General features: G+C 44.8%; 2 protein-coding genes and 1 pseudogene across 2 annotated transcripts; 1 reads left to right on the forward strand and 2 right to left on the reverse strand.

Annotated features, from left to right (window-relative positions):
* Positions 1 to 3,540: 3,540 nt before the first annotated feature.
* On the reverse strand, positions 3,541 to 4,215 carry LOC136499874 (putative calcium-binding protein CML19). The gene is made up of 2 exons (XM_066495373.1): positions 4,117 to 4,215; positions 3,541 to 3,765 (listed from the first exon to the last, which is right to left on the reverse strand). Exons 1-2 carry the CDS (start codon positions 4,213 to 4,215, stop codon positions 3,541 to 3,543), a joined length of 324 nt encoding a protein of 107 aa, XP_066351470.1.
* Positions 4,216 to 21,257: 17,042 nt separating this feature from the next.
* Positions 21,258 to 21,855, reverse strand: LOC136499875 (uncharacterized; annotated as a pseudogene).
* A 3,402-nt stretch (positions 21,856 to 25,257) lies between these two features.
* Positions 25,258 to 45,856, forward strand: LOC136499876 (autophagy-related protein 23-like). Its single transcript, XM_066495375.1, has 7 exons — positions 25,258 to 25,407; positions 25,461 to 25,742; positions 26,514 to 26,855; positions 27,373 to 27,588; positions 43,910 to 44,191; positions 44,963 to 45,365; positions 45,822 to 45,856. The coding sequence occupies exons 1-7, from the start codon at positions 25,258 to 25,260 to the stop codon at positions 45,854 to 45,856; spliced, it is 1,710 nt and encodes a 569-aa protein (XP_066351472.1).
* Positions 45,857 to 72,089: the final 26,233 nt, after the last annotated feature.

A 72,089-nucleotide genomic window follows, 5' to 3' on the forward strand; every position in this document is an offset into this window, starting at 1 on the left:
ACCAAGGACGCCGCCTCTGTCACCACGGACATCGCTGACCACCACACTGGGATTGAGCGCCACGCGAAGCCGCCTTTTCCTCGGCCACCAACCCCGCACCGTCGAGCCGAGCCTCCACTCCGCTCCATGCGCTCTCTCTTTGCTTCCCTTCCCCTGTCCTAATGCCGATGCAGGAGAAGCAGAGGACGCTGAGCTCGCCCGTTCCAGCAGGACTGCCGGAGCCAATGTCGTCGGTGCCGAGATGCTAGAGGCTGTCCCTGCCCTGACCCGCCACCACTTGAACGACCCTCGCCCTCGCCCTCACCTCTGCCTACCGCTGTTGTGCTCTGCTTCTTCCCCTCTATCTGCTCTCCCTCCCTTCTTTCTCTTTCTCGCCGGGCGTTGACCGAACGGGAGGAATGGACGCAGCCGATGCATCCAATGCCACGTCGCCCAACTGATAGGAGCGCGACACGTCGCTGTTCGGGACCACATGGCAGCCACAGCAACCCGCCCCCACTTCTCCTCTTTTCTGTAAACACGGTTCACATGAACCACTGTGGCAGCCACGGCGACGGGTGCGGGAGGCGGAGAGAGTGGCGGGGACAGGAAACAGAAAAAAAAGAGAAAGGGAGAGAGAAAGAAGAAAGCGGCAGGGGCAAGAATGTCATTTCACCGTTGTTCTTTCTCCTCAACCGGTTGCAACCGGTTCGTGGTGTTATGTGGCCTAATTTCACCAAACTAGAGTGTCTTCTGACAAAATGCTCCAAAGTGGGTGTCCATCAACAAAGAACCATCACTTTGGATGCCCAACAGACAATTGTCCCTTTAATTAATGACCTGCACAGAAAAAGCGGCAAGCACTAGCTTGGCTTGCTGGTTAGCCTATGGAGGGAAAATCCGCACTATTTTTTAATTTAGCGGTTGCTAGTATTAAAAAAACATTAATATGCTTCATGTTGAAAGTGTGGCTTTGGACCCGAAGGTTCCAGGTAAATCACACAAGAGAGAAATTTTGAGGGGGCGAGTTTTATTACGAACTAATATGTGCCAAAGCCCCGTTGGACCGGCAGCCTTCTGTGTCCAACGTCAAAAATCGCCGAGGGCTCAGTAGAAAGTTGCGAGGGCTCTCGCTAAGAGCAAGTATAATAAGGTATAGTCAGCAGGCTAAATGGAGTTCCACGTCAACAGAATCTGAGGTGGAGGAGTGAGAATAGAAGAGAGAGAATGGAGCGGGCGGTTAGTGAAACGCCGGGCTGCACGCACGAATCGAGGAAGTAATCGCCTGCTTCCAGCCATCAGCGGGCGTAGAGCCGACGTTTTTCATGGGGCCGTCCATGCAGCTGAGGGCCCCTACATGCAACCATTAAATACTTGAATTATTATTATAATAACCTACCTCTTAGCCAATCTATTATATGAGCTGATGACTCTGATGGCTGGAAGTGACCTGGCAGTTTCATTTAGCCGGCAGCGGGCTGGCTTATTAGCCATGCTCTAAGGTAAAACTAGCTGAAGGCTCAGAAAACAACGACCGTCAAAACCATATAATAAACCTATAGATAGGCTGCATAAAGGAATGAAGCAATAGCATTTCTCATCGTTTCGTCGAGGATTCCTAGCCTGTCAGGGAATCGAATTTTCTCAACGGGCACTTCTAAAAGTTTACGTGTGCAAGCGTTCCCATCGGAAGCCCTCGTTTCACGTGCTTCATGATGATGATGCCTTAGAGGTTAATTTTCAAACTTAACGTGGAAATATTGAACATAGGAAGCCACATATATATTACACCAAAAAGATCGCCAATCGCAAGTGAGCAGGCCACATCATTCGGGTCAGATCAAGCACGCGGAATATGCAAGTGCTTGGTTCCATTTTTTGCTACTCTTTGTTCCTTATACTTTTTTTAATGAAATTGTTCCTTATACTTTGCTGGTTGGTATTAAGCATTGTGTTCCACATTGTCACACTCAAAATTATTTATATGTTACACATACTCTATTTTAACAATATGATTAGTACCCGCAAATAAAACAATGGCCCGTTCGCTGGTCTGAAACTTGACTGAAATTGACTGAAAAACACTGTTCCGGCTGAATTGTTGTGAGAGAAAACACTGTTCCGGCTGAAAAAAGATGCCGAACAAGCCATTTTTAAGACAAGCGAACGGGGCCAATATGATTAGATTAATCGACGGCTATAAATGTCGCCCTCTACGTTATCGTCGCTGTCGCGCCCTACCTCATCCACCAAAGTGATCTGCCATGGCCTGCTCCTGCCACAGCACCACACGCCCGCCCTGCTGTCTTGTCGTTGCTCCTGCTCCGCCGCCTGCCCCGCCCGACGCCGCCGACAGGCCCCGCTAGTGCAAGGAGAAGCACCGGGCCCTGGCGTGGAAGCCCATCCGGCCTCGCCTCCTGCTACGGCTACGACGCCCTGATGCAGACGACGGAGGAGGCCACACCGGGATATGATGCATGTTGCAATTGTACATTTCAGATGTTTCAAATGTTTTAGATGTATGTTTCAAGTGTTTCACATGGATGTTGGAAAAGTAAATCGGGATGTTGCATATGCTGCAATGGTTGTACGCGTATGTTGCAAGCGTTTGTTCCCATTGTTTAATCCGTTTTTTCATATTATTTGGATGTTGCATATGTTTGCAATGGTTTTTAATTGTTTTTTCAAGTGTTTCAAATGAATATTTCAAGTGTTTAATCTGTATTTTTTTATATCGCAAGTGTTGCATCTGGATGTTTCAAAAGTAGATCGGGTGTTGCACTTAGGATATGCGTGAAAAGCGGGAGGGAGCGTGAGCGGTCACCACGCGCGCGACGTTCGGGCGGCGTAGGTCCCCGTGTGGGCGCGGGTGATGCAGTCGCGATCGAGTGACGCCCAGGCGATGCGGGCCCATGCGTGGACATGCGAAATAGAGGGAGAAGCTGACTGCAGTCGCATGCGTCCGTCCGGACGTCCAGGTGCTAGCAGTGCCGTACTTGAAAATTAGAGACCAAAGGATCTTCCATTTCCTTTGCTTGGACCAAGGCACAAACCACTCTTCTCATAAACTACTATTCCTTCCGCTAAAAATGTTGCATATTGGTCCACTATGTTTTTACTAAATTATAATTATAGAGTACAATCATTCATGACATTATTGTAAAATTATTTTTCTACAAATATCATTTGTATATTTAGAAACCTAATATTTTAAAACCATTGGTACTCATAATTCTAGTTTCAAATGCATGACCTTTTCCAAGACGTCTGTGACCGGAGAGGGTACAAATATCACGAGTAAGAAAAGTACAGATCGTGTCAAGTACACTAACATCAGGGCAACTCTTTTAAGGGAGAATTATCTATTTGGCACGGAAATAATTCAGTCTTTTATATTTGGCACTAAAAATTTTGAACTTTCTTTTCTGGCACCAAGTTGAAATTTTCTTCCATAAATAACACTACCGTCTATTTTCACCGATAACGATGTTAAGTGGTTTGCAAAATGACGTAAGTGCCCTTGTTTGTAGTAGGCGTTTGGAGCACGCACGCACGCTGCTGCTACTTCTGCACGCATGTTGCTGCTGCTGCACAAAGGTAGCTTGCTGCGTTCATCATGACCTTGGACTCGTCGAAGCTGAGCACGTCGTCGCCGTCGAAGTAGTAAGCCAGCTCACTCTCGCCGCTGGTGGTCGACTCCGGGGAGGAGACGTCGCTGGTGGGCGAGTTGCTACTCCACGCCGAGGTGGTGTCGCCGTCATCGTCGCTGCAGGCACTGCCATTATTCTGTGTGCAGGTCGCTAGTGCCGCAGCAGGTGTTGGCCAAGTGCGGCCATGGCGGCCACGCGCTGGATGGCCTTAGGCGACATGGCTGTGGGGGGCAGGTCGAACGGGAGGCGGAGCAGGAAGTTGAGATCCAGCGCGTCCGCCGATTCCTTGAGGCAGAGCAGCGTAGCGTCGTAGGCGCGCGCCGCGGCCTCGGTGGGAGAGTGGGAGCCGAGCCATATCCGCTGCTGGCGGCGAGCCCGGGGCGTGCGGAGAAGCCACAGCTGGCGGCGCCGGATCCGAGGAACGACCGCTAGGCGAGGTCCTGTCCTTGCCAGTGAGCTTGACGCTCTAGTAGTAGAGCCCGCCGGCCTTCGCGTGCAGGCGCGTCATGAGCTGCGTGAACTCGGCGGCGTCAAGGAGCCCGTCGCCGTCCGCGGCCGCCGACGCCACCAGCACATCCGACGCCATTAGTACACGTCAAGTAGCAGCAGCGTGCGTGTGTGCCCTCGTCCAGGCCCTCTTTCCCCTCGATGGCGCCGTCAACCACGACGGCCACCACCTCCCGCTGTTCATCGTCCTGGTCACCGAACTCACCGACGGCGTCTTCCTCGGCTTCGCGTACAACCACACGCTCTCCGACGGCACTGCCTTATGGAGATTCATCAACGTATGGGCGGGCATCGCACGCGACAGCCTCTCTGCCTCCCCCTCGGCCTCGGGGCCGGAGGAGCACAAGCACGCTCTAGCTCCGCCGCCCTTGCTGGAGCGCTGGTCCCCCGACGGCCTGACACCGCCGACGCCGCCGGTTGTGCTCCCGTTCCTTGACCTCACAGGGCGCATCGAGAGGCTGCCCCCACGCCGCTGTGCGAGCGCATGCTGCAGTTCTCGGCCCACACGCTGGAGGTGCTCAAGGACCAGGCGCGGGAGGAGCTCCTGGCGGTTGAGGACGCGCCCAGCGCGGCAGCCATCACCAAGTTCCAGGCGCTCAGCTCGCTGGTGTGGCGTTGTGTCACCGACGCGCGCCGCCTGCCGCCTGACCAAACAACCATTTCCCGTGTCGCCATCAACAATCGCACGCGCCTCCGCCCGCAAGAAGCCACTGCCACCGGCTGGCGAGGCTGCCGTGCCACCTCCGCCACATCGTGTGTTGGCCGGAGGGCCGCGTCGCCTCCACCATTGCGCGGGCTGGTCGGAGCTCCGACCCGCGAACCCGCCCACCACCGCAACTGCGCTGCGGCCTGGCTCCACACGGGGACGAAGCTCGTGGGATCTTGGGCCTGGCCAAATTGCACGTGTGAGTAACAGAGGGGTATATTGGACGTACGAAAACCAAACTGACGAGTTCGAACCAGTCAACTAATAGATGGATGGTAAAAATAGACGAAAGTACCATTTATGGAAGGAAATTTCAACTTGATGCCAGATAAGAAAGTTCAAAATTTTTAATGCCAAATATGAAAGACCAGTTTGTTTTAGTGCCAAATAGATAATTCTCCCCTCTTTTAATGTCTGTACAATCATGGCTATTCATCCCTGCGCCATTCAAACTCTACTTGCAGACTCGTAGGTGAATCTCCTACAACTAAAAAGAACAAAGTGTAGATATTTTTTGGTGCGACATTTGTTTTGATTCATCCGTCTGCCCACGCTTGCGATCCCACAACCTCCCCTGCATGTCATTCTCCTTGATTGAATATTGCCTGTCATGTGATAGAGGAATCACGGTAAAATAAGAAGTAGAAAATTATTGTGCTATCCATGTACACATTGCATGTTTGCATGCACCAGCATACATGGCAACGAGCAAAAGAAAAGAGAATTAACACAGAAGGAAATATAATTAAGACAAAAGGAACCTCTTTGCATTTCTGAGAACCTTGCCAAATCTGCCTATATTTAATTACTTTTCCTCTTTGCATTTGCAAAAGGGACAGTTTTTTCCTCCTTTCATTTGGTTTCACGCTCGCGTGTTCCATCGTCCTCGCTTTTTGTTTCGTGCTGAAATTGCCCTTGGGTCTGTTCATTTTTAATCCTTTCCTAAACAAATATTTCCCGTAGCAACATAAAATTCGATATATGCCACATTTAGTTATTACTATTAGTTCACAAACTGAGTTCATTCAAACAAAACCTTAACTGACATACATTATATGTATGAATGCAGCCAGTTCTCTCCTTTTATATTCAACTAGGTAGCGTGCTCATGCGTTGCTATGGGACAACTAAATCTTTTATACTAAAAACACAAGGATCGCACGATAAGATAACAATACTGTTAAATTAAATACCGATGTTAAAGTGACATTTAATTCAAAAAGCAAAGTTCATGAAATTAACACAATCACGGAGAGTGCGACGTCGCAGGCTCACAAACTCTACTGTATAGACTTTTTCGTGATATGGCTAAGATAATATTTTATATCAGCAGAAAGAATTCTTCGATATCCATTTCTTTCATGCGTCAATAAATCCATGAATAAGTTCCGCTGCATCTCCATATAATCCTGTATACACATGTTCGAGTATATATGTAAATATTAGTGCCTGTCACATGAATAATACTGCGTATCTTAAAAAATCTCTCATAAAATTTTAAAACAAAGTATGTTATACTCACCGTATAAATATGTGTGGCTTTAGAACTATTCCACATAGACATATATTGTAGAATAAGGTATCCATTTGAGTGTCTTTCCAAGATGTTGAATTAGGTGTTGTAATTCTTAATTTCGATATATTTTTTCAGGTTAAGGCAACCAATGGTGACACTTTTCTTAGTGGTGCATAATTTTATGGTGCACCTCTTGACTATCTGAGTAAGGACAAGTTAGCACTGTAAAGACTCAGAAAAGCTGTTGAGAAGACCAAGGTTGAGTTTTCCTCCACTATGCATACTAAAATCTATGTCCCCGTTTATCATTGTCGATGCTTTTGATGCAAAGCAATTCAACATTACCATGATCAGATATAAGTTTGAGTCTCTTGTGAGCAATCTCATAGAGGGACTCTCATCCTTTATGTGATCTGCCTCAAGGATATTGGCAGGACGATGACCCATGTTGGAATGTCGCACCAAAAAATGTTCATGTTTTATCCACGGTTTATTTTTCATGAATACATACGGGTACTATGATAACACTAACTACACCAAATGAAAGATTAGAGAGAATTTGCATTACCTCCAGAAGGATTTATTTATTAAGTTCTTCGGACTCTATATGTAGTTTTTAAATATCTGTTTGCATGTCTTACCTCATATCTTAATTCAAAATTTTGTAGTTTAATTAGAATATTTAGGTGATTGTATATATAATATTCAATATAAGAATAGTCTATGCATGATCTTTTTGAAAGATTTCTGCGGTGTAAAGACATCTTCGTTTTTCATGCATGCCCGTGCTAACGCTACGGTAAAAACAAAAGAACAATATATCAATTAAAAATAAAAATAAAACTCATGCTCAAGTCAAAGAGATAAATTATGGATGCTTGAATTTTATCATCCATTATCTACCGGCGTGCTTATAAAATTGACTGAATAAACAATTAAACATAGATAGAAAACTAAATTAATGAAACGATCATCGCAAGACATCAATCATCTCATAACTTCGGACAATATCGCAAAGCTACTAAAAACTGTGTTGATGCAAAAGTGATCTGCAAACACAAAGGGCTAATACCCGAATCGATATCCAAAGCGTGCTAGTCGATTTGACCTGCTAATCGACAAGGATGAAGATACGAACACTTTGGTCCTGACAACAGCGATACGCCCGGAAGTCACGGCCAAGAGGTGCTCACGCGGAACTCGAGAATCGCCGAAGGTCGCACTGAAACGATGCAGCTCGCCGAATCAATGAGAACTCGTAAAAAAGGAAAAATATGCAAATTGACGAAGTCGCCGAAAAGTAAGTAGATGCAAATAGGAGTAAAAATTGGTTTTGATGTTGATTGATATTTCTATTACATTGCCCCTTACTCCATATTTATACCCTGATCTAAAGAGACACAACCAAACACAACTAGGACACCAATCCCATATCTAAGGAAACACGTGACTCTTACATGAATCATAACCTAACAAATACAGAAAAGGAAATCAACTCCTATCTATTTCCCTGTCCGCCTCAATTACGATGGAAATCTCACCGTCCTCCTTCCCATCGGCATACTCCCTATTTCATCGGCAGTAGTCTTCAAGTCTTCCTTCATCGGCATACTCCCTGTTTCATCAGCAGTAGTCTTCAAGCCTCCCTTCATCGGCATACTCCATGTTTCATCGGCAGTAGTCCTCAAGCCTCCCTTCATCGGCATCGACAATAACACCTCCAACCTCATCGGCAACGCCCGAGTCCAAATCAACCTTTCCATCGACCATCACCAGCTATCGGCAACCATCTTTACAAACCATCTTTCATCGGCTATCAAATTATTCAATAACTTTCCCCTTGCCGATTAGTCCACTCCGATTATTTTGACACGTGCAAAAAACGGTGCCAACACATGCCCCCCAATTTCGGAGTATAAAACCATTAATGCTCCGAAATTTACTCCAGATAACGCTTGCCTTTGCCCGATTACCGTAACTCATTCTCCAAGCCAAAACTTGATTTGTTATCAAATCCAATCAAATCTAATCTTGATTCACGCACTTCAGTAAATATTGCACAATCGCCAACCACTCTTGCCTTGATTATGGTTAAGATACCGAAACAATAACCCATCGGCAAGATCTTAACATGATAATGCTGCCATTTTCAGAATTAAAATATCATGTATCGATATCCCTTCCAAGTCATGATTACTTGTTATCAACTCATCTGTACAATCCCCTGATTATCGCGCGAACAGTTACCATATCCCTCTGAACCGCCTTGACCTATATGCGCGCGACATAGAGATAAGTCCAAAATACCCTTATTCTGGGCGGCTTATAAATAGATTTCTCCGGAACCCTCATTTTCTATCTTCAGCCTCCAATCCTTGGCATTCTCTCTCTCCGGCGGCGACTCCGACGAACAACCGCGCGACCTCAACCAACAAGAACCCTTCTCCGGCGCTAACTTCAAGTTTCCGGCTCGTACCTCCACCTTCCTCAAGACAATGGCCATCAACTTCGATGTCCCCGCGGTTCGCTCCACTTCCATTACCTTTTACTTTGATCTTTTTGCAAATTCATTCAGTTGGTGATTCTTCCTTTCTTCTGTCTTCTGGATTTCATAACCTTAGGAACTGCGCAACAAATTAGTTATCCCAACCGATCAGCCGCACGTCCAATGCCTTGGACCAATGGGCAACCCAGATCCAACCGATCTGATCAATGCAGAGGTTAACAGAATCCCCTTTAGAGCCCAAAATTTCTCTTTGAATTTGTGGAAAGACACATTCCGATCTTGGCCCAAAACCACCAAAGGGTGGAAAGATTGGTACTTGAGGGTTAATAGATCGATGCAAGTATACTGGGCAGAACGAAGATTAGACCAATGCATCAGGCTCTCTATTGCCGATATGCAGAAAAATGAATCAATGATAATTGCAGCTGCTTATTTCTAGTCAGACACGACCAATACTTTTATGTTTGGACATGGCCTAGCTACTCCTACCCTTGCCGATGTCCACATGCTTACTGGCTTGGACATCTCAACTACCGATGAAGGCTCCATCTATGGTAGAAAGTCTGAATATAGGGTGAATACCCGCAACATCGGCGGTTGGACAGGATATATTCAAGAATACCAGAAAACCGGGACACTTAGCCAGAGGGAACATGCCACATTCCTGAATATGTGGTTAGAAAAATTTATCTTCTGTGGTCGATCAGTAGGACCAACCAACGCCTTCCTCCCTGCAGCTGAACTTTTGGCTAATGGCGTAAGGTTTCCTCTTGGCCGATACCTTCTGAGCTCCACTTATCATCTTCTTCATCAAGTGTCTCAGAGACTTTTGCTTGGCGAACCTATCGGCAACCTGGGAGGCCCGTGGTGGTTTATCAACATGTGGCTGAATGCCCATATGCACAAACGTTTGCAATGGGACTTTTTTGCTCAACAATTCCCACAAGAAATTGCTGAAGACTATGTGCTTGGGGATGATGAATCGGCAACACGCTCACCCCTCAATTTTGGTGAAGCCATAATTGTCCTTCCTGGAACAGAAGCCAACGAAGACCAAATCGGCAGATTCTTTCAAAGCTTCTACAATGGTCTTTCTCGTGATCATAGGGCCTGGGTGCCTTATATTGACGAAGAAAACAGATTCCCCCTTCTTTTCAACTTTGCCGATTACACTCTGAATCAAGATAATGAGCTCATGATGGCTATCATCACTCCCAGGGCGATTCCAGTAAACACATTCGGCAGCGGGAAAAACACCAACATTACATATGAATTTTACAACCCATCGGCAGTATCCCGCCAATTGGCTTTTGGGCAATTGCCAATCAAACTCTGCTTTGCCGATGTGATCAAACCCAGGGAAACAATCACCTGCGGAACAGACTGGAACAAGGTAGTACAACTCTCCCCCGATGCCGATACTACAGATGTTGATATATCCACCTGGACACCAATATCTTTCATCACCGAGTCATATAAGCAATGGTGGCGAGAGTGGAAAGAACAACTGTTCGCAACTTCTAGTTCACACATATCGGCACATGATCGACCCTGAATATGCCATCCCTGACGACGCGGTAAGTTTCCTTTAACTCCCTTCTGCTTTTCCCTTCATATATCAGTAACTGACTCTCTTGTAACAGGTTAACAACCCAGCACCATCGGTGAGTAAAAGTGGGAAACCCTTCAATCTCCGGCCTGTTTCCCCAACATCGCCGATCGGCTACAACGCTCCCACCTTAGCCGCTTTGACCCACCAGAAGATTCGTACCAAGACCATCACTTCTAAGTCCAAATTGGCTACATCCAGGGCTACTCCATCGGCCGCTGCTACAACCTTGGTCAAAGCCTTTAAGGTAACAACCTTGTTTATTTTCACTTATGCCGATCACAAACTGTATTAACCTTAATCATCAGGGGGTAAGAGCTGCTACTGGATCGTCATCGGCAATTCCGCCGATATCAAGCACCACTTCTTTCGATGAACCTTCAGAGGTAGCTTCTTGACTTTACATTTTATCTGTTAAATATCATATCTTACACTTGTTTTGCAGCAACAATTGGGTACATCGGCAAACGTACCAGATGTCCAAGCTTCACAACCAACAAGTGTCGATGCCCCCCCAGCCAATCGTTGCCGATGCCCAAGCAAAGCGCAAAGCTTCAACAGATACTGAAACACAGCCAAAACGACAAAGGTCTATGCCGATCCCTACATCTGCCCCAATGTCATCGGTCATCATACCTCAAGAGCCCACCACCGATGAAGTCACAGAGGATATCCCATCGGCAAGCTCAGCCGATCCACACGACATACTCCAGGTTGCTTCCTCCAGTCAAGCATAGGAAATTGCCTTGAAACAGGTAAACCAATCAACCTATCTGATTTTACAATACTCATACTTACCCCTGACTGATCTCCTTGTCTTTCTCTCAGGAACAAGATTCCCCGAACAGCCTATTTTCCTTTGCCATTGACATTTCTGACGACGATGGAGAGGAAACAAGTTCTTCCCTTGCACTGGGAACAATATCGGCAGAGACTAAATCCAAGTTGGAAACCCTCCTGAACTTGCTACAGCAAGGTACCGCCCAACTAGTAGATGACTCGGACCCCGCAAAGGCAATTTTCAAAACAATTCGTGGCCAGGTCCCTGCCGATGTTGAAGAAATACTCTTCCCAGCAGCTCACTTAGAAAGCCGCCAACTGCAATATCAACGGGCTGCTCAGCGCATTGCCGATAGAGCAGCTCAAGCTCAACTTGAAGAAGAGATGCTACAACTGAAACAAATCGCTGATGAGAAGCACAAGGGCATCGTCAACTTGCAGACTTCGGGTGCTGCACTTAAGCAGAAAATCTTGGATCTATCAGCAAGGAAGGTAGCTCTATTGGCTGAATTGAAAGAAATCGATGCAGCCTTAACTCATGCTCAACAAGAAGAAAGCCAGCTACCCAATGCCGTCAAAGCCCTTCAGCAAGAAAGAGATATCCAAGCTCGCAAAGCTTTAGCCATGAAGAAAAAACTCAAGCCTGTGGAGGATACTGCCGATGACGATATCAAAGAAATGGAGGAGGCCGACCAGATTCGCCTGCGTGCGATATTAGCTATCCAATCCTTGTTGAACGTGTAATCTTATTTATTGTATCGGCACTTTATGAGACATTGACACCCTTGCATAATTCTAGCCGATAGTACTGTTATCGGCACTTATACTTTTATGCATCTGTCCAGATACTAGGGTAATATTTCTTTAAATATTTTCCATTTAACGCTCTGGGAAACACAACCCCTTCGAGGGTTTCTAAAATATATGCATTACCAGGAACAGACTGATTTATCCGATATGGACCTTCCCAATTAGGAGACCACTTTCCAAACTTTGAACTTTTAGTCCCAATCGGTAAAATCAATTTCCAGACCAGATCTCCATCGGCAAACTCTTTTACTTTCACCTTCTTGTCATACCATCTAGCTACTCTTTTCTTATTTTCTTCGATACTAACTAAAGCCCTTAACCGATGACCCGCCACATCTTCCAACTCATCCTTCATAATAGTATTATAATCATCGGCTGTCAGCTGATTTTGATAACGTATTCGTCTAGAGCCAACCTTAATTTCCCAAGGCAATACTGCATCGTGTCCATATACTAACTGATAAGGCGTTACTTTGGTTGCACCATGGCATGACATCCGATATGACCACAAGGCTTCATTTAATACTGTATGCCATCTCCTAGGATTTTCTTCAATCTTGCGCTTAATGAGTTTGATGATCCCTTTGTTAGAAGCCTCAGCTTGACCATTAGCTTGAGCATAATATGGAGAAGAATTTAAAATTTTAATTCCCATACCTACAGCAAACTCATCAAATTCTCCTGATGTAAACATAGTGCCCTGATCGGTAGTGATAGTCTGAGGAATACCAAATCGGTAAACAATATGCTCTTTCACAAAATCAATCATATTGACCGATGTCACCTTTTTTAAAGGAATTGCCTCAACCCACTTTGTGAAATAATCGGTAGCAACCAGAATAAATTTATGTCCTTTACTTGATGGCGGATAAATCTGACCAATGAGATCAATAGCCCATCCCCGGAACGGCCATGGTTTGATTATAGGATTCATAGCCGATGCAGGCACTCTTTGAATATTACCAAACTTTTGACACCCCTGGCATCCCTTAAAATATTTAAAACAATCTTCAAGAATAGTCGGCCAATAGTACCCATTCCTTCTGATCATCCATTTCATCTTGAAAGCCGATTGATGTGCCCCACATACTCCTTCATGAATTTCACCCATCAAGCTTTTCGATTCATCATTGCTAACACATCTGAGTAAAACTCCATCTATAGTTCGATAATATAATTCACCATCGAGGAGCACATATTTGGTAGCTTGGAACCTTATACGTCTCTCAACCTTTCTATATGGATCCTTTAAATAATCGACAATCTCCTTCCTCCAGTCATCGGTATCAACTGCCGATGTTAGCACTTCCTGAATAGGCTGATACCCTGAAGCATGCTGAGCTAGTCGATTAGCTTCCTCATTATGCAATCGAGAGATATGTTCAAGACGAAAATCTCTAAATCCTTTCAATAATTGCAAACACCTTTCATAATACGAAATCAAAGCTTCACTTCGGCATTCATAAATTCCAGCCAATTGATTTATAACTAGCATAGAATCACCAAAGATTTCAACAACATCGACACGTATCTCCTTTAGCAATTCTAACCCTTTTATCAAGGCTTGGTATTCAGCTTGATTGTTTGTCGCTGTAGCAACAATCGGCAATGAAAACTCATACTTCTTTCCTTGAGGTGAAATTAACACAATGCCGATACCTGCTCCTTCACCACATGTGGACCCATCGAAGAAAAGTGTCCAGGGAGCAATCCCCAGAGAGTCCACCGTATTACAATGCTGAGTGACAAAATCAGCCATCACTTGCCCTTTAACTGCCTTAGTTGATTTGTAGCGTAGTTCAAATTCTGATAATGCTAAAATCCATTTGCCGATTCTACCACTTAATATCGGCATCGACAGCATATACTTGACCACATCGTCTTTGCATATGACCGTACATTCGGCAGATAACAAATAATGCCTTAATTTGATACAAGAAAAGTATAAACACAGACATAATTTTTCGATGGCCGAATACCTCGTCTCAGCATCCACTAATCTTCTGCTCAAATAATAAATAACACGTTCTTTCCCTTCAAATTCTTGAATAAGAGCTGAACCGATAACTGTATCATCAGCTGACAAATACAACCTGAAAGGCTTCCCATGTTGAGGTGGAACTAGCACTGGAGGATTTGAATAAATATTTCTTAATTTCATCAAGGGCTAATTGCTGTTCAACTCCCCATACAAATTCCTGATCAGCTTTCAATTTAAGTAGTGGGCTGAAAGCCTTGATCTTACCCGACAGATTAGATATGAATCTTCTAATGAAATTAATCTTACCGATCAAAGATTGCAATTCAGTCTTATTGGCAGGAGCAATCACCTTGTTAATTGCATCAATAGACTTCCTACTGATTTCAATGCCCCGCTGATGCACCATAAAACCCAAGAATTGTCCTGCCGATACACCGAATGCACATTTATTAGGATTCATCTTCAATCCATGCTTCCTTGTGCACTCCAGTATCTTTCGCAGATCGGCTAAATGTGTTGTGATATCTCCAGATTTAATCACTACATCATCAATGTAGATCTCCACTAATGTGCCGATGTACTCATGAAAAATAAAGTTCATAGCCCTTTGATAAGTAGCACCGGCATTTTTTCAAACCAAACGTCATGACTATCCACTCGAACAACCCCACATGTCCTGGACATCTGAAAGCAGTCTTGGGAATATCTTCCTCAGCCATGAATATTTGATTGTAACCTGCATTACCATCCATGAAGCTGATAATTTGATGTCCAGCCGCAGCATCAATCAACAAATCAGCAATCGGCATTGGATAGCCATCCATCGGTGTGGCTTTGTTGAGATTCCTGAAATCAATACAAACACGAAGTTTTCCATTTTTTCTTATAAACAGGAACCACATTAGAGATCCACTCTGCGTATCGACATTGCCGAATAAACTTTGCTTCAATTAATTTAGTTATTTCGGCCTTAATGTCAGGAAGTACATTAGGGTTGCATCGGCGCGCTGGCTGCTGATGTGGCCGAAATCCAGATTTGATAGGTAACCGATGTTCAACTATCGATCGGTCTAATCCAGGCATCTCAGTATAATCCCAAGCAAAACAATCTTTATATTCTTTTAACAAATCTGTTATTCGCTGCTTACACTTGGAATCTAACTTAGCACTAATAAAAGTAGGTCTCGACCTATCACCATCACCGATATCTACTTCTACTAAATCATCTGCCGATGTGAACCCTTGACCTAATTTTCCATCATCGGCAAACCTATCCATTAAAACTCCTCTTCAGAACCGACTGCTTGGATCGGTGGAATTTCATAATCAGCAACTCTAAGGAACTCTTTTTCCCAAGCTTCTCTTGATATGCATTTAGTTCGCTCATAAGTATCTGATTCTGCCGATGCGATGATATAAGAAGAATCACCAGGGACGACCTCAATCTTATCCCCAATCCACTGTACGAGGCATTGATGCATTGTAGAAGGAACACAACAATTAGCATGAATCCAATCCCTCCCTAGAAGCAGATTATATGCACCCTTGCCGTTGATAACAAAGAACGTCGTTGGCAAGGTTTTGCTACCGATGGTCAATTCAACGCACACTGCCCCTTTAGCCGGTGACACATTGCCTTCAAAATCTTTCAACATCATATCGGTTTTGGTCAAGTCTTGATCTCCTTTACCAAGTTTCCGATACATCACGTAAGGCATAATATTAATCGCAGCCCCTCCATCAATAAGTACCTTAGACACAGGCTGCCCATCAACTCTGCCCTTCACAAATAAAGCCTTAAGATGCTGTCTCTCGTCATCGGTAGGTTTCTCAAAAACAGCCATCATTGGATCTAGTGTTAGCTGAGCTACTTGATCAGAGAGAACAACTTCTTCCTCATTATCAGATAGTGCCAGAAACTCCATCGGCAACATGAATACCATATTAACATCTGCCGATGGACCCTTATTTTTGTGTTTTACCTGCCACTGCTGATGACCAGGCCTTTCATTGGAGGAATTTTCCTCTTGGTATAAATCCTCCTGACGCTCACGTTGCATCCTCCTTCTCTGCGTCTTTGTCAGACCCTCTGGGCACCATCGAGGAAACTTGGTTTTCCAAACCGGCTGATAACAAGTCCTAGTTGGTTCTACACGACGTATATTAGGGTCCCTGTAGAATATTTCCTCATCGGGAACTCTTGCGTTTGCCATCTCCTCAAGCTCCTCTTGATTCCTTGGAAAATATACAGCGCGTTTACCAAGCCTCTCATGTACACTAAGTCTGCCCCCCAGCCGATCATGCACTGATGCTCTGCCTCTGATCGGCTCGTTGATAGACAAACCCTGATTACCACGTTGAAACCTCCTTTCTGAACGATTGACTCCGTAATAACCATTACACTCAGGGCAATTTTCAACAGTTGGCAATTTAATACCTTCTTCCCAGCAATGGATGAAAAACGGACATCTCCAATGATCTTTATGTCGATTCCATTCTTCCTGACGTCTCATTTCTTGCTGTTGTCGATATCGGTCATTACGTTGACGCCAACCCTCCTACTGCCTTCGATGAGTAATCACAATGCCAGGTCGAGGAGGATTTTTGGAACTACTGTTTTCTCCTAGCAAACCCTTACTCTTTGCATCATCGGTAGTTATCCGATGTTGGGGGTCCACTGACGCATTTTTCTCAGCAGCCTCTGACGTCAATACCTTGGTCTTTCCTTTGGCATCCAACATATTTGCTGGAAAAGGGTGTTGATCAATTTTCATCGTCTTCTGGGTCTTGGAAGTACCAAACTTAATTCTCCCAGATTCAATAGCCGATTGTAACTGTTGCCTGAATACCTTGCACTCATTTGTACTGTGTGAAGTTGCATTGTGCCATTTGCAGTATAAAATCTTCTTCAACTCTTCTGCCGATGGGATCACATGATTAGGTGACAGCTTAATTTGGCCCTCTTGAAGCAGAAGATCAAATATTTTATCGGCCTTGGTGATATCAAAGGTAAACTTTTCTGGCTCTTTTTGACCAAAGGGACATGATATCGGCTTTTTATTCTTAACCCACTCAGCTAAGCCGATAACTGGTTCTTCATCAGAGTCAGAATCTCCTACTTCTTCAACAAATGATACCTTTTTACTCCAGTTCTTTTTTGGTTCAAAAACCCTAGTATCTTGATCAGAGATCCTTTGCACAAGATGACTGAGGCTTTCAAACTCCTGAGAAGCATATCTGTCCTTAAGATGTGGCAATAACCCTTGGAAAGCCAGATCGGCAAGCTGCCGATCATCCAGCACCAGGCTGTAGCACTTATTTTTTACATCTCGTAGCCTTTGTACAAAGCTCTCTACCGATTCATCATTACGCTGTCTCAATTTTACTAAATCGGTAAGCTTCTTTTTATGGATTCCAGCAAAGAAATACTTATGGAATTGTTTTTCTAGATCAACCCAAGTAATAATAGAATTTGGTGGTAATGAAATGAACCATGTAAATGCTGATCCAGACAAAGATGATGAAAATAATCGAACTCTTAATTCATCTCTGTTAGCTGCCTCTCCACATTGAATAATGAAGCGATTGACATGTTCCATTGTTGATGTATCATCTTGCCCAGAGAATTTAGTGAAATCCGGTACCTTGTACCGATTTGGGAGAGGAATTAAATCGTATGCAGGAGGGTATGGAGTTCGATAAGAATAAGTATTGACCTTGGGCTTTATCCCAAACTGATCCTTCACAATTTCTGCTATCTTATCGGCCCAAAAAGCATCAGCCTCCTGCTGACGAACTGGTTGAATTTCTACAGGAGGTGCCTGCTGACATCCCTCCACATATCTTTGTAGCCCACGATCTCCAGCAATCGGCATATTTGCCGTTACTTGTGGTCCATTAGCCTGTTGGAAAGGATTCATCGGCTGGGTTGCCGATGCTTGATTCTGGAAACCAGCTTGCATATGACCTTGTTGAATCCCTGCAACCGATGGCTGGTAATTTGCTGATATTGTTGGATAATTATAACTGGTTTGAGGCATGAACTGAACCCCAGTTTGACTCATAGCAGGGGCTTTCTGCTGCATCGGCAGTAAGCTCGCCGATGGACTTGAATTGAATGTTTGAACCATAGGCATCTGGAAACCTCCTGGAGTTGGTTGCACAGAAGTAGTTGCGGCATATTGAGGCACTTGAGCCATCGGCGAAACGGCCGATGATATAGGCGCTCTTCCTACTGCATCAAACACTTGAGGTAATCTAGGATTGAAAGCAGATGACTCTGGAGGCATGCCATATCCCCACCAATTAGTAGGAATCTGGCTATTCTGAGACACAGGGCCTGACATAGCTGATGCCGATAGATCTGTATTAAGCTGAACTCGCCCTCCTGGTAGTACCTGATCTGATTGTATCGGTGTAGATTGAATATTAGGTGAGCCTGCCAATACTGGAGGGGAAGTAACTTCTGTACCCACAACGGCCGAAGGAGCCGATGGAGTTTTGGCAGATGCCGGCTCTGGTTGATGATAGGCAGGCCCAACGTAATGTGGTGCCGCTTGTCCTTCTTTGAGAGTTCGAACCACAGCATTATGAACAGTATTGGACAGCACATTGGAATGATTAATCAAAGCATGATTTACTGCAGAATTAACCATCTCTTGAAGTTTACCAGGATTGGAGTCAAAGGTAACCTGCCGAGGCAACGGCAAATCTTGCTTCTGGATGACTTGTCCACTCTTGTTCAAGCTAAACGATCTCAGACAAAGCTGCTTGTATTCTTCTACAGCCTTTTTCATAGCCTGCCTCTGTTCTTCCTTGAGATCTTCTTCTGATACTGCGATAATGTTCCCTGAATCGATCTCGGAATTGAACATATTGATTGATTGGTCCCACCGGGCGTGCCAAAAGATGTGTTGATGTAAAAGTGATCTGCAAACACAAAGGGCTAATACCCGAATCGATATCCAAAGCGTGCCAGTCGATTTGACCTGCTAATCGACAAGGATGAAGATACGAACACTTTGGTCCTGACAACAGCGATACGCCCGGAAGTCACGGCCAAGAGGTGCTCACGCGGAACTCGAGAATCGCCGAAGGTCGCACTGAAACGATGCAGCTCGCCGAATCAATGAGAACTCGTAAAAAAGGAAAAATATGCAAATTGACGAAGTCGCCGAAAAGTAAGTAGATGCAAATAGGAGTAAAAATTGGTTTTGATGTTGATTGATATTTCTATTACATTGCCCCTTACTCCATATTTATACCCTGATCTAAAGAGACACAACCAAACACAACTAGGACACCAATCCCATATCTAAGGAAACACGTGACTCTTACATGAATCATAACCTAACAAATACAGAAAAGGAAATCAACTCCTATCTATTTCCCTGTCCGCCTCAATTACGATGGAAATCTCACCGTCCTCCTTCCCATCGGCATACTCCCTATTTCATCGGCAGTAGTCTTCAAGTCTTCCTTCATCGGCATACTCCCTGTTTCATCAGCAGTAGTCTTCAAGCCTCCCTTCATCGGCATACTCCATGTTTCATCGGCAGTAGTCCTCAAGCCTCCCTTCATCGGCATCGACAATAACACCTCCAACCTCATCGGCAACGCCCGAGTCCAAATCAACCTTTCCATCGACCATCACCAGCTATCGGCAACCATCTTTACAAACCATCTTTCATCGGCTATCAAATTATTCAATAACTTTCCTCTTGCCGATTAGTCCACTCCGATTATTTTGACACGTGCAAAAAACGGTGCCAACACACTGTAACCGTGCCCTCACCTCAAACATTGTCCAGATAAATGGATTACAATGAAAGAAATGGATATCGGAGATTTCTTTCTGTCAATATAAAATATTATCTTAGCTGCATCACGAAAAGGTCTATAAAGTAGAGTTTGTAAGCCTGCGACGCCGCGCACTCCGTGACCGTGTTAAATTCATAAACTTTGCTTTTTAGATTAAATGTCACTTTAACGTTGGTATTTAAGTTTTACAGTATTATTATTTTATCGTACGATCCATGTGTTTTTAGTATAAATTGGTAGTTATCCCATAGCAACGCACGAACACGCTACCTAGTCTATTCGAAAACAAAAATACCCATGTATCAAGGACGATGATGGTACCGACACTGCTACAATACTACACATACCAATTCTACTGTAAAGGCGACAAAAACGATTTCTAGAAATCAAGGATTTTTAGAAGTTGATATATAACTAAATCTAGAAATTAATTTGTAAAAACGGTTGACGTTTCTTACCAGCTATTGAATTGATTTGTAGAGATGATCGTAAAATGAACCGTCTCTAAAAAATATTTTTTGAAATTCAAAATCAATCATAAAAAATAGAAAAAAAAACTTATCGAAAGAAGCCCAGTAACGAAGCACATGATTCTAATTTCTCGAGAAATAGACACATGCGTTAGCCTTCCCTACCACTATGCTACGTAGCCACTTGTGACTAAATATAGGATATTTTCATTCTCCACTAACTTCTACGAGTCTTGTAATTTACTTTAATTTTATCCTGAGCATATTTTTGCATTATATATACAAATTCAAATAAATGCTCTATTGAATATATTTGATGTTTATAAAACTTAATTAAAGTTGAAAATTTTGAATTAGGACAAAACCAAAGTGAGTACAATTTAAAACGGAGGAAGTGTCGTGGATTGTTTGGCTTCTTCTTTTTTTGGCCGAGGAATCTGGAACTTTTCGAAAACCTCAGGAATCTGGAACTGAAAATGTGTTTCCACGCCAAATGTTACGCAAGGAGACCAGGCATAAAAAGATAATTATACGATCGCGATTTTATATAGAAAATGCTGAAAATCAACAGCAAAGCGGTAGACTAACGCGGTGTTTGAATTCAGAGACTAAAATTTAAGAGATGTCACATCGGATGTCACATGAAATATTGCAGGGAATATTCGAAAGTTCTCAGGTAATCCACGAGACGAATTTATTAATCCTAATTAATCCATCATTAGTATATGTTTACTGTAGCACCACATTATCAAATCATGGACTAATTAGGCTTAATAAATTCATCTCATAAATTAGTCTCAATCTATGTATTTAGTTTCGTAAATAGTCGATATTTAATACTCATTGTATATGTCCAAACATTTAATGAGACAACGACTAAAATTTAAAAGCGACGATGATTCTAGGCACCTTCTGGGCTGCTGCTATGGAACACGTGGAGGCCCAGAGACAGGGGAACAGTAGCAAGTGTACCTACCTGTCAGGACAGGAGTCCCTCGTTGCTTTGCTTTGCTTCCTCCATCATTAATTAAATATAAGTAAATCTGCCGATTCGTCTCCGAAGCATCCTTCATTCCAGGCAGCACATGGATCATGGATGCATTCGCGCTATGCATCCAAGCAGAAGAGAAGGAGACATAGGATTAGTAGTAGGTAATCCAGTCTGCAGGCACAGAAAAGGCCATCTTTCTGAGCCCTCAACAACTAATGGGATAGTTAATTGGCTGATGAGATCTTTGCTTGGCCAGATGCGTGGCTTTCCTTCAGTGTCAGCTCGCTGCCACGCATGCCATTGCCATAGCGGGGCGTCCTGTCTCCGGCCTGCCCCCCTGCCGTGTCTCCCTCTGGGCAGGGCACTCCATGAGGCGATTGGCGGCCCTGCCGGATCGGCACGGGACACGCCGGAGGAGACCAACCCAACAAACACAGCAGCAAGATCCCGGCTGCCTGCCTGCGCGCGGTTCCGATCCGTTCGCACTTTGCGGCCGTGCAGTGCAGGCTACCATGTTGTTGTTGTCCATGGAGGAGATCGGTGACATGCCGAGAATTTCAGTTGCTGGATCGATTAGCATATGGGTCGGCTGCTGCATAGAAAATGAACTAAAAGCTAGCAGGCAGGCATTGGCCTGAATTGCTGCTTGGCTAGACAACGCTGCCTGAAAGCACAACCAAACAGGCCGTGGCAGGTTAGCATGTCCGATTGGATGCTTGGTTTGGGACTCGGCCATCATCAGTGTGAAACCATGCATCTAGCCGTGCAGCGCATGGACGGCAAGCCAGCTACACCTGCAATTGGTGTGTTGTGGTTTCCTAAAAAAGAGTGTGTCGTGTGTGAAAGGTTGTGATAATAAGCTGAAAAGCTACTGTTGGCTCATTTATTTTGAGAGAAAAATACTGTTTATTTATTGAAAAAATATGGCTCATAAAACATGTGAATATGGCCTAATACGTAGATTATTGTTTCCACTAAAGGAGGCTAACAAATTGTGATAAGCTTCAGTCATGATGCATCGTGTTAAAGGTTTGATTCTTCTCAGCTTCTGATCAAGCAATTCAATGTCGCTTTCAGACTCGTTATCGTCTCAACGCATTATTACGCATGGCTCACCGTTAATGTCTCTGATGTCTATCGGTCTAATAATTTAGTGAGAATCTGCGACAGGAGCTCTGCCGTCAACTGCAATCTTCCGATGAGATTTATGCCAACTGCATACTTCCTCTGTTCTAGATTTAGTTTTAACCTATAAGTCAAATTATTATAAGGTCGAATAAATTTATATACATGAGTATCAAACAGGAAGATTTTATGAGAACAACATTTCATAATGTATATACTGATGTTGATTTAATATTGTAAATATTACTGTTCATTTCTGCAAATTTGATTAACCTAATAATAGTTTATGATGGGATAATTCAGAATTTACTCATATTTCAAGACGACGGTAGTAGTCACGAGGATGAGACATTGATAGGACTAGGGAATTTATAGCCAAGACGCAAAATTCTCCTTCCATACCAGTTTGCATCCCTTTCAAATATGTAAGCAGATATGCCCACAAGCAATCGGAAGTGGAAGGAATTAAAGAAGTGGAAAAGCATGTGTGATAGCGCGCGGCAATGGGAATTAAACCAAGCAACTTGTACGTGTTGGGATCTACTAATTGATGATTAGTGAGAGCTATCACAGAATTGATTATCCATGCCAAGTGAGGTCCTGTTTGGATCCCATGGTCTAAAATTTAGCCACTAAACTTTATATCACTTTAGCTTATGAGGGCAGTCCCTAATGAAAGAAACTATTAGTTTCTATAATATAGAATACCGCACAAAAAGTACTGCTTTCCAACCCATGATTTCTATGAGTAATAATTATTTTCTCTTTCTCTCTCCCAACTCTATCTTCTTCCTCCAATGGAAGTGCGGCATGAGCCCCATGGAAACTGGTAGTTTCTCCCCAATGGCGATTTCATGGTTTCTTGGTGTATTGGGTCAAGAGAAGACCTGATTTCTTCATGAGGAAACCATTTCTAGGATTTTTGCTCTCTTTCTTCATTAATTACGTTGTCATAGTCAACTGTTTTGCCTACATGACAAGTCATTTAATGAGGATAGAAACCATCATCAATACACCATTGGGACTGCCCTGAGACTCCGAACGAATGGCCTGAAAGTGATGTCTAAACTCTAGCCTACCACACAAAAATACAATTAGTTCACTAGACCACATAAGTGAGCTAAAGTGATCTAAAGTTTAATTTACCTTTAACTTTAGCTAATCATGTGGGGTCACTCCTAGCCTCTCGCCCTCGACGGGGAATATGAGGGGAGAGACCGAGGGTTTCCCACAGGTAAGTGTTTAGACCATCACGGAGGGACGAGCGAGGGCACTAGCAAGCAAGGAAAAATACGAATTAAATGTCCATTAATTTGTCCGGAAAAGTTCAACCTTCTTCTTACACGAGCGCTCCAGGCATTTATAGGTCATGCCCGGAGACGCGGTGAAATTACATTAGGGTTAGACCCTAGCCGGCATACGCTATACAAAGCCAGGGGTACGACAGTAATCCCCCTTCCTCAGCCAACCACTCCCGGATCTAGTTGCTGACGGGCCAGTTCCTCTCTGAGACAGGCAGCGACCTTCACGTCCCCAGCGAGGGTTTACCTCGCCGCCACCATCCTGCGACCTTCCCTCCACTCTCCTTCGGCACAGCCGACCTTTGAGCGTGTCACCTGAACACACAGATGAGATGAGCCAATTAAGGGTACCCTCATCGCGGGGGTGACATCCAGGACGAGGTCGGATTAGCTGAGCTAGCTTCAGGTCGAGGGTTAGGGGAGGAGAGGTGCCGAGGGTACCTCCCCCCAACAGCAGCCCCTCGAGGTTCGAGCCCAACGTGATGGGTTGGAGCAACGTTAAAACTTGGGGAGGCGGGCATGCGTGGGTACCTAGCTTGCGGCCCCGGTTCAGCGACGCCCCAATCGTGCTCGATCGAAGCTGGTCCTTTGATTGGTTTGGGTAAATGGGCCCATTGTGTATTTTGGATGGGGGCAAGATTGTTGGGTGTTTTCTGTTCGTGTTTTTCTTGGGGAGTGGTTCATGAATCTTTGGGATTTGCATCGGCTTCTTTCCTTAGGTGCGGGTGCTTGGTGCCTAAATAGTTGTGGTGGGTTAGGGCTTTTCATTGTTGCGCTTTCTGATTGCTGGTTGGTTGCTACTGCTGAGTTTGCTGAGCGAAGGTTTGATTGTTGCGAGGGTCGCTTTTTTTGGGGGGTTCAGTGCTTTTGCTGGCTTCATTTGTCTCATCGCACTTATTGAGGTAATCGCTTGTTCATTAGTATTTGTTGTCTTTCATTTTTTTGTGCTGACGAGTCTGCTGGCACGTTTGTACATCGATGGCTCGGGTGAAGAGAACTACAAAGCTTGTTGACAGTTTCAGAGGTCGCTGACTCTGCTTCGGCTGCTGCGGTGAGCTTCGAGTTTGGTCTGTCGAGGATTACTTCGAGCGACTTGGATGAGTTTGCGAAGGCTGGTTGGTTCGCTCGAGATCTTGCGAGGCTGTCTAAGGGAGAGGTTGTTCCCTATCCTCATGATGACGAGGTTGTTGTGTATAAGGAATTCTTCTTGGCTAGCTTGAGGTTTCCGGCACACCCTCTTGTTGTTGGCGTGCTGAAATGGTTTAACCTTAAGTTTCATCAGCTGAACCCCTCTAGTTTTGTGAAGCTTAGTATCTATGTTTGAGGGCTTCATGTGACTTCACCTGGGTTCATCCTCAGCCTCGGAAGGTGACTGTTGATGTTAATCCTATGCATTTGTAGTTTGGTGTTTATACCTTCGTGTATCGTCATGGTGCGGAGGTTCCTGTTTAGGCTCAAAAAAACAAGTGGGCTTCGCCTTGGACCGAAAATTGGTTCTATATTAGGATGGAAGGTGAGCCTAGTCTTTACGGGAAGTTGTTGAGGCTTGACAGTGTGACTGCGGAGGGTATCATGACTGATGGTTGTGCCGTCGCTGTGGATGCGCTCAGGACTTTATCGCATCATCAGTGTGCGCGTGACCTGGTTGAGGAGTTTGTTTGTGCGAAGTTTTGCCTCTGAGGGCTAATCAATCGTGGTTTCCTGTAAAGGATGATGAGAAGTATCAGGCGCGTGGTTTGAAGGGTCTTGGCATGGATGTCAAGCAGGCTTGGTCAAAGGTGATGCGGAAGAGTAACACCCCAGCTGCTGGGGTTAAGGTCATGTATAAAAAGGTTGTGAAGGCTATGGAGGACCTCATCGGGGCTCTGGGGACTGCTGAGAATAAGGTGATAAAGATTGCATTGGCTGATCGTCATCGTGTTAATCGATGCTTCGATTTGCTTGGGTTCGTTTACCTGGATTGGTCGTCTGTGGAGCTGAAAGATGTTGAGGTTGGAAGAAGAGAAAGCGAGCCAGGGTTGGTGACATGTTCACGAGTACGTCTAAGCGAGGTGGGTGTGGTCATGGGCGCACTAGGGGATCTAAGGTTGATCATGTTGCCGCATCAAAGGTTGTTGCTTCGTCTGTGTCGACGGCGAGGCCGGCGGCTACGGTTTCGCTGGCGCCATGGCCGAGCGTGGTTGGGGGGGTTCTGCCTGGCTGTAAAATGCCAAGTATTTCTCGTCTGCCTATTTTGCAAGTGATCTCGGATGACGATGGTGATTATGGTGAGGAGAAAGAGGGAAGCGAGGATTCTGAGGAGGTGAAGATTGATGGTTACAGTTCCTCTAGCGGCAGCAGTGAGTCTAGCGCAAGCGGTGATGATGATGATGAAGACAATGAAGCGCCTGACGAATCCAGTAACCCTCGGCTTGTTGGTTCTGAGGAGCTCGTGTTTTAGGGTGGCAAAGCTGAAGAGGAGAGGGAAGTTGAGTCTAGCCTGATCGGATCTGGTTCGATGCCTCACCGTCATCGCGTGCATATCATGCATGAGGGACGCGAGGTTGCTACCAACAAAGATGAGCCTGGTGCTGGTATGGGGAAACATGCTCTTGGCGAGGCTAGCCGTAGTGGTTTGAGGCATTTTGTAGTCTCATGTGGTGGTGACGAGCCTAAGATGGACCTCTTCACCAGCCCTGACCTTCACGATTGCCATCTTATTAGGACTGAAGAGGAGCAGTCGATTCTTGGCGGGGACCTATCGTTGGATTTGCATGCCAAAGGCGGAGTTTTTGCTGTCCCATGAGTCGGTAGATCATTTGACTGAGGACATTGAGGTGGCTGGGGTTAGGGCCATTATGCTCGCTCAAGCTACGCGTTGGCGCCATGGTCATGTTGAGACTGAGCTGAAGGAGCCAATTGCCTCATTAGAGAAGGAGAAGGATGATCTGAAGGCCAGAAACAAGGAGCTATCTGGGCAAGTTGGGTCGCTTGAGGCCTCAATTGCGAGGAATAAAGCTCTGGTTGACGACATGGAGGCTTGTTTGAGTCGTAATATTGACCTTAACGTGGAGCTAAAAAGAAAGGACGAGGATTTGAGGAAGGCTGAGGATTCTCGCAAAAAGGTTGAGGAGTTGGAGGAGAATGCTAAAAAATTGGAAGGCTCGCGTGCCGCTTTGCTTGGATGTATGTAGGAGGCAAAGGTTGCCATTGATAACGCTTTTGTTAAGGGTGGCGTGGAGTCAAGCGGGGTGTTACCCGAGGCTGCTCCTGCTGCGTTCTCCTCAGTGGCTTCGGGCAGAGCTAGGCCAGTTTTCTCAATTGTTGGACAGCGCTGCTGATTTTGGGGCTTACTGTGGCTACCCTCGCCATTGCGTGGTCTTTTTAGGTCGCTGGTTGTGATCTTTTGAAGAGGCTTGGGTGTGTTAATCATGGCTTTCCTAGTTTGGAGGATGTGCGAGGTGTAGCCAGTGACCTGGCTTTGCAAGAATGTTGTGGCGCGTTTCTTGATGAAGTTTTGGATAGAAGGCGGCGACTAGGCACTCATGAGGTACATTGTGGCTTTAGTCTTGTTGTTTTTTGTTCCTTTCCCTTCCTTTTTATTTCTACTTATGATTTTGTTTATTTTGTTTGCTGACACAGCCTTGGGACGCTCCGACCTCTACTGGCAGAACTAGCGAGGTAGGGACCTCTTCGACAAGCATGAGGGTCGTGGCGTCTACTGTCGATGAGGCGCCTCCAGCGAGATCGCTGCTAAGGTTCGTCAAGAAGGTGTTGAAGCGGGCCCCAGGACCGAGGAAGCACGAGTTGAAGGAGCAGCTAGCCTCAAAAGCCATGGATGTCGATACAACGAGGCAGGTTTGACGCGCGTGTGTGTCGTAGTTAGGATGGTGGTACCTTTTGGGAAATAGTTTGTTCCCCTGCGGTGGTCTATTTTTGGTTGGTGATTGACTGTTGCCTTCATTGTTATGGGGCCAGCGCGTGAGGTGTTGGATGTTTTGCCCCTAATGTTAAATCATCAGGATACTGTTTATTTCTAGCACGTCATGGGCACATGCTAAGTCTAAGCTTCCCTTGTTGTCATTCGATCGTTTTTGGTGGGCGAAGGTTGGTTTGTATGATAAGAAGAATTAGGAAGCGAGTAGGTTTTGGCGGAACACAGATCTTACGAATCGTTAGTCTGAGCGCTTGCTTTTTGGTTTGGGGTCTACTTCAGGGGTTTTGGATGATGTTGATGATGAGGATGCTATAGATTTTATTTTTGAGGCGAGGACGCCTGAGTCTGGATGCCTGAGGGGGAGCTAAAGGTGTCCGAAGCCTGAGCCGTTGGAGGTTGATGAGCGTGACCATCGACGTGTGTACCAGCACGAGGGTTTTGGAAGGTGACTTGCCTTTGGTACCCGCGGCACCCATTCTTTGGGGGGCAATTGTAAGGGTTGAGGGGCCAGGCGAGGGTGAGGGTTTGTAGGTGGTTGTGGATGATGTAGCTGAGTCTGTGGAGGGTGTAGCAGATGAATAGGTTGAGAGTGTGCTTGAAAATATAGTTATGGAGATGGCAAGGGAGGTGGCATGCGAGGTGTGTTTTGAAGAGGATGCTCCCAATGTCTGGGAGTTCCTGATGCGGATGGTCGACTTGATGTCTGTTTTTTATCAATGTAATGGTTGTTATTGTATTGGTTGTAAATTTGGCGTGTTGTTGGAAACCCGTTCGAGGGTTCCAATCGTTGTAAACATTATTTGTAGATGTTTAATTAATGAGTCAGGATGCGGTGTGATTTTGTTGTAGCTTTGGTTCACAGGAATGCACCCCTTTTCTTTTAGGCGAGGCTCAATGTTTATCTCTCTCTGAAACTTGACGCGCAGTGATGCCCCCTTTCTTTCAGGCAAGGCTCGCTATTTTTCGTTTTTAAAAACCTGACGCGCAGCGACGCCCCCTTTTCTTTCAGGCGAGGCTCGCTGTTTTTCATTGAGTAAAACCTAACACGCAGTGACGCCCCCTTTTGTTTTAGGCAAGGCTCTCTGTGTTTTTTTCTCTAAAACTTGGCGCACAGAGACGCCCCCTTTTTCTTTCTAGCAAGCCTCGCTATTTTTTTATTTTCTAAAACTTAGCTTGCAGCGATGCCCCCCTTTTCTTTCTGGCGAGGCTCGCTGTTTTTTGTTTTGTAGAACCTGATGTGCAGCGACGCCCCCCCTTTTCTTTCAGGCGAGGCTCTCCATGTTTTTTCTCTTTAACTTGGCACGCAGCGATGCCCCCCTTTTCTTTCAGGCGAGGCTCGCTGTGTTTTTTCTCTATAACTTGGCACGCAGTGACGCCCCCCTTTTCTTTTAGACGAGGCTCACTATTTTTTATTTCCTAAAACTTGACTTGCTTTGGGTGAAAAATAGAATGAGAGAAGAGTGTTGGGTTTGACTTTATTTTATTTGATGGGGGTTACATAGCAGTGCTAGTTCTAAATACATCGATGGTTTGCCGTGGAGGGTTTTTTTGATTATCGTCTTCATGGAGGATGATGTGACGGCTTCGCTGTAACTCCCCGATTAATGATGAACCTTGGTGAACCCTTGATGATTTGCAATCGCCTTGGTGATGGAGGGCTCGATTGATGCTGTCTTGGTTGGCCGCAGGGTCCTAGGTTTCCTTCTTGTGGAGCTTGGACCCCGTGAGGCTTCGCGTCGCTCTGAGCGCAAGTTTCTCCTAGAGCGCCTTCATGTTCTTGTTCTTAGCGAAGCTTCTTTGGCGTGTGGCTGATTGCCCACTTGTAGGAGGGTGGGATTGAAACCCCTCCTCTTGATTTATTGGTGGACGGCGTCGTCGTCCTTGTCGATTTTGCCTTCGCTGGACCTTCGCCCGAGGGTTGCTAGATATATGCGATCCTCGAGGCTAGCATGGTTGAATGAAGGTGTTGGCTAGCATGCACTAGCTTCTAGTAGGAGGTGTTGGCGATCCCTTCACTCCGGGGCTCGAGATTGGCGGCGAGGGAGCACTCGGGGGGATGTTACGTTTTTTCTTGCGGTATCCCCTGAGGGCTCTAGCCTTTGGGACTGCGCTAGTTGGGCTCGCGGATGAGATTGTTCCAGCTGTCCCTAGCGTTATGTTTGTTCTTGAGGTACCCTCATTTGGATTGTCGAGGGTGGGGTCTAGTAGTTTCTTAGGCGGGGATTTTCTCTTGCGAGGGTTTGGGGGTTTGAGAGGCATTCTCGAGTGTGGGGAGGTTGAGGATTGTTATTGTTGCTGTGTTTGCTGATCGACCCATTGGGTGGATTGGGGTGGTATTTATAGGGTAAACCGGCTGTTAGATTTTGGAGTGGTGGTTTGTTTTTAATGTCGATTGGGTGGGTGAAGCATTTAATTCCAATCGATTCATTTCTCGATCTGGTGATGAATACGATTGGTTTATGAAAGTTTGATGTTTTGTTGGTGAGATTGCTATGTGGAGTGAATTCTTCGTTTGAAATGATTGATTTAGAATTCTTGTGGGCCCCCTATTGTTTTGTTGGGTTTTGTGTCGATGTCGCTTAGTTGGTATTGTTTTTCTTTGTGAGGGTTTTCGCGCTCTTTGACTCTCGGTTTCATCCTTTTGTTTTGGGTATGTGGGGGGTTTATGCTGTTAACCTCTGTCGTTTTTGCGTAGATGCTAGATTGTTTTGACCTTCATGTCCATCCTTGTCTTAAGGGTGGATGGTGTTTACTTTTGTGAGCCCCTAGCATTTTGTGCGGGTGCTCATTTGTTTTGACCTCCACGTCCGCCCGTATCTTAAGGGCAGGTTTGGTTTGCTTTTTTGTGAGCCCCTAGAGATTTGTGAGGGTGCTCACTTGTTTTGACATCCGCGTCCATCCTTATCTTAAGGGCGGGTAGGGTTTGCTTTTTGTGAGCCCCTGGCACTTTGTGAGGGTGCGCACTTGTTTTGACCTCCACGTCCGTCCTTATCTTAAGGGCGGGTGGGGTTTGTTTTTTGTGAGCCCCCTGGCACTTTGCGAGGGTGCTCACTTGTTTTGACCTCCGCATCCGTCCTTATCTTAAGGATGGGTGGGGTTTGTTTTTCGTGAGCCCCTAGCGATTTGCGAGGGTGCTCACTTATTTTGACCTCCGCGTCCGTCCTTATCTTAAGGGTGGGTGGGGTTTGCTTATTGTGAGCCCATGGTGCCTTGCGAGGGTGCTCACTTGTTTTGACCTCCGCGTCCGTCCTTATCTTAAGGGCGAGTGGGGTTTGGTTCTCATGAGCCCCTAGCGATTTGTGAGGGTGCTCACTTGTTTTGACCTCCATGTTCGTCCTTATCTTAAGGGCGGGTGGGTTTGCCATGGTCCACCCATTTCGGTGGCGGTTGGAGTTTTGGGGAATAGACATTACATTAGAGGGTAGAGCGTCTGCCTCATTAAAAACCTTGTGCCCCTACACAAGGAAAAAGAGTGCAGTGCTTGTGCGAGCGCACGCTAAGGCACCACTAGGGATAATATTTTCAAAGGTCATCTATGTTCCAAGTGTGAGGTAGTTGATTGCCCTCGCTATCTTGGAGATTATATGCTCCGGGTCTGTTTGCTTGAGTGGCCAAGTATGGGACTACCCATTTTGGTTGGAGCTTGCCCACCATCTTCACGTTTTGTTTTTTGATTAGCACCATGTCTCCTATGCTGATTTGGCTTGGTATGAGCGAAGGTTGTTGACTGCTTGGCATCTGAGTTCTTCAATGAGGTCTTTTGTTAACTGTTCTTCGTCGAGAGTGTTTGTTTTGTCTCTAGTGAAGGTCACTCTTGGTGATTTGTGAGTGAGCTCTTCTGGGAGGACGGCTTCTTCTCCAAAGAGGAGTTTAAAGGGGTGAATTTTGTTGCCCTCGATTCGAAGGTATTGTGTGATCATATGACTGAGGTGAGTTCCTCTGCCCATTTTCTCTTGGGGTCTGCTGTGCAATCTTCTAGAGATGCCTTGGAGGATTATATCGTTCGCTCTTTCGATGAGGCCATTGGCTTGAGGGTGTCTTACTGAAGTGAAGCACAACTTTGTTCCTATTTGCATACAAAACTCCTTGAATACTTTGCTGTCAAATTGGGTTCCGTTGTCTACGGTGAGTTCTCTTGGCACTCCAAAGCGGCATATGATTTGTTGCCAGAAGAATCTTTTGACAATCTACAAGGTTATTGTAGCTAGTGGCTTTGCTTCTATCCATTTGGTGAAGTACTCGATGGCGACCACCGCGTAGCGGAGGTTTCCTGGAGCTATTGGCAATGGTTTGACTAGGTCCATTGCCCATTGCTAGGGAGGCCATGTTGGGCAAATTAGTGTTGTTTGAGCCCCTGGTCTGTTTGAGTGCGTTGCTGAGAGTTGGCAACCTTCGCAATGCTATACTAGCGAGGTTGCGTCGTAGATTGCTGTTGGATAGTAAAATCCTTGTCTGAATGCTTTGCCCACTACAACCCTAGGTTTGTTGTGTGAACTACATGAACCCTCATGTATCTCCTCAGTAGTTCTTTTCTCTCACTAGATGCGACACACTTGAGCAATGGTGCTATTACGCTAGCCTTGTATAGTTCATTGAAAGCATCTAGGCCCCTAGTTGGGTTTCGGTGATTAATGACAGTACGTGATTACTCTGACTAACATGTGTTTTGCAGATGCAATTAAGTTAGGTCACGGTAATGGCAATTGATTGGGCAATCATGGTTGTCATGCCCCTACGATGAAAATCATTTTGGTTTTCAAAGGATGGACGATAAGGTTAAGGATGGACTAGTTCTAAGTGTCGTTTGATGTTGAGAAGACACTTAGAGTAGTTTAGGACTTTGTTTTTCCTTTGGCCATACTATTAAGGGGGGTATGGATGGGTAGCTTGACCTAGATGAGTCTAGTGGGTTAGGTGTGGTGCACACTTATCAAATCTAGCACTAGGTAGCTCCTAAATAGCCCTTAGATCAATTGGAGCAAACTTCATTCACATTTGATTGCGAGTTGGAAGTGAATGGAGGGTCAAATGCTAACCGGACGCTGGTTCTAGTGTGACCAGACGCTGGCGCAGAGTCCGATCAGTTTATTTGATCAAGGTGAAGTTGTCTGGCACGACTAGACGCTGAGAGGTGAGTGACCGGACGCTGTGTGCCAACGTCCGGTCAACTCCAGTATGGTTCCAGAGAGGGAAAATCGTGACCGGATGCGTCCGGTCACAACATAAACACTGGGTTTCGGGGAGAACTGACTGAAGCATTCGGTCACCTCGTAGAGGCACATAATGGTTCATTTTGAACATGGGTGTATAAATACTTCCTCCATTCGTGTGAGGGGGTACTTTTGCTCATTTCAACAGCTAAGAAACACCCTTGAGAGTGCTAAAAAGAGCAAGGTTCTAGTGAGGTGACTGAGATTTGAGAATCCAAGAGAGAGACCTCATTAGTGAAAGCAAGAGTAGAAAAGTGTGCATCCACCCTTCTCATTAGGCTTGTCGTGGTCAAGTGAGAGTTCGTGCTTGTTACTCTTGGTGATCGCCATCACCTAGACGGTGATTGAGAGCTTGGTGATCATCCGACGGAGCTTGTGGATGACCCAACTCAAGTTGTGAGCGGTTGTGGGTGATTCACCACGACAGAGTGTCAAAGAATAAACCCATAGAGAGCACTTGATCCTTGCGCGAATCAAGGGGGAGCTACACCCTTGCGCGGGTGCTCCAATGAGGACTAGTGGGGAGTGGCGACTCTCTGATACCTCGGCAAAACATCACCGCGTTCCTCCTTCTCTCTTTACTTTGAGCATTTACTTTGAGCAATTCAATTTTTGTCTTTACATTCATAGAATTAACATACTAGAGTAGGATTGGAACTTAGGTTGCAAGACTTTTTGTGCGGTAGAATATTAGAAATACTTTCTAGGCACAAGGGGTGAAGTGGGCTAACCATAGGGTTTAATTATTACAAAAAAATTTAGAATTAGCCCAATTCACCCCCTCTTGGGCATCTTTATCCTTTGAATTGGTATCAGAGCCTCGTGCTCACCAAATTAGACTTAACCGTCTAGAGAAAGATGTCTCACGGGGATGGTCCTCCTCCTATCTTTGAGGGGGATGATTTTCCTTATTGGAAAATCAGCATGGAGGTGTATTTAGAAGCTCTAGATGTTGGAATACTTAGAGCCGCCTCACAAGGATTCCCAAAACCTTGGGATCCCACACACCTTCAAGGCGATGAAGTAAATTACGACAAATGGAATGCAAAGGCTCGAAACACCATCTTTAGAGGCCTTTGCAAAGATGTGTTCAATCGGGTGAGGAACCACAAGGACGCCCATGCACTATGGTCGGACATTTGTGCGCTCCATGAGGGAACAAAGAGCTAGCATAAGGAATGCTATTATCTTGTCATGAAAAAGCTAGATTCTTTTGAGATGCTTCCTAAAGAGAGTGTTAATGAAATGTACTCACGCTTGAATGTTCTTATACAGGAAGTCAATAGGCTTGGACTTACTCAAATGCAACCATCTGACGTTGTAAGAAAAATCTTGAGTGTCCTCCCCATTGACAAATATGGGCATATTGTGACCATGCTTCATCAAGGTGATCTTTCCACCGCTACACCAACACAAATCTTGGAAAAGATCAATGCTCATGAGATGTACATGCACATCACACCACAAGATGGCTCATCCTCTACTAAGAAGAAAGACAAGGACTTAGCATTCAAAGATAGCCAAGAGAAGGGCAAAGCAAGGCTTGAGTATGAGAGCTCAAGTGATGATGAAATTGATGATGCAAGTCTTGCTCTCATGGTGAGAAGAACCGCCAAGATGCTAAAGAAGCTTAACAAGAGTGGCACCAAGTTTGATGGCAAGAAAAAAAGTTCTTCACTAGCTCTAGAAGGAAGCCAATCTCGGAGATGGATTGCTATAATTGTGGAGAACTTGGTCATCTAGCACACCAATGCACAAAGCCCAAGAAAGACAAGTACACAAACAAGTACAAGGGCAAAAAAGATGATTCAAGTAATGAAGAAGAAGATGAGAAGAAGAAAAACAAGACATACAAGAAGGATGGCAAGAAGGACTTTCACAAGAAAAAGAAGAATGGCAAGGCATACATCGTCGGTGATTGGCTCACGGACATTGATTCATCAAGTTGCTCATCCGATGATGATAGTGAAAATGAGAAGGTGGCCACCATTGTGATTGACTCTTCATCATCTTCACCGACACCACCGCCATCATCCTCTACACACCTATGCCTTATGGCCAAAGGTGAACGCAAGGTATCAAATGATGATGATAGTAGTGGTGATGCTCATGCTAACAATGATGATAGTGATAGTGATGATGATGAATATGAATCACCTTCTTATGATGATCTTGTTAAATTGCTAAATCAATATACTAAGATCATTAGAAAGACTAGAACTAAGAATGACAAGCTAGATGCTAAGAATGAGTCTCTTTTAGCCAAATATGATATAGCCGAAAAGGCTAGTGTTGAGCTTAGAGAAGCAAATGATGCTATGTCATCCAAACTCAAGGAGCTCAAATCTTCTAAGAAAGAGCTTAAAGATAAACATGATAAACTTGAGAGGATACACAATGAGCTCATCACTAGCCATAATATGCTAAAAGAAGAATATACCAATCTTAAGATTAATCATGATAATCTTGTTATTGCTCAAGAATTTTTATCCAATGAGCCACATGATGCCACTAACGATGTTGTTAAGATTGATATAGCTACATCATGTGATGATTTGATCATTGAGAGCATTGAGCAAAGTTCTAGTAGCAAGGGCAAGCAAGTGGTCAAGACCGATAATTATGATAAGTATGTCAAGCTCAAGAATGATAATGAAAAGCTCAAGAAAGATCTTGAAGAGATCAAAACCCATGACACTATTGTGCTAGAAACTCTTGATCATGATGGTGATTTGATTCTTGAGAATGAGAAGCTCAAAGAAGAGAACAAGAAACTTAAGGAAGAGAAAAATAATGATGCACTCAAGGAAGAGAACAAGAAGCTCAAGTTGGAGAAAGAGCATCTCAAGATTGGATTGAGCAAATTCACAAGAGGCAAGCATCTTCAAAGTGAGCTACTAATGAACACCGTCATGAAGATAGATAGAAGTGGCATTGGGTACTTGGCAAACCAAGAGAAGAAGGCTCAAGCTCAACAACAACATAAGTCAAAGCCAAAGCCAAAGAGATGTTTTGAGTGTGGACAAGAAGGCCACTTTGCCCATGAGTGCCAAACTCCACCACCACAACCCTTGCCCAAGCATGCTAGACCCTTTGCTTTCAATACTCATTACATGCTTAGAAAGGACTCTAGTGGAAAGATGAAAGTCATGTTCTTAGGACCTCCAAACAAGAATAGGCCTAAGAAAATTTGGGTTACAAAGTCACTTGTTGAGAAAGTCAAGGGCCCTCAACAAGTTTGGGTTCCTAAAGCTTGATCTCTTGTGTGTAGGTGAACTATAAGACCGGTGGAAGTCATTGGGTAATTGAAAATGGTTGCACATAACATATGACCAGTGATCCTCGTATGTTCACCTCACTAGATGAAGAAGTAGATGGACAAGAAAGAATCACATTTGGAGATAATTCAAAGGGCAAGGTTAAAGGATTGGGCAAAGTGGCAATATCAAATGATCATTCAATCTCAAATATGCTATATGTTGCTTCATTGAGCTTCAACTTGCTATCCGTTGGACAATTGTGTGATCTTGGCTTTCAATGCCTATTTACCAAGAAGGAAGTGGTTGTATCCAAGAAAGATGATGATCAAGTGATATTCAAGGGATTTAGATACAACAACCTATATCTAGTGGACTTCACCTCCGAAGATGCTAATTTGAAGACTTGCCTATTCACCAAAACAACACTTGGGTGGCTATGGCATAGAAGACTTGCTCATGTTGGGATGAGCTCACTCAAGAAGCTAATGAAGAATGATTTGGTGAGAGGGTTGAAGGATGTGAAGTTTGAGAAGGACAAGTTTTGTAGTGCATGTCAAGCCAGCAAACAAGTTGTAAACACTCATCCTACAAAAGCTTTCATGTCAACCACAAGAGTGCTAGAGCTCCTTCACATGGACTTATATGGACCAACAACATACAAGAGTTTGGGAGGAAATATTTATTGTCTTGTGATTGTTGATGACTATTCAAGATATACATGGGTGTTCTTCCTTCATGATAAATCCAAAGTTGCATCATGCTTCAAGAAGTTTGCCAAGAGAGCACAAAATGAGTTTGAAGTGAAGCTCAAGAAGATTAGAAGTGACAACGGTAAAGAATTTGACAACACAAACATTAAAGCCTATTGTGATGAAGTTGGGATCAAGCATGAGGTCTCTGCAACATATACTCCTCAACAAAATGGTGTAGTTAAGAGAAAAAACCAAACATTGATCACACTAGCAAGAACAATGCTTGATGAGTACAACACTCCCAAAGCTCTATGGGTGGAAGCTATCAACACCGCATGCAATGCATCCAACCGCCTATTCTTTCAAAAGTTTCTTGGCAAGACACCTTATGAGTTGCTCAATGGAAAGAAGCTAGACGTCTCCTTCTTTAGGGTGTTTGGTTGCAAATGTTATATCTACAAGAAGCGGCAACACCTAGGGAAGTTTCAAAGATGTTGTGATATTGGTTTTGTTGTTGGTTACTCATCAAAGTCCAAAGCATATAGAGTATTTAATCATGCCACCGGCTTGGTTGAAGAAACATATGATGTGGAATTTGATAAATCTAATGGCTCCCAAGGAGCACATGAGAATCTTGATGATGTAGGTGATGAACCATTGAGGGAGGCCATAAAGAATATTCCGGTTGGAGACATCAAGCCTAATGATGATGAAGATAATGTACAAGTGATCAATCCACCTTCTTCATCAAATGTGCCACAAGATGGTGATAAAGATGGGAGAGTAGAAAATGAAGACACTCCTGTCTCCCATGAGCAAATGGTGACACAAGCACATGATGTTGATGCTCCACAACCTCCCCCTCAAGTGGTTGATAGAAGAAATTCACCTCTACTACAAGCTCATCCACAAGATCTCATCATAGGGAGTCCATCAAAGGGAGCAATGACTCGCTCTCAAAAGCTGGCTTCATTTATTGAACATCACTCTTTTGTCTCTTGCTTTGGGCCTACTAAGGTAGAAGAAGCTCTTCAAGATCTGGATTGGATAAACGCCATGCATGAAGAGTTGAACAACTTCACCCGCAATGAAGTGTGGACTCTTGAAGAGCGACCACAAGGTGCAACAGTCATTCGAACAAAGTGGGTGTTCCGCAACAAGCAAGATGATCAAGGCGTTGTTGTGAGGAACAAGGCAAGACTAGTTGCAAAGGGGTTATCTCAAGTTGAGGGTTTGGATTTTGGAGAGATTTTTGCATCGGTTGCAAGACTAGAAGCCATCCGTATCCTCCTTGCATATGCATCACATCATGAAATGAAACTATATCAAATGGATATGAAAAGTGCATTTTTAAATGACTTTATTAATGAACTAGTCTATGTTGATCAACCTCCCGGGTTTGAAGACCCTAGATATCCTAATCATGTTTATAGGTTGTCCAAGATGTTATATTGGCTTAAGCAAGCCCCAAGAGCTTGGTATGAGCGTTTTCGGGACTTCCTCATTGAGAAGGGCTTCACCATTGGGAAGGTCGACACCACACTATTCACCAAGAAGCTTGATGGACATATCTTCATTTGTCAAGTGTATGTTGATGATATCATCTTTGGATCATCAAATGAAGATTCTTGCAAAGAGTTTGGTGAATTGATATCAAAGGAGTTTGAGATGTCAATGATTGGAGAGCTTACATTCTTTCTTGGTTTTCAAGTCAAGCAAATGAGAGAAGGGATTTTCATCTCTCAAGAGAAATATACAAATGATCTTCTCAAAAGGTTCAAAATGGATGAATGTAAGTCAATCAAGACACCAATGCCAACTAATGGACATATTGACCTAGATGAGGAAGGTAACACGGTTGATCAAACTCTCTACCGCTCTATGATTGGTAGCCTGTTATATTTAATCGCATCTAGGCCTGACACCATGTTTAGTGTGTGTATGTGTGCTAGATTTCAAGCTAATCCTAAGGAAACTCATTTGATTGCCATTAAAAGAATCCTTAGGTATCTTAAGCACACACCAAGCATTGGCCTTTGGTATCCCAAAGGAGCTAGATTTGAATTAGTTGGCTATTCCGATTCGGATTATGCCAGTTGCAAAGTTGATAGAAAAAGCACATTCGGAGGGTGCCATTTACTTGGTAGATCACTTGTATTTTGGTCCTCCAAGAAATAAAATAGTGTGGCTTTGTCCACTGCCAAAGCGGAATACATTGTCGCGGGTGCTTGTTGTGCACAAATACTTTATATGAAACAAACTTTGCTAGACTATGGTGTAGTTCTAGAAAATGTACCTCTTTTGTGTGACAATGAGAGTGCGGTAAAACTTGCTAATAATCCAGTTCAACACTCTCGCACCAAGCACATAGATATCCGCCATCACTTTCTTAGAGATCATGTTGCTAAGAATGATATTTCATTAGAAGGTGTAAGGACCGAGGATCAATTGGCGGATATCTTCACTAATCCGCTAGATGAGGCGACTTTTTGTCGATTGCGGAATGAGCTCAATGTGCTTGATTTTAGCAACTTCACTAGAAAATGAGCTTGTGTCGTCCCTTGCATTGCATTGTAATATACAACATGTTTACTTTATGGTATTGCACTTAGGGCTTGTCTAACATGGTTAAGATAACCGCCGAAAAGCAAGTGAAGAAGCTTAACCTTGGATCAAACTTGACAAGCAACTAGATTTACTTTCAAGTATTGCGTTGCATATGCATTAATGTTGTTTTGTCGTTTCTCTTCAATCACCATTTTGTTGCCTATTTTCTTAAAAAGAATTATAGCCTAAGGTAAAATACTTTGAAAAATTTGAGGGTTTGAGAGAGGTCACTCACATCAGTCCCAATTAGTGTTTATTTGGATCTTATTGAAGTTGGGACTTGATTGGGAATAGGCAGCGCGAAGGAACTTTAAAGATTTGCTGAAAAAGAGTGACCGGACGTTGCACTGGACTCTGAAGTCCAGCGTCCAGTCAGTTCATAGGAGGTGAACCCTTGTTGCGAAGAAGTGACCGGACGTTGAAACAGTATTTTCCCCGCGTCCGGTCATATGGTGGTTCAACGTCCGATCAAGCGAAGGTGATCAAGGCAGGTTGGACTGGACTCTGGCTGCGTTTGGTCGAGGTTAATCGGACACGTCCAGTCATGACTACAGGGGATTTGGACATCTCTGGAGTCGAGCGGACTCTAGGTGGCAGCATCCGGTAGTTGCCACTGGAGCGTCCGGTCAGTTGTTGACGTACGGTCTTTGGACTCTTCTCCGTTTTCTTTTCTATTCCATCACGGGTCCCTCATATAACCGCAAGCCGCAGCGATTTGGACTTCGCCATACCCGAGCCTCCGTGCCATGTGCCCTAGCCATGCTCCACCGCTAGCCGCGCTGCCCTGCTTCAGTGTCGCCGCCGTGCCACGCCTTCTTATGCCTGCGTGCCACCCACAGCAATCCGCGCTGCTGCTCGCCCCATGTGCCTTGTGTGGTCCTTCGGTGGCTAGGTGGTGTACCCACCTCATATGCTCTTTGCGCTGTCTCTTGTTGCCATGGTCGTCGTTGGATCCGCCGGTGATTGCTAGTATTACGCCGAAGGTTGCGGCTGGGTTATTGATTGTTGTTTGAATGGGTTGGCTCATGGGTTCTGGTTTTACTTGTTGTTGTTGTGGCTGGGTTGGTGGTGGAGGGGGGGGGGGGTAAAGCTGGGTGCTAGCTTTGTATTTGTGTTTGGGTGGGTGGGTGAGTAACCATGTATGGTTGGCTGTTGGAACGATTGTTGTATCCATATGATGGCTTGGGGTTGTCATAGGTGTTGTAACGGTGATAGGAGGGATTGTAGCCGGTGAAGGTTGGGTATTGCTGTGGATGTTGTTGCGAGGGGATGCCACAATTTACTAGTGTGTAATGGTATGGGGCGATGGCAGGGGTGGGTTGTCTCCTTGTGTAGTTAACAGGTTTTGGTGGGCCTAAAGCGGCGGCTTGCTATGCTTCTTGATATTCTTTTCCCTTCGCAAAACATGCGCATTGCTTTGTTGAGTGGCCTTTGCCTGGTCTGCAGAAATGGCAGTATAGCTTCGCTGGATCTCTTGGGTTGGGTCTGCTTTGGGTATTGTCTCTGTTGTCGTTCTAGCTATTGGTGGAGGTCTATTGAGATGCTGGATTTGGTTGTTGTCTTTGGTGCTGCGGAGGTGTGGTCTCTATGGTGTTCAAGTTGATTGGTTCGTTGCGAGGGTACTGGTTACGATGTGGTGGCCTCGGAGGCGGGCGCGTTTGAGGTTTCAAAGCTTCAGTCTTCGAACGAAAGATAGTGTCTGATCTGATGTAGTTATCCATGACCTCGTGTAACTCTGCGATGGTTTTTGGTGGCTTCCGCGCTAGCCTCGAGGATCATGGCCCTAGTCTTACTCCATTGACTACTGCTAGAATCACTACATCATCAGTTATATTTGGTGTTCTCGCTCTGAGTTGGATGAATCTTCGCTAGAAGTCTCAGAGGGGTTCTCTTTCGGCTTGAGTATGGGTGAACAATTCCATGGGATTGGTCGCTGAGGGGCTAATACCTTTGAAATTGTTGCACTATTTTTCACGGAGGCACCCTAGGAATCAATGGATCCTGGTGGAAGGTTGATGTACCAGCTTTGGGCGATGTCTTGTGTCATAATCACAAAGAATTTCGCCATGGTGTACTCATCCCCACCTGTCGCTGCCACCGCCGCTTCGTAGCTCATTACGAATTGGCGAGGGTCTATGCTTTCATCATACCTTGGTAGGTTCTGTGGTTTGTACTCGAAAGGCCAGCTTCTGGTTTAGAGTATCTGGGTCAATGGGATTTTGGATCGTATGGCATTGGTGGGGGTTGGTTTCTATGGTGTTGTTGTTTGGTTGAGGGAATGTATTCTGGGTAGAGTTGGTGGAATCGAGGTGGTGGTGGTGGAAGTGGGTTCGGGTGGAGCGAAGGTGGATTTGGGTGGAGAGGAGGTGAATTTTGGTGGAGAGGAGGCGGATTTGGGTGGAGCGGAGGTGGCAAGTCATGCTGTTCGGGTAGATAGTTTGGATTAGCTTCGATCAAAGCTAGGTACTCATCCATTTGCTTGAGTTGTTCCCTGGCTTCGTCTGCTTTCTGCCTTATCACTTGCAGGCGTGCCTGCCTCTAGTGGGCTTCGACTCAACGTCTTTTCTCTTGGAGTTCCTCATGCATCTGGTTTAGGGCCTCGAGGCCTCTCGCCTCCGCACCTTCAGCATCGTCCTCCGGTACATAACCGGTTTCTTCCATTCTGGATGGTTCAGACTGGGAGTTGGCTCCGGCCTCGGTCCCATCCGACCCGAGTTGTGTTCTCGTCGGTTGAATGGTGGGATGGAGTACCGGAGTCCCGCCGGCTCCGCTTGCGGAGGTTCCCGCTGCCGGGTCCAACCCTCGCGGCGGGGGCGGATCGCTTTGGGTGTTTCTTCTCGTTGTTGCCATTGTTTTCGAGGAGTGGCGGACTGGGGTCCCCACGGACGGCGCCAACTATGGGGTCACTCCTAGCCTCTCGCCCTCACCGGGGAATACGAGGGGAGAGGCCGAGGGTTTCCCACAGGTAAGTGTTTAGACCCTCGCGGAGGGACGAGCGAGGGCATTGGAAAGCAAGGAAAAATGCGGATTAAATGCCCATTAATTTGTCCAGAAAAGTTCAACCTTCTTCTTACACGAGCGCTTCGGGTATTTATAGGCCATGCCCAGATACGCGGTGAAATTATATTAGGGTTAGACCCTAGCCGGCATACGCTATACAAAGCCAGGGGTACGGCGGTACTCCCCCTTCCTTAGCCAACCACTCCCGGGTCCAGTTGCTAACGGGTCGGTTCCTCTCTGAGATAGGCAGCGACCTTCGTGTCCCCAGTGAGGGTTTACCCGCCGCCACCGTCCCGCGACCTTCTCGCCACGCTCCTCCGGCGCAGCCGACCTTCGAGCGTGCCACCTGAACACACAGATGAGATGAGCCAATTAAGGGTACCCTCGTCGCGGGGGTAACGCCCAGGACGAGGTCGGATTAGCTGAGCCAGCTTTAGGTCGAGGGTTAGGGGAGGAGCGGTGCCGGGGGTACGTCCCCCAGCACTCCGGAGAATATGTGAACGTGAGTGATCTTTAGAATATAATTCATTAAGAAAGTAATTATGTGGAGGAATTGAATCAAGGGAATCTAGTTCTATGCTCCAGACCCCTTAGTTTGCTTTTGATAATAAACTCACAACACACTATGGAATTAGCTGTCTATAAGATATACCATTTGGCAGAGCTTTCGATACCTGAAATCATCTTTCACATTTTAGGAGCTCTACCACAAACAGATTCCAACGGCTTATTCACTTTCCTTTTTCTTGTCTATCTGTACGTGACTGTGAGACAATTGCTAGGTCATACTCAGTTTAATTAAGATTTAAAACCCATATTATATAGGTTATGAGCTAGTTAAAAAATTTAAACTACAGGTAATAAGATTTATGACAAGATTTCAATGATGTTATGCTCCCTCCAATTCAAAAACTGTATGTCTTTTAGGACATTGACACTGTCTACAAGGTTAAATTTTAAGTAGTACAGAGTATTTTTTATAAAATATAATATTTCAAATAATAAGATAATTATATACCGTGAAATTACTTTTGGTAATAAATATAATATAGTATAATCAACTTTATGCTGTATATGTATTTACTTGAGGGCTTCATGTGACTTCACCTGGGTTCATCCTCAGCCTCGGAAGGTGACTGTTGATGTTAATCCTATGCATTTGTAGTTTGGTGTTTATACCTTCGTGTATCGTCATGGTGCGGAGGTTCCTGTTTAGGCTCAAAAAAACAAGTGGGCTTCGCCTTGGACCGAAAATTGGTTCTATATTAGGATGGAAGGTGAGCCTAGTCTTTACGGGAAGTTGTTGAGGCTTGACAGTGTGACTGCGGAGGGTATCATGACTGATGGTTGTGCCGTCGCTGTGGATGCGCTCAGGACTTTATCGCATCATCAGTGTGCGCGTGACCTGGTTGAGGAGTTTGTTTGTGCGAAGTTTTGCCTCTGAGGGCTAATCAATCGTGGTTTCCTGTAAAGGATGATGAGAAGTATCAGGCGCGTGGTTTGAAGGGTCTTGGCATGGATGTCAAGCAGGCTTGGTCAAAGGTGATGCGGAAGAGTAACACCCCAGCTGCTGGGGTTAAGGTCATGTATAAAAAGGTTGTGAAGGCTATGGAGGACCTCATCGGGGCTCTGGGGACTGCTGAGAATAAGGTGATAAAGATTGCATTGGCTGATCGTCATCGTGTTAATCGATGCTTCGATTTGCTTGGGTTCGTTTACCTGGATTGGTCGTCTGTGGAGCTGAAAGATGTTGAGGTTGGAAGAAGAGAAAGCGAGCCAGGGTTGGTGACATGTTCACGAGTACGTCTAAGCGAGGTGGGTGTGGTCATGGGCGCACTAGGGGATCTAAGGTTGATCATGTTGCCGCATCAAAGGTTGTTGCTTCGTCTGTGTCGACGGCGAGGCCGGCGGCTACGGTTTCGCTGGCGCCATGGCCGAGCGTGGTTGGGGGGGTTCTGCCTGGCTGTAAAATGCCAAGTATTTCTCGTCTGCCTATTTTGCAAGTGATCTCGGATGACGATGGTGATTATGGTGAGGAGAAAGAGGGAAGCGAGGATTCTGAGGAGGTGAAGATTGATGGTTACAGTTCCTCTAGCGGCAGCAGTGAGTCTAGCGCAAGCGGTGATGATGATGATGAAGACAATGAAGCGCCTGACGAATCCAGTAACCCTCGGCTTGTTGGTTCTGAGGAGCTCGTGTTTTAGGGTGGCAAAGCTGAAGAGGAGAGGGAAGTTGAGTCTAGCCTGATCGGATCTGGTTCGATGCCTCACCGTCATCGCGTGCATATCATGCATGAGGGACGCGAGGTTGCTACCAACAAAGATGAGCCTGGTGCTGGTATGGGGAAACATGCTCTTGGCGAGGCTAGCCGTAGTGGTTTGAGGCATTTTGTAGTCTCATGTGGTGGTGACGAGCCTAAGATGGACCTCTTCACCAGCCCTGACCTTCACGATTGCCATCTTATTAGGACTGAAGAGGAGCAGTCGATTCTTGGCGGGGACCTATCGTTGGATTTGCATGCCAAAGGCGGAGTTTTTGCTGTCCCATGAGTCGGTAGATCATTTGACTGAGGACATTGAGGTGGCTGGGGTTAGGGCCATTATGCTCGCTCAAGCTACGCGTTGGCGCCATGGTCATGTTGAGACTGAGCTGAAGGAGCCAATTGCCTCATTAGAGAAGGAGAAGGATGATCTGAAGGCCAGAAACAAGGAGCTATCTGGGCAAGTTGGGTCGCTTGAGGCCTCAATTGCGAGGAATAAAGCTCTGGTTGACGACATGGAGGCTTGTTTGAGTCGTAATATTGACCTTAACGTGGAGCTAAAAAGAAAGGACGAGGATTTGAGGAAGGCTGAGGATTCTCGCAAAAAGGTTGAGGAGTTGGAGGAGAATGCTAAAAAATTGGAAGGCTCGCGTGCCGCTTTGCTTGGATGTATGTAGGAGGCAAAGGTTGCCATTGATAACGCTTTTGTTAAGGGTGGCGTGGAGTCAAGCGGGGTGTTACCCGAGGCTGCTCCTGCTGCGTTCTCCTCAGTGGCTTCGGGCAGAGCTAGGCCAGTTTTCTCAATTGTTGGACAGCGCTGCTGATTTTGGGGCTTACTGTGGCTACCCTCGCCATTGCGTGGTCTTTTTAGGTCGCTGGTTGTGATCTTTTGAAGAGGCTTGGGTGTGTTAATCATGGCTTTCCTAGTTTGGAGGATGTGCGAGGTGTAGCCAGTGACCTGGCTTTGCAAGAATGTTGTGGCGCGTTTCTTGATGAAGTTTTGGATAGAAGGCGGCGACTAGGCACTCATGAGGTACATTGTGGCTTTAGTCTTGTTGTTTTTTGTTCCTTTCCCTTCCTTTTTATTTCTACTTATGATTTTGTTTATTTTGTTTGCTGACACAGCCTTGGGACGCTCCGACCTCTACTGGCAGAACTAGCGAGGTAGGGACCTCTTCGACAAGCATGAGGGTCGTGGCGTCTACTGTCGATGAGGCGCCTCCAGCGAGATCGCTGCTAAGGTTCGTCAAGAAGGTGTTGAAGCGGGCCCCAGGACCGAGGAAGCACGAGTTGAAGGAGCAGCTAGCCTCAAAAGCCATGGATGTCGATACAACGAGGCAGGTTTGACGCGCGTGTGTGTCGTAGTTAGGATGGTGGTACCTTTTGGGAAATAGTTTGTTCCCCTGCGGTGGTCTATTTTTGGTTGGTGATTGACTGTTGCCTTCATTGTTATGGGGCCAGCGCGTGAGGTGTTGGATGTTTTGCCCCTAATGTTAAATCATCAGGATACTGTTTATTTCTAGCACGTCATGGGCACATGCTAAGTCTAAGCTTCCCTTGTTGTCATTCGATCGTTTTTGGTGGGCGAAGGTTGGTTTGTATGATAAGAAGAATTAGGAAGCGAGTAGGTTTTGGCGGAACACAGATCTTACGAATCGTTAGTCTGAGCGCTTGCTTTTTGGTTTGGGGTCTACTTCAGGGGTTTTGGATGATGTTGATGATGAGGATGCTATAGATTTTATTTTTGAGGCGAGGACGCCTGAGTCTGGATGCCTGAGGGGGAGCTAAAGGTGTCCGAAGCCTGAGCCGTTGGAGGTTGATGAGCGTGACCATCGACGTGTGTACCAGCACGAGGGTTTTGGAAGGTGACTTGCCTTTGGTACCCGCGGCACCCATTCTTTGGGGGGCAATTGTAAGGGTTGAGGGGCCAGGCGAGGGTGAGGGTTTGTAGGTGGTTGTGGATGATGTAGCTGAGTCTGTGGAGGGTGTAGCAGATGAATAGGTTGAGAGTGTGCTTGAAAATATAGTTATGGAGATGGCAAGGGAGGTGGCATGCGAGGTGTGTTTTGAAGAGGATGCTCCCAATGTCTGGGAGTTCCTGATGCGGATGGTCGACTTGATGTCTGTTTTTTATCAATGTAATGGTTGTTATTGTATTGGTTGTAAATTTGGCGTGTTGTTGGAAACCCGTTCGAGGGTTCCAATCGTTGTAAACATTATTTGTAGATGTTTAATTAATGAGTCAGGATGCGGTGTGATTTTGTTGTAGCTTTGGTTCACAGGAATGCACCCCTTTTCTTTTAGGCGAGGCTCAATGTTTATCTCTCTCTGAAACTTGACGCGCAGTGATGCCCCCTTTCTTTCAGGCAAGGCTCGCTATTTTTCGTTTTTAAAAACCTGACGCGCAGCGACGCCCCCTTTTCTTTCAGGCGAGGCTCGCTGTTTTTCATTGAGTAAAACCTAACACGCAGTGACGCCCCCTTTTGTTTTAGGCAAGGCTCTCTGTGTTTTTTTCTCTAAAACTTGGCGCACAGAGACGCCCCCTTTTTCTTTCTAGCAAGCCTCGCTATTTTTTTATTTTCTAAAACTTAGCTTGCAGCGATGCCCCCCTTTTCTTTCTGGCGAGGCTCGCTGTTTTTTGTTTTGTAGAACCTGATGTGCAGCGACGCCCCCCCTTTTCTTTCAGGCGAGGCTCTCCATGTTTTTTCTCTTTAACTTGGCACGCAGCGATGCCCCCCTTTTCTTTCAGGCGAGGCTCGCTGTGTTTTTTCTCTATAACTTGGCACGCAGTGACGCCCCCCTTTTCTTTTAGACGAGGCTCACTATTTTTTATTTCCTAAAACTTGACTTGCTTTGGGTGAAAAATAGAATGAGAGAAGAGTGTTGGGTTTGACTTTATTTTATTTGATGGGGGTTACATAGCAGTGCTAGTTCTAAATACATCGATGGTTTGCCGTGGAGGGTTTTTTTGATTATCGTCTTCATGGAGGATGATGTGACGGCTTCGCTGTAACTCCCCGATTAATGATGAACCTTGGTGAACCCTTGATGATTTGCAATCGCCTTGGTGATGGAGGGCTCGATTGATGCTGTCTTGGTTGGCCGCAGGGTCCTAGGTTTCCTTCTTGTGGAGCTTGGACCCCGTGAGGCTTCGCGTCGCTCTGAGCGCAAGTTTCTCCTAGAGCGCCTTCATGTTCTTGTTCTTAGCGAAGCTTCTTTGGCGTGTGGCTGATTGCCCACTTGTAGGAGGGTGGGATTGAAACCCCTCCTCTTGATTTATTGGTGGACGGCGTCGTCGTCCTTGTCGATTTTGCCTTCGCTGGACCTTCGCCCGAGGGTTGCTAGATATATGCGATCCTCGAGGCTAGCATGGTTGAATGAAGGTGTTGGCTAGCATGCACTAGCTTCTAGTAGGAGGTGTTGGCGATCCCTTCACTCCGGGGCTCGAGATTGGCGGCGAGGGAGCACTCGGGGGGATGTTACGTTTTTTCTTGCGGTATCCCCTGAGGGCTCTAGCCTTTGGGACTGCGCTAGTTGGGCTCGCGGATGAGATTGTTCCAGCTGTCCCTAGCGTTATGTTTGTTCTTGAGGTACCCTCATTTGGATTGTCGAGGGTGGGGTCTAGTAGTTTCTTAGGCGGGGATTTTCTCTTGCGAGGGTTTGGGGGTTTGAGAGGCATTCTCGAGTGTGGGGAGGTTGAGGATTGTTATTGTTGCTGTGTTTGCTGATCGACCCATTGGGTGGATTGGGGTGGTATTTATAGGGTAAACCGGCTGTTAGATTTTGGAGTGGTGGTTTGTTTTTAATGTCGATTGGGTGGGTGAAGCATTTAATTCCAATCGATTCATTTCTCGATCTGGTGATGAATACGATTGGTTTATGAAAGTTTGATGTTTTGTTGGTGAGATTGCTATGTGGAGTGAATTCTTCGTTTGAAATGATTGATTTAGAATTCTTGTGGGCCCCCTATTGTTTTGTTGGGTTTTGTGTCGATGTCGCTTAGTTGGTATTGTTTTTCTTTGTGAGGGTTTTCGCGCTCTTTGACTCTCGGTTTCATCCTTTTGTTTTGGGTATGTGGGGGGTTTATGCTGTTAACCTCTGTCGTTTTTGCGTAGATGCTAGATTGTTTTGACCTTCATGTCCATCCTTGTCTTAAGGGTGGATGGTGTTTACTTTTGTGAGCCCCTAGCATTTTGTGCGGGTGCTCATTTGTTTTGACCTCCACGTCCGCCCGTATCTTAAGGGCAGGTTTGGTTTGCTTTTTTGTGAGCCCCTAGAGATTTGTGAGGGTGCTCACTTGTTTTGACATCCGCGTCCATCCTTATCTTAAGGGCGGGTAGGGTTTGCTTTTTGTGAGCCCCTGGCACTTTGTGAGGGTGCGCACTTGTTTTGACCTCCACGTCCGTCCTTATCTTAAGGGCGGGTGGGGTTTGTTTTTTGTGAGCCCCCTGGCACTTTGCGAGGGTGCTCACTTGTTTTGACCTCCGCATCCGTCCTTATCTTAAGGATGGGTGGGGTTTGTTTTTCGTGAGCCCCTAGCGATTTGCGAGGGTGCTCACTTATTTTGACCTCCGCGTCCGTCCTTATCTTAAGGGTGGGTGGGGTTTGCTTATTGTGAGCCCATGGTGCCTTGCGAGGGTGCTCACTTGTTTTGACCTCCGCGTCCGTCCTTATCTTAAGGGCGAGTGGGGTTTGGTTCTCATGAGCCCCTAGCGATTTGTGAGGGTGCTCACTTGTTTTGACCTCCATGTTCGTCCTTATCTTAAGGGCGGGTGGGTTTGCCATGGTCCACCCATTTCGGTGGCGGTTGGAGTTTTGGGGAATAGACATTACATTAGAGGGTAGAGCGTCTGCCTCATTAAAAACCTTGTGCCCCTACACAAGGAAAAAGAGTGCAGTGCTTGTGCGAGCGCACGCTAAGGCACCACTAGGGATAATATTTTCAAAGGTCATCTATGTTCCAAGTGTGAGGTAGTTGATTGCCCTCGCTATCTTGGAGATTATATGCTCCGGGTCTGTTTGCTTGAGTGGCCAAGTATGGGACTACCCATTTTGGTTGGAGCTTGCCCACCATCTTCACGTTTTGTTTTTTGATTAGCACCATGTCTCCTATGCTGATTTGGCTTGGTATGAGCGAAGGTTGTTGACTGCTTGGCATCTGAGTTCTTCAATGAGGTCTTTTGTTAACTGTTCTTCGTCGAGAGTGTTTGTTTTGTCTCTAGTGAAGGTCACTCTTGGTGATTTGTGAGTGAGCTCTTCTGGGAGGACGGCTTCTTCTCCAAAGAGGAGTTTAAAGGGGTGAATTTTGTTGCCCTCGATTCGAAGGTATTGTGTGATCATATGACTGAGGTGAGTTCCTCTGCCCATTTTCTCTTGGGGTCTGCTGTGCAATCTTCTAGAGATGCCTTGGAGGATTATATCGTTCGCTCTTTCGATGAGGCCATTGGCTTGAGGGTGTCTTACTGAAGTGAAGCACAACTTTGTTCCTATTTGCATACAAAACTCCTTGAATACTTTGCTGTCAAATTGGGTTCCGTTGTCTACGGTGAGTTCTCTTGGCACTCCAAAGCGGCATATGATTTGTTGCCAGAAGAATCTTTTGACAATCTACAAGGTTATTGTAGCTAGTGGCTTTGCTTCTATCCATTTGGTGAAGTACTCGATGGCGACCACCGCGTAGCGGAGGTTTCCTGGAGCTATTGGCAATGGTTTGACTAGGTCCATTGCCCATTGCTAGGGAGGCCATGTTGGGCAAATTAGTGTTGTTTGAGCCCCTGGTCTGTTTGAGTGCGTTGCTGAGAGTTGGCAACCTTCGCAATGCTATACTAGCGAGGTTGCGTCGTAGATTGCTGTTGGATAGTAAAATCCTTGTCTGAATGCTTTGCCCACTACAACCCTAGGTTTGTTGTGTGAACTACATGAACCCTCATGTATCTCCTCAGTAGTTCTTTTCTCTCACTAGATGCGACACACTTGAGCAATGGTGCTATTACGCTAGCCTTGTATAGTTCATTGAAAGCATCTAGGCCCCTAGTTGGGTTTCGGTGATTAATGACAGTACGTGATTACTCTGACTAACATGTGTTTTGCAGATGCAATTAAGTTAGGTCACGGTAATGGCAATTGATTGGGCAATCATGGTTGTCATGCCCCTACGATGAAAATCATTTTGGTTTTCAAAGGATGGACGATAAGGTTAAGGATGGACTAGTTCTAAGTGTCGTTTGATGTTGAGAAGACACTTAGAGTAGTTTAGGACTTTGTTTTTCCTTTGGCCATACTATTAAGGGGGGTATGGATGGGTAGCTTGACCTAGATGAGTCTAGTGGGTTAGGTGTGGTGCACACTTATCAAATCTAGCACTAGGTAGCTCCTAAATAGCCCTTAGATCAATTGGAGCAAACTTCATTCACATTTGATTGCGAGTTGGAAGTGAATGGAGGGTCAAATGCTAACCGGACGCTGGTTCTAGTGTGACCAGACGCTGGCGCAGAGTCCGATCAGTTTATTTGATCAAGGTGAAGTTGTCTGGCACGACTAGACGCTGAGAGGTGAGTGACCGGACGCTGTGTGCCAACGTCCGGTCAACTCCAGTATGGTTCCAGAGAGGGAAAATCGTGACCGGATGCGTCCGGTCACAACATAAACACTGGGTTTCGGGGAGAACTGACTGAAGCATTCGGTCACCTCGTAGAGGCACATAATGGTTCATTTTGAACATGGGTGTATAAATACTTCCTCCATTCGTGTGAGGGGGTACTTTTGCTCATTTCAACAGCTAAGAAACACCCTTGAGAGTGCTAAAAAGAGCAAGGTTCTAGTGAGGTGACTGAGATTTGAGAATCCAAGAGAGAGACCTCATTAGTGAAAGCAAGAGTAGAAAAGTGTGCATCCACCCTTCTCATTAGGCTTGTCGTGGTCAAGTGAGAGTTCGTGCTTGTTACTCTTGGTGATCGCCATCACCTAGACGGTGATTGAGAGCTTGGTGATCATCCGACGGAGCTTGTGGATGACCCAACTCAAGTTGTGAGCGGTTGTGGGTGATTCACCACGACAGAGTGTCAAAGAATAAACCCATAGAGAGCACTTGATCCTTGCGCGAATCAAGGGGGAGCTACACCCTTGCGCGGGTGCTCCAATGAGGACTAGTGGGGAGTGGCGACTCTCTGATACCTCGGCAAAACATCACCGCGTTCCTCCTTCTCTCTTTACTTTGAGCATTTACTTTGAGCAATTCAATTTTTGTCTTTACATTCATAGAATTAACATACTAGAGTAGGATTGGAACTTAGGTTGCAAGACTTTTTGTGCGGTAGAATATTAGAAATACTTTCTAGGCACAAGGGGTGAAGTGGGCTAACCATAGGGTTTAATTATTACAAAAAAATTTAGAATTAGCCCAATTCACCCCCTCTTGGGCATCTTTATCCTTTGAATTGGTATCAGAGCCTCGTGCTCACCAAATTAGACTTAACCGTCTAGAGAAAGATGTCTCACGGGGATGGTCCTCCTCCTATCTTTGAGGGGGATGATTTTCCTTATTGGAAAATCAGCATGGAGGTGTATTTAGAAGCTCTAGATGTTGGAATACTTAGAGCCGCCTCACAAGGATTCCCAAAACCTTGGGATCCCACACACCTTCAAGGCGATGAAGTAAATTACGACAAATGGAATGCAAAGGCTCGAAACACCATCTTTAGAGGCCTTTGCAAAGATGTGTTCAATCGGGTGAGGAACCACAAGGACGCCCATGCACTATGGTCGGACATTTGTGCGCTCCATGAGGGAACAAAGAGCTAGCATAAGGAATGCTATTATCTTGTCATGAAAAAGCTAGATTCTTTTGAGATGCTTCCTAAAGAGAGTGTTAATGAAATGTACTCACGCTTGAATGTTCTTATACAGGAAGTCAATAGGCTTGGACTTACTCAAATGCAACCATCTGACGTTGTAAGAAAAATCTTGAGTGTCCTCCCCATTGACAAATATGGGCATATTGTGACCATGCTTCATCAAGGTGATCTTTCCACCGCTACACCAACACAAATCTTGGAAAAGATCAATGCTCATGAGATGTACATGCACATCACACCACAAGATGGCTCATCCTCTACTAAGAAGAAAGACAAGGACTTAGCATTCAAAGATAGCCAAGAGAAGGGCAAAGCAAGGCTTGAGTATGAGAGCTCAAGTGATGATGAAATTGATGATGCAAGTCTTGCTCTCATGGTGAGAAGAACCGCCAAGATGCTAAAGAAGCTTAACAAGAGTGGCACCAAGTTTGATGGCAAGAAAAAAAGTTCTTCACTAGCTCTAGAAGGAAGCCAATCTCGGAGATGGATTGCTATAATTGTGGAGAACTTGGTCATCTAGCACACCAATGCACAAAGCCCAAGAAAGACAAGTACACAAACAAGTACAAGGGCAAAAAAGATGATTCAAGTAATGAAGAAGAAGATGAGAAGAAGAAAAACAAGACATACAAGAAGGATGGCAAGAAGGACTTTCACAAGAAAAAGAAGAATGGCAAGGCATACATCGTCGGTGATTGGCTCACGGACATTGATTCATCAAGTTGCTCATCCGATGATGATAGTGAAAATGAGAAGGTGGCCACCATTGTGATTGACTCTTCATCATCTTCACCGACACCACCGCCATCATCCTCTACACACCTATGCCTTATGGCCAAAGGTGAACGCAAGGTATCAAATGATGATGATAGTAGTGGTGATGCTCATGCTAACAATGATGATAGTGATAGTGATGATGATGAATATGAATCACCTTCTTATGATGATCTTGTTAAATTGCTAAATCAATATACTAAGATCATTAGAAAGACTAGAACTAAGAATGACAAGCTAGATGCTAAGAATGAGTCTCTTTTAGCCAAATATGATATAGCCGAAAAGGCTAGTGTTGAGCTTAGAGAAGCAAATGATGCTATGTCATCCAAACTCAAGGAGCTCAAATCTTCTAAGAAAGAGCTTAAAGATAAACATGATAAACTTGAGAGGATACACAATGAGCTCATCACTAGCCATAATATGCTAAAAGAAGAATATACCAATCTTAAGATTAATCATGATAATCTTGTTATTGCTCAAGAATTTTTATCCAATGAGCCACATGATGCCACTAACGATGTTGTTAAGATTGATATAGCTACATCATGTGATGATTTGATCATTGAGAGCATTGAGCAAAGTTCTAGTAGCAAGGGCAAGCAAGTGGTCAAGACCGATAATTATGATAAGTATGTCAAGCTCAAGAATGATAATGAAAAGCTCAAGAAAGATCTTGAAGAGATCAAAACCCATGACACTATTGTGCTAGAAACTCTTGATCATGATGGTGATTTGATTCTTGAGAATGAGAAGCTCAAAGAAGAGAACAAGAAACTTAAGGAAGAGAAAAATAATGATGCACTCAAGGAAGAGAACAAGAAGCTCAAGTTGGAGAAAGAGCATCTCAAGATTGGATTGAGCAAATTCACAAGAGGCAAGCATCTTCAAAGTGAGCTACTAATGAACACCGTCATGAAGATAGATAGAAGTGGCATTGGGTACTTGGCAAACCAAGAGAAGAAGGCTCAAGCTCAACAACAACATAAGTCAAAGCCAAAGCCAAAGAGATGTTTTGAGTGTGGACAAGAAGGCCACTTTGCCCATGAGTGCCAAACTCCACCACCACAACCCTTGCCCAAGCATGCTAGACCCTTTGCTTTCAATACTCATTACATGCTTAGAAAGGACTCTAGTGGAAAGATGAAAGTCATGTTCTTAGGACCTCCAAACAAGAATAGGCCTAAGAAAATTTGGGTTACAAAGTCACTTGTTGAGAAAGTCAAGGGCCCTCAACAAGTTTGGGTTCCTAAAGCTTGATCTCTTGTGTGTAGGTGAACTATAAGACCGGTGGAAGTCATTGGGTAATTGAAAATGGTTGCACATAACATATGACCAGTGATCCTCGTATGTTCACCTCACTAGATGAAGAAGTAGATGGACAAGAAAGAATCACATTTGGAGATAATTCAAAGGGCAAGGTTAAAGGATTGGGCAAAGTGGCAATATCAAATGATCATTCAATCTCAAATATGCTATATGTTGCTTCATTGAGCTTCAACTTGCTATCCGTTGGACAATTGTGTGATCTTGGCTTTCAATGCCTATTTACCAAGAAGGAAGTGGTTGTATCCAAGAAAGATGATGATCAAGTGATATTCAAGGGATTTAGATACAACAACCTATATCTAGTGGACTTCACCTCCGAAGATGCTAATTTGAAGACTTGCCTATTCACCAAAACAACACTTGGGTGGCTATGGCATAGAAGACTTGCTCATGTTGGGATGAGCTCACTCAAGAAGCTAATGAAGAATGATTTGGTGAGAGGGTTGAAGGATGTGAAGTTTGAGAAGGACAAGTTTTGTAGTGCATGTCAAGCCAGCAAACAAGTTGTAAACACTCATCCTACAAAAGCTTTCATGTCAACCACAAGAGTGCTAGAGCTCCTTCACATGGACTTATATGGACCAACAACATACAAGAGTTTGGGAGGAAATATTTATTGTCTTGTGATTGTTGATGACTATTCAAGATATACATGGGTGTTCTTCCTTCATGATAAATCCAAAGTTGCATCATGCTTCAAGAAGTTTGCCAAGAGAGCACAAAATGAGTTTGAAGTGAAGCTCAAGAAGATTAGAAGTGACAACGGTAAAGAATTTGACAACACAAACATTAAAGCCTATTGTGATGAAGTTGGGATCAAGCATGAGGTCTCTGCAACATATACTCCTCAACAAAATGGTGTAGTTAAGAGAAAAAACCAAACATTGATCACACTAGCAAGAACAATGCTTGATGAGTACAACACTCCCAAAGCTCTATGGGTGGAAGCTATCAACACCGCATGCAATGCATCCAACCGCCTATTCTTTCAAAAGTTTCTTGGCAAGACACCTTATGAGTTGCTCAATGGAAAGAAGCTAGACGTCTCCTTCTTTAGGGTGTTTGGTTGCAAATGTTATATCTACAAGAAGCGGCAACACCTAGGGAAGTTTCAAAGATGTTGTGATATTGGTTTTGTTGTTGGTTACTCATCAAAGTCCAAAGCATATAGAGTATTTAATCATGCCACCGGCTTGGTTGAAGAAACATATGATGTGGAATTTGATAAATCTAATGGCTCCCAAGGAGCACATGAGAATCTTGATGATGTAGGTGATGAACCATTGAGGGAGGCCATAAAGAATATTCCGGTTGGAGACATCAAGCCTAATGATGATGAAGATAATGTACAAGTGATCAATCCACCTTCTTCATCAAATGTGCCACAAGATGGTGATAAAGATGGGAGAGTAGAAAATGAAGACACTCCTGTCTCCCATGAGCAAATGGTGACACAAGCACATGATGTTGATGCTCCACAACCTCCCCCTCAAGTGGTTGATAGAAGAAATTCACCTCTACTACAAGCTCATCCACAAGATCTCATCATAGGGAGTCCATCAAAGGGAGCAATGACTCGCTCTCAAAAGCTGGCTTCATTTATTGAACATCACTCTTTTGTCTCTTGCTTTGGGCCTACTAAGGTAGAAGAAGCTCTTCAAGATCTGGATTGGATAAACGCCATGCATGAAGAGTTGAACAACTTCACCCGCAATGAAGTGTGGACTCTTGAAGAGCGACCACAAGGTGCAACAGTCATTCGAACAAAGTGGGTGTTCCGCAACAAGCAAGATGATCAAGGCGTTGTTGTGAGGAACAAGGCAAGACTAGTTGCAAAGGGGTTATCTCAAGTTGAGGGTTTGGATTTTGGAGAGATTTTTGCATCGGTTGCAAGACTAGAAGCCATCCGTATCCTCCTTGCATATGCATCACATCATGAAATGAAACTATATCAAATGGATATGAAAAGTGCATTTTTAAATGACTTTATTAATGAACTAGTCTATGTTGATCAACCTCCCGGGTTTGAAGACCCTAGATATCCTAATCATGTTTATAGGTTGTCCAAGATGTTATATTGGCTTAAGCAAGCCCCAAGAGCTTGGTATGAGCGTTTTCGGGACTTCCTCATTGAGAAGGGCTTCACCATTGGGAAGGTCGACACCACACTATTCACCAAGAAGCTTGATGGACATATCTTCATTTGTCAAGTGTATGTTGATGATATCATCTTTGGATCATCAAATGAAGATTCTTGCAAAGAGTTTGGTGAATTGATATCAAAGGAGTTTGAGATGTCAATGATTGGAGAGCTTACATTCTTTCTTGGTTTTCAAGTCAAGCAAATGAGAGAAGGGATTTTCATCTCTCAAGAGAAATATACAAATGATCTTCTCAAAAGGTTCAAAATGGATGAATGTAAGTCAATCAAGACACCAATGCCAACTAATGGACATATTGACCTAGATGAGGAAGGTAACACGGTTGATCAAACTCTCTACCGCTCTATGATTGGTAGCCTGTTATATTTAATCGCATCTAGGCCTGACACCATGTTTAGTGTGTGTATGTGTGCTAGATTTCAAGCTAATCCTAAGGAAACTCATTTGATTGCCATTAAAAGAATCCTTAGGTATCTTAAGCACACACCAAGCATTGGCCTTTGGTATCCCAAAGGAGCTAGATTTGAATTAGTTGGCTATTCCGATTCGGATTATGCCAGTTGCAAAGTTGATAGAAAAAGCACATTCGGAGGGTGCCATTTACTTGGTAGATCACTTGTATTTTGGTCCTCCAAGAAATAAAATAGTGTGGCTTTGTCCACTGCCAAAGCGGAATACATTGTCGCGGGTGCTTGTTGTGCACAAATACTTTATATGAAACAAACTTTGCTAGACTATGGTGTAGTTCTAGAAAATGTACCTCTTTTGTGTGACAATGAGAGTGCGGTAAAACTTGCTAATAATCCAGTTCAACACTCTCGCACCAAGCACATAGATATCCGCCATCACTTTCTTAGAGATCATGTTGCTAAGAATGATATTTCATTAGAAGGTGTAAGGACCGAGGATCAATTGGCGGATATCTTCACTAATCCGCTAGATGAGGCGACTTTTTGTCGATTGCGGAATGAGCTCAATGTGCTTGATTTTAGCAACTTCACTAGAAAATGAGCTTGTGTCGTCCCTTGCATTGCATTGTAATATACAACATGTTTACTTTATGGTATTGCACTTAGGGCTTGTCTAACATGGTTAAGATAACCGCCGAAAAGCAAGTGAAGAAGCTTAACCTTGGATCAAACTTGACAAGCAACTAGATTTACTTTCAAGTATTGCGTTGCATATGCATTAATGTTGTTTTGTCGTTTCTCTTCAATCACCATTTTGTTGCCTATTTTCTTAAAAAGAATTATAGCCTAAGGTAAAATACTTTGAAAAATTTGAGGGTTTGAGAGAGGTCACTCACATCAGTCCCAATTAGTGTTTATTTGGATCTTATTGAAGTTGGGACTTGATTGGGAATAGGCAGCGCGAAGGAACTTTAAAGATTTGCTGAAAAAGAGTGACCGGACGTTGCACTGGACTCTGAAGTCCAGCGTCCAGTCAGTTCATAGGAGGTGAACCCTTGTTGCGAAGAAGTGACCGGACGTTGAAACAGTATTTTCCCCGCGTCCGGTCATATGGTGGTTCAACGTCCGATCAAGCGAAGGTGATCAAGGCAGGTTGGACTGGACTCTGGCTGCGTTTGGTCGAGGTTAATCGGACACGTCCAGTCATGACTACAGGGGATTTGGACATCTCTGGAGTCGAGCGGACTCTAGGTGGCAGCATCCGGTAGTTGCCACTGGAGCGTCCGGTCAGTTGTTGACGTACGGTCTTTGGACTCTTCTCCGTTTTCTTTTCTATTCCATCACGGGTCCCTCATATAACCGCAAGCCGCAGCGATTTGGACTTCGCCATACCCGAGCCTCCGTGCCATGTGCCCTAGCCATGCTCCACCGCTAGCCGCGCTGCCCTGCTTCAGTGTCGCCGCCGTGCCACGCCTTCTTATGCCTGCGTGCCACCCACAGCAATCCGCGCTGCTGCTCGCCCCATGTGCCTTGTGTGGTCCTTCGGTGGCTAGGTGGTGTACCCACCTCATATGCTCTTTGCGCTGTCTCTTGTTGCCATGGTCGTCGTTGGATCCGCCGGTGATTGCTAGTATTACGCCGAAGGTTGCGGCTGGGTTATTGATTGTTGTTTGAATGGGTTGGCTCATGGGTTCTGGTTTTACTTGTTGTTGTTGTGGCTGGGTTGGTGGTGGAGGGGGGGGGGGGTAAAGCTGGGTGCTAGCTTTGTATTTGTGTTTGGGTGGGTGGGTGAGTAACCATGTATGGTTGGCTGTTGGAACGATTGTTGTATCCATATGATGGCTTGGGGTTGTCATAGGTGTTGTAACGGTGATAGGAGGGATTGTAGCCGGTGAAGGTTGGGTATTGCTGTGGATGTTGTTGCGAGGGGATGCCACAATTTACTAGTGTGTAATGGTATGGGGCGATGGCAGGGGTGGGTTGTCTCCTTGTGTAGTTAACAGGTTTTGGTGGGCCTAAAGCGGCGGCTTGCTATGCTTCTTGATATTCTTTTCCCTTCGCAAAACATGCGCATTGCTTTGTTGAGTGGCCTTTGCCTGGTCTGCAGAAATGGCAGTATAGCTTCGCTGGATCTCTTGGGTTGGGTCTGCTTTGGGTATTGTCTCTGTTGTCGTTCTAGCTATTGGTGGAGGTCTATTGAGATGCTGGATTTGGTTGTTGTCTTTGGTGCTGCGGAGGTGTGGTCTCTATGGTGTTCAAGTTGATTGGTTCGTTGCGAGGGTACTGGTTACGATGTGGTGGCCTCGGAGGCGGGCGCGTTTGAGGTTTCAAAGCTTCAGTCTTCGAACGAAAGATAGTGTCTGATCTGATGTAGTTATCCATGACCTCGTGTAACTCTGCGATGGTTTTTGGTGGCTTCCGCGCTAGCCTCGAGGATCATGGCCCTAGTCTTACTCCATTGACTACTGCTAGAATCACTACATCATCAGTTATATTTGGTGTTCTCGCTCTGAGTTGGATGAATCTTCGCTAGAAGTCTCAGAGGGGTTCTCTTTCGGCTTGAGTATGGGTGAACAATTCCATGGGATTGGTCGCTGAGGGGCTAATACCTTTGAAATTGTTGCACTATTTTTCACGGAGGCACCCTAGGAATCAATGGATCCTGGTGGAAGGTTGATGTACCAGCTTTGGGCGATGTCTTGTGTCATAATCACAAAGAATTTCGCCATGGTGTACTCATCCCCACCTGTCGCTGCCACCGCCGCTTCGTAGCTCATTACGAATTGGCGAGGGTCTATGCTTTCATCATACCTTGGTAGGTTCTGTGGTTTGTACTCGAAAGGCCAGCTTCTGGTTTAGAGTATCTGGGTCAATGGGATTTTGGATCGTATGGCATTGGTGGGGGTTGGTTTCTATGGTGTTGTTGTTTGGTTGAGGGAATGTATTCTGGGTAGAGTTGGTGGAATCGAGGTGGTGGTGGTGGAAGTGGGTTCGGGTGGAGCGAAGGTGGATTTGGGTGGAGAGGAGGTGAATTTTGGTGGAGAGGAGGCGGATTTGGGTGGAGCGGAGGTGGCAAGTCATGCTGTTCGGGTAGATAGTTTGGATTAGCTTCGATCAAAGCTAGGTACTCATCCATTTGCTTGAGTTGTTCCCTGGCTTCGTCTGCTTTCTGCCTTATCACTTGCAGGCGTGCCTGCCTCTAGTGGGCTTCGACTCAACGTCTTTTCTCTTGGAGTTCCTCATGCATCTGGTTTAGGGCCTCGAGGCCTCTCGCCTCCGCACCTTCAGCATCGTCCTCCGGTACATAACCGGTTTCTTCCATTCTGGATGGTTCAGACTGGGAGTTGGCTCCGGCCTCGGTCCCATCCGACCCGAGTTGTGTTCTCGTCGGTTGAATGGTGGGATGGAGTACCGGAGTCCCGCCGGCTCCGCTTGCGGAGGTTCCCGCTGCCGGGTCCAACCCTCGCGGCGGGGGCGGATCGCTTTGGGTGTTTCTTCTCGTTGTTGCCATTGTTTTCGAGGAGTGGCGGACTGGGGTCCCCACGGACGGCGCCAACTATGGGGTCACTCCTAGCCTCTCGCCCTCACCGGGGAATACGAGGGGAGAGGCCGAGGGTTTCCCACAGGTAAGTGTTTAGACCCTCGCGGAGGGACGAGCGAGGGCATTGGAAAGCAAGGAAAAATGCGGATTAAATGCCCATTAATTTGTCCAGAAAAGTTCAACCTTCTTCTTACACGAGCGCTTCGGGTATTTATAGGCCATGCCCAGATACGCGGTGAAATTATATTAGGGTTAGACCCTAGCCGGCATACGCTATACAAAGCCAGGGGTACGGCGGTACTCCCCCTTCCTTAGCCAACCACTCCCGGGTCCAGTTGCTAACGGGTCGGTTCCTCTCTGAGATAGGCAGCGACCTTCGTGTCCCCAGTGAGGGTTTACCCGCCGCCACCGTCCCGCGACCTTCTCGCCACGCTCCTCCGGCGCAGCCGACCTTCGAGCGTGCCACCTGAACACACAGATGAGATGAGCCAATTAAGGGTACCCTCGTCGCGGGGGTAACGCCCAGGACGAGGTCGGATTAGCTGAGCCAGCTTTAGGTCGAGGGTTAGGGGAGGAGCGGTGCCGGGGGTACGTCCCCCAGCACTCCGGAGAATATGTGAACGTGAGTGATCTTTAGAATATAATTCATTAAGAAAGTAATTATGTGGAGGAATTGAATCAAGGGAATCTAGTTCTATGCTCCAGACCCCTTAGTTTGCTTTTGATAATAAACTCACAACACACTATGGAATTAGCTGTCTATAAGATATACCATTTGGCAGAGCTTTCGATACCTGAAATCATCTTTCACATTTTAGGAGCTCTACCACAAACAGATTCCAACGGCTTATTCACTTTCCTTTTTCTTGTCTATCTGTACGTGACTGTGAGACAATTGCTAGGTCATACTCAGTTTAATTAAGATTTAAAACCCATATTATATAGGTTATGAGCTAGTTAAAAAATTTAAACTACAGGTAATAAGATTTATGACAAGATTTCAATGATGTTATGCTCCCTCCAATTCAAAAACTGTATGTCTTTTAGGACATTGACACTGTCTACAAGGTTAAATTTTAAGTAGTACAGAGTATTTTTTATAAAATATAATATTTCAAATAATAAGATAATTATATACCGTGAAATTACTTTTGGTAATAAATATAATATAGTATAATCAACTTTATGCTGTATATGTATTTACTCTTTCAGGTACATACCGGTGGTTCAAGCTAACAATGTTTTACTTAGGAAAAACTTAAAACAACATTATATGTTTGGAATCAGAGGGTGTAAGATTTATGACCAAGATTTGAACTAGCTCAGACCTATATTAAGCCTTGATAGTGTGTGCATTTGATCCTTTTTTTTTGTGCAAACAACATTCATTTGATATCTTAGATGTCGTTTTTTTTTTTTGCTACTAATAACTAATTAAAATTACAGATGTTTGCCTTGAGACAAAACAAAACTTACCCATATTTAGAATGGAAGGAGTACTAACATTGGGTCGGTAGTATTATTATTGTCACATACATCTCCCTGGATTAAACCTTCGTGTTTATGGATCAATCTATTCGTAAACCGCGGTCAAGCGGGGGCACCCTCGTGTATCCATCCATGCACATGAGAGCGTACAAGATCGAGTATAAAATTTAAACGATGCTGATGCTTTCCACACGCCCTAGAGTAACGTTGGTAGTCTCACCCAGTAAGGTAAACAATGGTGACAGATGATTTGGGCAGCATTAACTAAAGCACGGTGTCAGCGATCGCGATCCCTGTTGGTACGGTAAATGCAAGACCGGCGCTGATCGATGCTGATGCTGCCCAAATCGAGCAAGCCCCGCACATGCCTTGATTTCATCATCTGATTTGGTTGTGCGTGGAAACCCATGTACGGAAACGCACGCATCACACTGAGGCGGCGACTTGCTCTCTTGCTCCAACCTCCAAGGGACACGTACCGCTGGCTTCACAGCGATACACCTGTCCGTTTCGCTGAAAAGCCATGACAGAAGGTAATGTTTGCTAATTTATTATGAGAGAAAAATATTATTTATTCGCTGAAATAGTATGCTCATGAGACATGCGAATAGGGCCCTGTTGCCAACTGGTGGTGTCCGATGCAGGCCATCACACATCAGCGTTGCAAACCGTCCCAAGAAAAAGAAACATTTTTTTTAAGTTTCGAGAGAGCGAGTAAGAGTAAAAGATTCGTCTCAAGGCACTGATGGACGCATTCACACTTGACAGAGCAACCGAGATACACTAAGTAAAGTATCAAAGTGTAGATTAAACGAGAAGCACACATGAAGATTTTTTATTATTTTCTCCTTTTCGAGATTATAATCCTTTTTATATCGCAGTAACGTCGTCGTTTTCTGATCGATCGTTTCTTTCTTTGATTGATTCTACGAGAATTCCTGTCATGGGAAGGGAACTTGTTCGGCAGGCACTTGAAAGGTACTCCTATGTATAATTGCTCTTTTGATGCTACTACTTCACGTGGTTCGTGACAGTGTTGCCTTTCAATTTAATTTTAGTGCATTATACCATTATTAAAAAGGATGTGATAGTGCACACTAGAGGAAACTTCGTTCACGTGGAAATGTATAAGGGGAAAACCGTATAGGATATACCCAAGAAAAAATAGCAATTGCACGCAAGTGCAAGCACCCGGTGACAAAACCCTTCTAACAGTAAAGTGTTTACTGCAGCCCTTGATTCCACAATTTTTTATCGTTTCTTGTAATAGGGTTATCGCTTGTTCTGTATATGTATGTAATTTTCTTTGATGATTCATATTAGAGCATTGTGTTGTGTTGTACATCGTTCCTCGTCTCACCTTATAAATTTACTAGTTTCAGTAATCATGTCACTGCAAGGTTTATATGATAAACAGTCTATTTGTTAAGTTAATAACATGATAAACTCCACCAGTGTTTCTAAGTGAAAGATATTGTATCATTTCAATCAGCGACGGAGCTACAAATATATAGTAGAGGGAACTCAAGTCATCTTCAACCTCTAGAACCCTCTCATTCCTCTCTTCCATGTCTACAAAAATTAGGGGTTTTATTGGTGTGGGGGCGATAGGGTCGGTTGAGCCCCGCCCGCCAGATCCATCCTTGGTTCCAATTTTATTTGTTGTCTCACAACAGACAAACTAAAAAAATATTAGGGCACTCATAATGGAGAAACTATGGTAGTTTCTATAGATATTAATTGCACTGCCACGTAGACAATTTGCTGATGTGTGAAGTGATTTAATGAGGAGAGAGAGGAAAAATTCAAGAAACCAGTTCTAACTAAGAAACTGGGTCTTCACGGTTATCGATGGATAAGAAACTATCTGTAGCCCATTGGGAGAGCAAACATGGTTTCTATCACTACTTATGTCATGAGCTATAGAAAATCTTGCACTGGGACACATGGTTTCTTGGTACGATATCATATGCTATAGAAACTGTTAATAGTTTCTTTCATTGAGAGTGCCCTTATAGTGCCAGTGCATACCAAAAGTATATTTCTTTACCGCTCCACCTCATAGCTGAAACCACCAAAGTCATATTTGTTTGAGCTGCATCTTTGAGTTTTTTGCTCAAAAGCTGGCTTTTGCTTTTGGCTGTTTTTGCTATTCTCTTTTGTAATGAAAATAGAGCTTCTCAACACACAAAAGCCTAAAAAACTCTCGGAATATGATTTTTAGCTTGTAGTTCATTTTTCTCAGAAGCCAGCTTTCTATTTTTTTTTTCAAAAGCCAACTCAATAGATGTGTTGTTTGTTTCATCTTCTGGCTTTTGGCTGGCAGAGGCAAACAGGGCCTAAACCAACTTTTATATCCTTGTTTTGGACCAAATCCATAATAAACCACTCAACCAAATGCATAATCAACCACACTGTGGCATATAAAAAATTTTATTTCCTTCACTTAAAATGATGTAAATTACAGCATTTGATCACTGTATTTTGAATATATCAATTGTAACAAATTATAAGATTATAGATGTATTTTCAAAATGAATATTTGCAAATGTTATTTATGTTGGTAAATTAAAACATTTCAATAACTATTCATATAGTCGAAGTTTCCGAAGCTTGATAGAATCTTTTCCAAAACGTCGTTTGACGACCGTAGGGAGTACTACTACGCATGATGAGCCAACGCAGCAAGTAATCCGTTCAAGTACACTACTAACCTTTAGAGCACCAGGACCTTCTTTTTTTCTTTCCTGAACAATCATGGTTAATCATCAGGGCACCGTTCAAAATACTTTCAGATTCTCGGCTAAATTTAGTCAAACCGGAAAGAGCCCATAGATCAAGGACGATGATTGTAGCGATAATGATGACCGACCTATATATGCATACGCTAAGCAAAATAAAAAAGAAAGGGTCTCTTTTGGGTCGTCATGTGTTAATTAGGGCCTTTTATCATCACTAGTGCTGCCACGCTTAGCTCAATGCTAATTGCTGTCGTTAGAGTTATATAAATAATAAAATGCTGTCATTATGGACTGCCACATACTAACTCGTGAATCCCTAGGCGTAGTAAGATGCATGACCACAGCTTTACCGCAGTTCTGGCCATGCATGCCTGCATCGATTGGACGGCTCAGATCGACCCATCACATCACATCCATACTCACATGTGAGGTCAACTCTCGTCTGCAGGCTGCGGCCCTGCGACCGCTGTCCAAGGCAGCACGGCGCAACAGCCACGATCATCTGCCCTCTCACTCTCAGGCTCTCAGCGTAGGAGTACTCGTATCCCGTAGCCCCGTCCCCGTATAGGATCATGGAACGCCGTACGCTGACGCGGCCACGTCATCACGCCTGTCAGCCAGGCACGTTTTCACACATCGTCGCTCGCTGCATTGGAATCTTGCTAGGGCCTTGTTTAGATGCCATTCAAATTTTAAGTTTTTTCACTTTCTCCATCACATCAATTTTTAGCTGTTTACATGGAGTATTAAATATAGGTAAAAAAATAACTAATTGCACAGTTTAGTTCGAAATCACGAGATGAATCTTTTGAGCCTAGTTAGTCTACGATTGGACAATATTTGTCAAATAAGACAAAAGTGCTACTATTCATCAGTTTGAAATTTTTTCACAATCTAAACGAGGCCTAGCTTTTTGTCCAAATACGGAGTAGCCTATAGCCGAATTGTTGAGGCTATATATTCCTTATATATTCCACGAAAAAGTAGAAGAAAATAGGAAAGTACTACTATCTATCTAGTAGCACGAGATTACCGTGGATTGCTTTATCTCTCTCTCTCATTTTCGCTGATGCTAAAATTTGGCTTATGCTGATGCTGATGCTTATGCTTAAAATGTTGTGAGAGAAAAAATATTATTTCATGGCTGAAAAATAGTTCTGAATAATCTCAAGCGAACAGGGAAGATAGCTTTCTCTTGATCAGGAGGAACCTGGGAGAGAATTAAAAGGGGTAGCCAAGAAAATGTCCCCTTGGAAAACCTGTCAATTTCCACACCTAAATGAAAAGAGCAATGCAAGTAGACCTCATGCTGTGTTACTGAAAGAGAGAGGTATCATATAATATCGACTAGAAGTGGGGAAGTTCTTGTGACAAACTTGAAGGAAAAAGAAAGCATAAAAGATGGATGGACTAAAAGGAGACAAAGAAAAACATGTTGTATCCATTCGAGTTTCATTTTTTCACCCTCGAAAACCATGGCAAATTAATCCTAACGTGTCACCTTTTAAGCTCCAGAGATGCTTCGTCGAAACAAACTATTTCTAATTTGCTAATTTTACGAACACATTGTATATTCTAACTGGTTAGATTTCTTGTGGTGGAACTTGCCCACCTGGGTTCAAGTCCACGACTTGGCACGGGTGCTCGTATTTTCCTGTATTTTTTTTCAGCATTTAACGGCACTATGCTTTCAGTGGTAGGCGACGTCTCCGTCGATAGCGAGGCGCCGGTGGTGACTTTGTGAATCTTGAGATCTGTCGGCTCAGTCTTTCGAAGGTGCTCATAGAGATATGGTTTGCGTACCTATGTTCATAGGGGTGATTATGCGTGCGTGTTGCTCATAGAGATATGGTTTGCGTACGTGTGTTCATAGGAGTAATTGTGCGTGCGTGTTGTGGGCGTCTGTATGTGTTGTACTGTGTAATTCTCAAAACAAAAGTTTCACATTAAAAAAAAATCTAAAGCATCACCCATTTAGGTTTTTAGATTAGATGCTTCTTTACTCCAATGGAACTACACATCGCATCTAGGAGTAAGGAGGAGGAAGTCCAAGTACGTGGATGTCGGCTTGCGCGGTGTCATGCCAATTAGCTGCTTCCCTAACTATCCTTAGCATCAAATAGGCTGATAACCAGTTACATGTGGTTTTTGCGACTTGTTGGCTCTCTACACAGGCCCAACCTCTCTCCCTTCACCTGTCAAGTGATCTATGCGATTGCACTACTTGTGGATTTTTTTTATAGCTTCCGCAACAAATCGATGTCTATTGCAGACACCGCTTCGTTCTTTGACCTAATGTATAGCGTGAGGATATCTCTCCAGAAAACTTCAATTTGTGGACACGAATCATATCTTGAAGATGCACGGACTCAATACTGACGAGGGCATCACGAGAATAATTCAACACAAAATTCACGGTCATCTCTATCTGAAATAGCAAAAAACTACTGAAGTAGAAGAAGACAGAAGGAAAATAATATCTACCGGACAATCAACGATTGTTTTCTCTTCATCAGCAATAAATTGGGTAGACGCAAGGAAGCGAAATATGTTAAATTAATTTCCACACTTAAGAGGACAGAGCAATGCAATTAGAAATTTTATGTAATATTACTGAAATATAAATAATTATAATATGAATTTGAATAGAAATATCGAAATTGTTGCTAAGAACAAAGGAAAACCCCACAAACATGGACTAAAAGGAGATACAAATGCGTATATTCATTTTAGTTTCACTTTTCAGCTTCGAAAAACAAAGAAAATCCTAAGTGTCAGTTTTAAACTCTTGATGCTTGCTTGTACAAACTACGAATACAATTATAACTTCCTAAATCTTTAGTTGATGCTTCTTCTCACACAAATGGAACTACAAATCCCACATGTCACATCTAGGAGAAAGTCCAAATCGTGCATGCATGTTGTCTTTGTCTAGGATGTACTAAGCGGGTTTAATTTTGTGGGCAACCCATGAAAGGCCTTGTTTAGTTACAAAAAGTTTTTCTAAAAAGTGCTACAGTATCTATTATATCGAATCTTGCGATACGTGCATGAAGCATTAAATATAGACAAAAAAACTAATTGCACAGTTTGGTTAGAAATCGCGAGACGAACGTTTTAAGCCTAATTAGTCCATGATTGAATACTAATTGCCAAATAAAAACGAAAGTACTACGGTAGCCAAATTCTCAAATTTCGTCCAACTAAACAAGCCCAAAATAAGCTTATATGCGGGTTTCGTAGGTTAGCCTGCTTGCATCCCTAGTCTAGTCTTATAAATTGGTTGCTTCCCTACCCATCCTTAGCGTCAAATAGGCAAAAAGGTGACATGCCCAAGTCATCCCTCTCCCACCACCTGTCAAACGACCTATACATCGTATTGCCTGTGAATTAATTTTGCCATAGCTTCCACAACAATCTGATATCTCTCGCAGACACCGCCGCTTTGACTTAACATAGAGATGTAAAACTTCCACAGCAAACTGATATCTTTCGCAGACACCGCTGCTTTGACTTAACATAAAGACGTAAAGCTTCCACAACAAACTGATATCTTTCGCAAACACCTCCGCTTTGACTTAACATAGAGACATTAGAAAACATTGATCCTAAGGCGTCAATTGTATCACGAAGATCCGCCGACTAAATGCTGCTCCTCCCTCTGTTTCATAATAAATTCTAAATCTTAGAAAGTTATTTTATTTATGGATGGAGGAATTAACTAACATGCAGCCTGTTCGGTAGGGCTGACTGTGGCTGGCTGGGCTGGCTGGTATTGGGCTTATCAGCCCAGCCGTTCGACAGCCCAGCCCCAGCCAAACGGCTGGTTATAAGCCACCCACTCGTCCCTCCGAATCCCCAGCGTGCGGTGCCGTCCCTCATCTTCTCCCCTTCGCGTCGGCGGCTAGGGTTTCCCCGCACAAGCGTGAGTCCCGGTGGTCGTCTGCGTAGCATCGCCGGGCCCCGTCGATGGCCACCGGATCCGTCCGCGCCCGCCTCTCTATGCCGTCCTCCTCGCCGGGCCTGCGGTGACAGTGACCTCCGCCTCCTTCCCCAACCCCGCCTCCATCGACGGCGCCTTCGTCCAACAAGGTAACCCCTGAATCCCACACCACCGTTCTCTCACCCGGACGCCTCTGAGCCCCAGCTCGTCGGCGGCTAGGGTTTCCCCGCACTCTCGCCGAGCCTCGGTGACAGTGCTCTCAGCCTCCCTCCCCGACCCTGCCTCCATCGACGGTGACTCCCTCCAGCACAGTAACCCCCCGATCCCACGCCACCGCAGTCTCACTCGGCCAGATCTAAGCCCCACTGCCTCGTCTAGTAGGTTTACCCCCGCAGGCCCACACCATACCCCTCATCACCGCCAGGACCCGATCGACGTCTGCTCCTTCCAGGTGTTTTTGAGCCGCCGTCCTCCTTCCAGGTGTAGCCCATCATTTCCAAATTTGCTATTTGCTTTTTGATCATAGTCTAGGAATTACATACAGTGCTTTTGTTTACACTGAAATTCTTGACCTTGGTATTGGTACCCAAGGTATTAATTCTGATTAGGATGTTGATTCCGCTTACTATCTGTGCTCTTGGAGTGATGCTGGAATCAGGAATCACTGACAAACAGGGCTTTAGCCCAGCCATTTCTAGTTGGATGTTCAATTCTTTATGATAGGTTACAGGTTCCAGTGTTATGTTTTGGCTTCAAATGCTTCATCTATTACTTTAGATTCTAGGTTGTTTTTACTTGAGTACCAGTGTGTTTGTAGTGTTCTTGGAATGGAGAGTTTTCAGCCACTAAGAGCTGTTGATTTGTTGGTACTAGGGGTTTGTCCACTACCTGTAGATTTGTTGGTACTAGGGTTTTCACATGAATACATGCATGCAATCCTGATGATCTCACACGTTTGTATGCATGTAAATGCGTGTTCACAATATGCAATATGAGAAGTTATCTATTATCATAGTTATTCCTAGTGACCCTTCTTGCACTAATAGCAGGGGCTATTGGTTTCTCTGCCATATGCATGCATTATAGTTTTGTCAGTATAACCCATTTAGCTTGTATCCTTCAACTGCACCCATTATGTAGGCTACTATAACTTTATAAGTTGCGTCAACATTGCTTAATTGAACATCTTACAAGTATGCTCTATGTTTACAATGCATAGATTTTGGGGACGTTTCAAACTGGTAGCGTCGACTTCGTCTTGCTCTCCACTTGCTGGCAGGCATTACAACCTCCACTCAAAACGCCACAAACGGTTCGAAAAGGCAAGTTCTCTTTTCCATTGCCCACTCGCATCTTTGCGTACTAGAACTACCCTCTGTATGACATAAGATATGCATCCATGTACATAATCCCTTTGAATGTCGATCCTTGCATCAGATGAGCTAGGAACGTGCTAGCTAGGATGACAGAACCTGCTCTTTGCTTCTTGATCTAATCAACAAGCAGAAAGACCTCTATCACTAGAACGCCACTTCGCCAACCTCACTAGGGTGGACCAATGTTGTTCGTGGCTTCAACGAAGTCACGAGGCTCAGTTACAACAAGAAAAAGTGCTAGAACAAGTACAACGAGCTGAAACGTTTGTATTTCAATTGGCGCGACGGTCAGACCCATACTGGGCTAGGCCGTGACCCGCTTACTAGAGAGGTTACAGCTAACCCCGAGTGGTACGACGCCAGCCCTGGGGTACTAACTACACGCATTTCCTTGACTATTTTTTAGCAATTAGGTTCCCACTAACTCAGTACTAACTTTGCCATCAATGGAACATGTGCAGGAAAGTAGCCAACCCGCTCATGACTAGTTCAGACGCCCCCAATGCTGTGAGCAACTGATCATGATTTTGGGACGCACCCCACGTGACAGGGGTGAGTTGGTATCGGTGGGGGGCCATCAACCTGACAAGACACCCAGTAGTGGAAGCCCTCGCACTGCTCCGGCCTTGTCGGATGAACCGGTCCTACCGCGTAGTGGTGCTTAGCCCTCGAAGAGAGTCTATAGGGAACATTCTATTAACAGTCCTCCCAGTAAGAAGAGTAGAAAGACTCCATCCATTGATGACTGCCTTGAAGACCTGAGCCACATTATCAGAGAGGCTAGGTCCCAGAAGGCCCGTCAGTCCACAGATGATGAGGAGTTGGCCCAAGTCCATCAGATTCTGAAAGCAAGATGGTTACAACGAGACTGATGTAGTATTCACGCAAACCCTTAACCTTTGCAACAACAGGCTCCGTCGTCGGGCTTTTCTTAATTTGGAAACTAAAGAGGGCTGGCTGAACTAGGTCAATGTGTTGTGGTACTTCGTGTGCTCCACAAAGTCCCATTGATCAACACTATTGTTCGTACTGCGGTTTTTTCTACTGTTTCTGTTTCCCACCATGTGCATGTTGAGTTGATTCTGTTCGTTGTTTTGTTATGTTCGTTTTGTTTGTTTTAACAAAGACCGTTGCAGAGAACTAAGTGCATGTCGTTGTCTCGTGTTTTGAATAAAATATATGTGTCGTGTTGTGAGCGTTGTAACACCTTATGTATGGATCACTTTTCTGTTGTTCATTCCTTACATACATTTGTCTAAGGTGGTCGTGCCAACTACCTAGTTCAGGTAACTTGACATGTTCACTTATTAGCAAATGTTTTGTTCCCAATATATGCATCAGCATCTTACTGATTTGTGCCCATTTGCAGGTAGCACAATGAGCAGCACTGACGAGTCATCGTACAGCAACACTTCCAGTGATGGACCGAGAACTGTGATCTTGGCGAAGGCAGCAATCATGCTACTAAGGTTGAAAGACATTATGTCGCAGCAAATGCCTGAGGTAAATCCTCCTTGTCCCATTCCTAAACTATTTGGAGCCCAATGGATGCAGCTTACCCTTGTCGACCAAACCAAATGTATAGACAATTTGCGCATGACGTGTGATGCCTTCATGCATTTGCATGACACCTTGCTTCCTTTCGGCATGCCATCAACAGATATGTGTACCTCGGTAGAAGCTTTAGGCATGTACATCTGGACATGTGCCCACTAATCTGCCAGTAGAGAGTGCAAACATAGGTTTGAAAGGTCTTTAGATACAGTTAGCAGAAAG

The sequence above is a fragment of the Miscanthus floridulus genome, chromosome 13, assembly GCF_019320115.1.
Source record: "Miscanthus floridulus cultivar M001 chromosome 13, ASM1932011v1, whole genome shotgun sequence".
NCBI classification, from domain to species: domain Eukaryota; kingdom Viridiplantae; phylum Streptophyta; class Magnoliopsida; order Poales; family Poaceae; genus Miscanthus; species Miscanthus floridulus.

Excerpts from the sequence above, each read along its gene's own strand:
- LOC136499874 (XM_066495373.1), bottom strand. The coding sequence starts at position 4,215 with ATGGCGTCGGATGTGCTGGTGGCGTCGGCGGCCGCGGACGGCGACGGG. Across the intron at positions 3,766-4,116 it reads TGACGCGCCTGCACGCGAAG|AATAATGGCAGTGCCTGCAG; the intron begins GCCGGCGGGCTC and ends ACCTGCACACAG.
- LOC136499876 (XM_066495375.1), top strand. The coding sequence starts at position 25,258 with ATGGAAGGTGAGCCTAGTCTTTACGGGAAGTTGTTGAGGCTTGACAGT. Across the intron at positions 26,856-27,372 it reads CTGAGGATTCTCGCAAAAAG|CCTTGGGACGCTCCGACCTC; the intron begins GTTGAGGAGTTG and ends TTGCTGACACAG. Across the intron at positions 44,192-44,962 it reads TGGAGCTGAAAGATGTTGAG|GCGGAGTTTTTGCTGTCCCA; the intron begins GTTGGAAGAAGA and ends TGCATGCCAAAG.